This window comes from Coregonus lavaretus (genome assembly GCF_964263955.1).
Source record: "Coregonus lavaretus genome assembly, chromosome: 12".
Taxonomy (NCBI): domain Eukaryota; kingdom Metazoa; phylum Chordata; class Actinopteri; order Salmoniformes; family Salmonidae; genus Coregonus; species Coregonus lavaretus.
In genome coordinates this window covers 15,104,607-15,165,138 of record NC_139999.1, presented here as the reverse complement: position 1 = coordinate 15,165,138, position 60,532 = coordinate 15,104,607, and the positions used below count along the sequence as shown (strand labels likewise).

At 42.1% G+C, this 60,532-nt stretch overlaps 4 protein-coding genes and 1 pseudogene across 7 annotated transcripts; 1 reads left to right on the top strand and 4 right to left on the bottom strand.

Annotated features, from left to right (window-relative positions):
• Positions 1–2,024: 2,024 nt before the first annotated feature.
• Positions 2,025–22,463, top strand: LOC311138339 (uncharacterized protein; the record flags this gene model as incomplete). The annotated part of the gene is made up of 5 exons (XM_084173012.1): positions 2,025–2,089; positions 4,346–4,450; positions 14,461–14,565; positions 15,380–15,484; positions 22,203–22,463. The coding sequence occupies 5 exons, from the start codon at positions 2,025–2,027 to the stop codon at positions 22,369–22,371; spliced, it is 549 nt and encodes a 182-aa protein (XP_084029138.1). The 3' UTR covers positions 22,372–22,463.
• A 434-nt stretch (positions 22,464–22,897) lies between these two features.
• LOC311139008 (dolichyl-diphosphooligosaccharide--protein glycosyltransferase subunit 2-like) lies at positions 22,898–34,306 on the bottom strand. 3 transcript variants are annotated; one of them, XM_084173833.1, is made up of 16 exons: positions 34,226–34,306; positions 33,449–33,636; positions 33,157–33,252; positions 32,796–32,971; positions 32,506–32,581; positions 32,231–32,365; positions 31,707–31,883; positions 31,099–31,217; positions 30,800–30,905; positions 30,212–30,303; positions 29,977–30,091; positions 29,580–29,861; positions 28,250–28,345; positions 27,793–27,868; positions 25,956–26,085; positions 22,898–24,349 (listed from the first exon to the last, which is right to left on the bottom strand). In XM_084173833.1, the coding sequence occupies exons 1-16, from the start codon at positions 34,266–34,268 to the stop codon at positions 24,334–24,336; spliced, it is 1,923 nt and encodes a 640-aa protein (XP_084029959.1). In that variant the 5' UTR covers positions 34,269–34,306; the 3' UTR covers positions 22,898–24,333. The 3 variants fall into 3 exon arrangements, with proteins under 3 accessions (XP_084029959.1, XP_084029961.1, XP_084029960.1); XM_084173835.1 differs by lacking the exon at positions 34,226–34,306 and adding an exon at positions 34,093–34,120; XM_084173834.1 differs by lacking the exon at positions 34,226–34,306 and adding an exon at positions 34,026–34,062.
• Positions 34,307–36,791: 2,485 nt separating this feature from the next.
• mybl2b (v-myb avian myeloblastosis viral oncogene homolog-like 2b) lies at positions 36,792–43,764 on the bottom strand (the record flags this gene model as incomplete). Its single annotated transcript, XM_084172879.1, has 15 exons — positions 36,792–36,920; positions 37,127–37,258; positions 38,402–38,518; positions 38,817–38,924; positions 39,038–39,137; positions 39,259–39,431; positions 39,641–39,913; positions 40,123–40,329; positions 41,688–41,741; positions 41,839–41,983; positions 42,189–42,409; positions 42,613–42,705; positions 42,867–42,938; positions 43,053–43,149; positions 43,724–43,764. 15 exons carry the CDS (start codon positions 43,762–43,764, stop codon positions 36,792–36,794), a joined length of 1,962 nt encoding a protein of 653 aa, XP_084029005.1.
• Positions 43,765–47,472: 3,708 nt separating this feature from the next.
• Positions 47,473–52,130, bottom strand: LOC311138123 (intraflagellar transport protein 52 homolog; annotated as a pseudogene). The gene is made up of 13 exons: positions 52,006–52,130; positions 51,763–51,850; positions 50,399–50,528; positions 50,041–50,128; positions 49,774–49,845; positions 49,392–49,518; positions 49,232–49,315; positions 48,749–48,817; positions 48,510–48,664; positions 48,272–48,359; positions 47,910–48,021; positions 47,656–47,797; positions 47,473–47,535 (listed from the first exon to the last, which is right to left on the bottom strand). The product of its transcript is annotated as an intraflagellar transport protein 52 homolog (transcript).
• A 4,444-nt stretch (positions 52,131–56,574) lies between these two features.
• On the bottom strand, positions 56,575–57,904 carry LOC311138035 (zinc finger MYM-type protein 1-like). The gene is made up of 2 exons (XM_084172684.1): positions 57,802–57,904; positions 56,575–57,609 (listed from the first exon to the last, which is right to left on the bottom strand). The coding sequence occupies exons 1-2, from the start codon at positions 57,838–57,840 to the stop codon at positions 57,082–57,084; spliced, it is 567 nt and encodes a 188-aa protein (XP_084028810.1). The 5' UTR covers positions 57,841–57,904; the 3' UTR covers positions 56,575–57,081.
• Between the last annotated feature and the right edge of the window lie 2,628 nt (positions 57,905–60,532).

Genomic DNA, 60,532 nt, shown 5'->3' with positions numbered 1-60,532 from the left:
GGGAGTTGGCTGATGTTATCTGTATTAGAGACAGGAACAGAGCAGAGCAGGTCTAAACATGGTGCCCCGATGAAGGTAGTCTTATAATCCCTATAAAATCACCCATAAGACATTATAAGCACCTGAAATGGTCATAAAATGAAACATTTGAATGTGTACTTTCAAACAGTATAATTGAGAGAGAGTGAGAGAGAAGTTTTATTGTCTATGATACAACTATGCCAGAATGAGAGTGTACCTTGACTAGGACGTAATCTCCATGGTTGATGGGGGCAGTGTGTGTGTCAGTCTGTGTGTCAGTGGTTGTGTCTGGCTGAACGGCCACTTCCTCTCGAGGGAAGATCACATTTCCATCGTTCCTCCCATACAGGTCCTTGGCTGATCTCTTACTCTCCTGAGTGGATGAGGAAACAAGTTCCCAAAATGTTAGGGTACATTTATATTGGAGTTAAGTGGGATGAATACGTACCATTGCTTATATGTGAATTATAGTTCAGAGCGTCCTTTTTACCTGACTCCCCCGGTGAATCTTGAATCCTTGTTGGCTGCTATCATGCTACTTTGCACGCCATGGGGAGAGATGATTGGTCCAGTCTAAATTGCTAGTCAGCCCATGCAGGGAAAAGTCAGGTGTGGGGAGTTGGGGCTCACAGCTCGACTCGTGTGGATTTAAATTTAGCCTTAGAGCTCCCTCCACTAGGACGAGCTGTGTACTGCCGATGAGGGCAGCGTTGACCTTGGTGGCCTCCTCTCTGAACACACTGATGAGCTCCTCTAGCCGCCGCTGCTTCACCTCAGCTGGCACGTCGTCCTGGAGACGATGGAACGCATTGTTTTTTTCCGGGAGAGAGGACACTGCATATTAATAAGTGTAGTGTCCACAGTAGATATGGCAGTAACACAATACATTACTTTTACATTTACATTTTAGTCTTATCCAGAGCGACTTACACTTAGTGCATTCACCTTAAGATAGCTAGGTGGGACAACCACATATCACAGTCATAGTAAATACACTTTTCCTCAATAAAGTAGTTATAAACAAAGTCAGAGCTTTTGGTTTACTCTTGAAAATACTGCCTAATTTAGTGGGGCTTGGATTCCGTAACACAAACTCTATAGGCCTGAGAAAAGAAAGGGTTGAGAACCCCTGCTATATTCCAATGGTATTGATAGGAAATGTGGGATCATTTCCAGTCTGTGAATTAAGTTGAACACACCTTCCTCATGCTGTAGGGGAAGAGGAAGCCCACGTTGTATCACACCTCCCTGATCAGAGACAGGTTCTGCAGCTGGTCCTCCTCTGTCTCCCCACAGAACCCTGAGACGAAGTCACTTCTCAGGCTCACCCCTGACACACACACACACAGGATTGAACCATCACTGATCCACTGCCACTGGCAATAAGACACAGTCAGTCCTTTCAAACGTACATTACATAACATGCTGTTAGCATGCAGCCAATCTGCATAGCAGAACCAGTCTGCAGCTGTTAACTTTATTGTTGGTCACAGAAACATAAAAAAAAAAACACAAAATACAAAAGTGGGCATGGATCAGAAAACCAGTCAGTATCTGGTGTGAACATCATTTGCCTCATGCAGAGCAACACATCTCATTTGCATAGAGTTGATCAGGCTGTTCATTGTGGCCTGTGGAATGCTGTTCCACTCCTCTTCAATGGCTGTGTGAAGTTGCTGGATATTGCGGGAACAGGAACACACTGGTTACACATCGATCCAGAGCATCCCAAACATGCTCAATGGGTGACATGTCTGGTGAATATGCAGGCCATGGAAGAACTAGGAAATGTTCAGCTTCCAGGAATTTGTACAGATCCTTGCGACATGGGGACGTGCATTGTCATACTGAAACATGAGGAGATGGCGGCGGATGAATGGCATGACAATGGGCCTCAGGATCTCATCACGGTATCTCTGTGCATTCAAATTGCTATCAATAAAATGCAATTGTGTTCGTTGTCCGTAGCTTATGCCTGCCCATACCATAATGCCACCATCACCATGGGGCACTATGTTCACAACGTTGACATCAGCAAACCGCTAACCCACACGGCGTCATACATGTGGTCTGCGGTTGTGAGGCTGGCTGGTGCAAAACAATTGAGAGACATAAGCTTTTTGTGCATATGGAACATTTCTGGGATCTTTTATTTCAGCTCATGAAACATGGGACCAACACTTTACATGTTGTGTTTATATTTTTGTTCAGTGTATATTAGAAGAATCATTGATGTGAGAGTAGTACACAAACCTGTTCTTGAATTCCCAATTTCTGAGTCCTCAGGAAGATAGGCATGCTTGTCAGCATTTATCAAATCATCAGTGATGACAGCTTGTTTGTTGATAGAGGATCCCTTGACAAAGTCATGAAATGTTGGACCTGTGGCTATTTGAGTCTTTAATTTATCTACCCTGCTTGCCTCAGAATGAATGCTGCCTAGCTTTGAACAACACAACCTGTGTTGTTGCAAGCTCCTTCTAGGTTACCATTCTTGTAAAGTAAGAAAGAGAGGTAGTAAGTGGTCAGTGTTTGTCATGTCAATACATCTATATAGTCAATTACTGTGACATTTTGCAATGGATGAAAATTAGAAAACAATGTTGAACAAAGCTAGCCAGCTAGAGGCTTGACATCACATCATTATCATAAAACGAGCCCTGAGAATTTACTCAGCAGGTAGCTACTGCTGCTTTCGTATGTCATCATTCTTCTTTCTCCTAAACAGTAAATTGTCAGTTATAGGCTGAATTTGAAATCTGAAATCCTTAAGTTATTACTTGGTACATTGGAAAGGCATAGCTAGCGAGAGCTTCTCGTATCATCTTCTTCTATGAGGTTTAACGGCATTAAATGTTGCATTACCACCACCAACTAGACTGGGGTATAAACCCTTAGACTTTGCATGGAAAACGGGAAAAATATAATAAAATAATACCCTATCATCTAACCCTACACTCATTAAACCCCCTCCCCCACCCAATTCCACTATTTTACCTAGTACTACCTCAGGCCAACGGCCTGGAAGGACGGGACACCACCACTCAATGCACCCTGTAATTCTTCTGACGTCAAATCTCGTACACCCAAAAACGAATCTGCAGCTGTCACCACAACCTCTATTTTCTGCGACTTATGTCCCATCCCTGCGGTACTGTTGATAACCATTGCTTTGAACACTAAAGAGCCAGTCTTACTGAAGCATGTATCACTCATTGGCCTATCCCTCTGTACTGGCACAGATCTACTACTCACACGAATCCTCTCAGGAACCCTCCTCCATGACCCATCTTCCTCTACTTTCTTCACTGCCTCAGCATACGACAACCTCTGCACTACTCTAACCCTGGTAACCTCAACCTGCCTCTCTCGCACCGGACACTTCTGATCCTCAGTCCCATGGGCACCCCTAAATTAACACATAGCCTACCGCTTCATTCCCCAATACTATACATTCTTTGTCTCATGCCCTTCTGCACACTTCTCACTCCTAGGAACCTCCCTCCTACACACTGCTGCCACATGCCCATAAGCATGACACCTGTAACACCGTACGGGATAACTGAAATATCCTAACATCACTTTGTCGGGCAAAGACTCACGCCCCCCTGTCTGCGTCGCTCCAAACGACGAGCATCACAAACACCGGGAATCTTCCCCTTCAGTTGGGGCTCCCAAGTGTCGCAGCGGTCTAAGGCACTGCATCTCAGTGCTTGAGGCGTCACTCGATTCCAGGCTGTATCACAACCGGCCGTGATTGGGAGTCCCATAGGGCGGCGCACAATTGGCCCAGCGTCCGGGTTTGGCCGGTGTAGGACGTCATTGTAAATAAGAATTTGTTCTTAGCTGACTTGCCTAGTAAAATAAATAAAATGTACCGCTACCCCAGTAATAACTCCTTTCAATGCCGCCCTTTTCTTGAGAGCAAAACAAGTCACAGCTCTTGTCCCCATAACGCGGCGCGCCTGCTCCCTCTTACCGGCAGAAACACAAACAATTATGTTTGGATTAGTCACTATAATGTCTAACATTTGTACAGCACTTTATTAATCACAGTGTTCGGGGGCAAAGTATTAGATCATTATTATGCATATGATATGATCTACTGAAAATGGTCACTTGACCTGTCTACAATTGAGATAATGGCATTTAAAATATGGTTGTTGTTTTACTTAGGATGTAAAACAACTGTCTACTTTATTTATTTTTTATAATTTCTCTAATGTCCTTTATCATTGATTTCAAATTGACAATGGTTTCCCCTGTACAATTACAGGAAATAATAATGATCATACCGTGTCTCTGTGATGTGTTTTTTCCCCAGGTTTGATCAGAGGGACACATCCATCCTGATGACTTCGTCCATAGAGCATCCGACGCACCTGCTGGAAGAGAACAGAACTCCCCTGAGGCAACAAGCCGAGCTAAGGTGATGTGGACACCAATGAACTTGAAGCTCTCAACCTGCTCCACTACAGCCCCGTCAATGAGAATTGGGGCGTGCTCGGTCCTCCTTTTCCTGTAGTCCACAATCATCTCCTTTGTCTTGATCACGTTGAGGGAGCTGTTGTTATCCTGGCACCACACGGCCAGGTCTCTGACCTCCTTCCTATAGGCTGTCTCGTCATTGTCAGTGATCAGGCCTACCACTGTTGTGTCGTCGGCAAACTTAATGATGGTGTTGGAGTCGTGCTTGGCCATGCAGTCATGGGTGAACAGGGAGTACAGGAGGGGACTGAGCACGCACCCCTTGTTGAGGATCAGCGTGGCAGATGTGTTGTAAAAAAAAAATGAATGGATAAGCTTAATATTGCAGATAGATTGTATCTTCTATCAATGTAATTGTCTGCATCACTTCCAATCCCCCATGTTTTTTTTTATATATATATACTCCCCTTTATTACTTTTCAACCCGACCATCCTTTCCCTACTTGGAGTAAATTAGTGAACAACAATTCCCAGGCCTCTACTTCCGGTCTATACTTACTATCTACACCTTATGGACAGAGTTAATTTTACAATAATTATATTATATATATATATATATATATATATATATTATTATTTTTATTTTTTTTATTATTATTTTTTTTGCTCCTGAAATTCTTCTACTCTCAACCTCTCTGATCATTTTCATGATGTCCATCCGGTTTGCTTCTATATGCCATATCTTTCTAACTGTGCTGTTTCCCAAAAGCTCCCAACATACAACCTATATACTTATTATGGACACAGTATGCTTACATTATTAGCTATCTTTGTTATTATTTGTTGTTATTTGTTATTAGTCCCATCCTTCAACTCTATTCAATACCTCCCATCTATCTCTTAACACCATCCATATAGGATTTCTATTTGCCATATATATTTCAACCGTACTGTGATGTTTTACAAAAGTTCTGAACCTTTCTATTCTCATTGCTTCTACAGATTGTGAATTAAAAATAAACATTTTTGCTAAAAGTATTATTATATTATTGATTGATTGACTATGACTTTTCAGAATACCCAGTAATGCTATCTGCAAGGTTAGCTCCAGGTAAATATTGCAATCCTTTAGCCATTCCTGGACCTGTGTCCAAAAACAAGCTACAAATGGACAGAACCAAAACAAATGATCCAATGATTCTGTCTCTTCACAGCAAAATCTGCAGAGCTGGGAAGATTGTATCCCCCATATAAATAACATTATATTGGTAGCAAGAATTGTATATAATAATTTAAATTGAAAGATTCAAATTTTTGAATCCGGTGTCGTTTTGCGTGTCAGTTCATAAACACTATGCCATGGGATCGGTACGTCAAAGATCTCTTCCCAACTATTTTGCAATCTATATGGGACGGCTTTCAATCCTTTGGTCCTTAAGTGAAACTGATATACTTTTTTATTTATCACAGTTTTCCTTAACCAATTATGTTCTTTAATGCAAGGCCGACAGACAAGTTCCTTACTTTCTCCACCTTCCACTTTCCTCTTCCACTTTTGCGGTAAGGCTGCAAATATTTGGTTGTAATTCGGGGTAGAGCAGACATTTCCATATGTTTTTGTTAGCTGCATGTGTGACATAACTCCACCAGTCCTACCGATGATATCATTTACGAAGATTATACCTTTTTTAAACATTCTGTCAAAAAATAAAGTTTTTTTGTCAAGTAGTATATTTGAATTTAACCACAATATTTGTTGCATTATTTGTTCTGTCGTTTCTGGAGGATTAAATTGAAATTGCAACCAACTTTCTATGGCTTGTTTTAGAAATAGTGATATTTGGGAGATTATTTCCTTTTCAAATAACTGAAAGTGAGAGGTTGTAATCGGAATAAAGGGAAAAAGGCCTTTGAACATTGGGTGAGACAATCTTACTAATTTGCTTGAGAACCAGTTCGGATTTAAGTATAACTTTTGTATGACTGAAGCTTTTAGTGATAGGTCTAATGCTTTAATATTTAATAATTTCTGTCCTCCGAATTCATATTCATTTTATAAATATGCCCTTTTAATTTTGTCTGGCTTGCCGTTCCAAATAAAATTTAATATTTTTTTCTCATATAATTTAAAAAACTGTTCGCTAGGCGTAGGCAAGACCATAAGCAAATAGGTAAACTGGGATAATACTAAAGAGTTAATCAGGGTGATTTTTCCACAAATTGACAGGTATTTTCCTTTCCATGGTAGTAAGATCTTATCTATTTTTGCTAACTTTCTATTAAAATGTATTGAAGTGAGATCATTTATTTCCTTTGGGATATGTATTCCGAGTATATCCACATCACCATCAGACCATTTTATTGGTAAACTACATGGTAATGTAAAAATTGTATTTTTTAGTGATCCAATACGTAATATAGTACATTTGTCATAATTTGGTTGTAATCCAGAGAGGTTAGAAAATGTATCTAGATCCTCTATGAGGCTGTGGAGGGATTCTAGTTGTGGATTTAAATGAAAACATGAATCATCAGCGTACAATGACACCTTTGTTTTTAAGCCCTGTATTTCTAATCCTCTGATATTATTATAGGATCTGATTTTAATAGCTAACATCTCGATGGCCACAATAAATAGATATGCCGATAGTGGACAACCTTGTTTCACTCCTCTTGACAGTTTAAAACTTTCTGAGAAATAGCCATTATTTACTATTTTACACCTAGGGTTACTATACATGATTTTGACCCATTTTATAAGAGATTCTCCAAAATTGAAATGCTCCAGGCATTTATATATAAACCCCAGTCGAACTTTATCAAATGCCTTTTCGAAGTCTGCTATGAATAGCAGGCCTGGTTTCCCATATTTTCCATAGTGTTCTATTGTTTCCAATACTTGCCTTATATTATCTCCAATGTATCTTCCATGTAAAAAACCTGTCTGATTAGAATGAATAATATCCGACAATACCTTTTTAATTCTATGCGCTATACATTTTGCTAGGATTTTTGCATCACAACACTGAAGTGTAAGGGGCCTCCAATTTTGTAAATGGACTGGATCTTTATATTTTCCACTTGTATCCTGTTTCAGTAATAATGAGATCAGACCTTCTTCTTGAGTGTCAGTTAATCTACCATTTACATAGGAGTGGTTAAAACATGCTAATAACGGTCCTCTTAGTATATCAAAAAAGGTTTGGTATACCTCGACTGGTATGCCATCCAACCCTGGAGTTTTCCCGGACTTAAAGTCTTTAATTGCATCCAGAAGTTCCTCCTCTGTAATTTTACCTTCACGTGAGTCTTTCTGTGTGGCTGTTAATTTGACATTATCAATAGAAAAAAAATCTCTACAATTAGCTTCAGTTAGAGGAGATGGAGGCGACTGAAAAGAAAACATATGCTTAAAGTACTTTGTTTCTTCCTTCAAAATATCATTTGGTGAATTATGTGTGACTCCGTCAATTGTAACCAGTTTCATTAAGTTCTTTTTGGTAGCATTCCTATGTTGAAGATTAAAAAATACTTTTGTGCATTTTTCCCCATATTCCATCCAGTTTGCTTTATTTTTATAATATATTACACTTGATCTTTCTTGAATAAGTTTCTCCATTTCTTTTTGTTTTTCCTCTAATTTATTCTGAGCCTCTATGTTACAGTTTTTATTGCCATCTATCTGTTCTGTTAGACTTTCTATTTCCTTTCTTAGTATAAACTCTTTTGACCTAAATTGCTTTTGTTTTCGAGATGAGTACTGAATTGCATGGCCTCTAAAGGCACATTTAAAGGTGTCCCATACAATAAGGGGATTCGCTGTACCTATGTTATGTTGGAAAAAGTCAGTTATAAATTCCTTAGTTCTAATTATAAATAAATTATCATCCAATAGGCTTTGATTACATTTCCAATATCCTCGCCCACGTGGAAATTCAGTAAGAGTAATGTATATGCCTATTATATGATTTGTCCGACCGCATTCTGTCCCCTATCAACACTTTTTTTTACTTTTGGTGCCAACGAGAATGAGATAAGAAAGAAGTCAAGACGACTAGCTTGATTCAGTCTCCGCCATGTATATCTCACTAGATCAGTATATTTAAGCCTCCATATGCAGTGGGGAGAACAAGTATTTGATACACTGCCGATTTTGTAGGTTTTCCTACTTACAAAGCATGTAGAGGTCTGTAATTTTTATCATAGGTACACTTCAACTGTGAGAGACGGAATCTAAAACAAAAATCCAGAAAATCACATTGTATGATTTTTAAGTAATTAATTTGCATTTTATTGCATGACATAAGTATTTGATCACCTACCAACCAGTAAGAATTCCGGCTCTCACAGACCTGTTAGTTTTTCTTTAAGAAGCCCTCCTGTTCTCCACTCATTACCTGTATTAACTGCACCTGTTTGAACTCCTTACCTGTATAAAAGACACCTGTCCACACACTCAATCAAACAGACTCCAACCTCTCCACAATGGCCAAGACCAGAGAGCTGTGTAAGGACATCAGGGATAAAATTGTAGACCTGCACAAGGCTGGGATGGGCTACAGGACAATAGGCAAGCAGCTTGGTGAGAAGGCAACAACTGTTGGTGCAATTATTAGAAAATGGAAGAAGTTCAAGATGATGGTCAATCACCCTCGGTCTGGGGCTCCATGCAAGATCTCACCTCGTGGGGCATCAATAATCATGAGGAAGGTGAGGGATCAGCCCAGAACTACACGGCAGGACCTGGTCAATGACCTGAAGAGAGCTGGGACCACAGTCTCAAAGAAAACCAATAGTAACACACTACACGGTCATGGATTAAAATCCTGCAGCGCACGCAAGGTCCCCCTGCTCAAGCCAGCGCATGTCCAGGCCCGTCTGAAGTTTGCCAATGACCATCTGGATGATCCAGAGGAGGAATGGGAGAAGGTAATGTGGTCTGATGAGACAAAAATATAGCTTTTTGGTCTAAACTCCACTCGCCGTGTTTGGAGGAAGAAGAAGGATGAGTACAACCCCAAGAACATCATCCCAACTGTGAAACATGGAGGTGGAAACATCATTCTTTGGGGATGCTTTTCTGCAAAGGGGACAGGACGACTGCACCGCATTGATGGGAGGATGGATGGGGCCATGTATCGTGAGATCTTGGCCAACAACCTCCTTCCCTCAGTAAGAGCATTGAAGATGGGTCGTGGCTGGGCCTTCCAGCATGACAACGACCCGAAACACACAGCCAGGGCAACTAAGGAGTGGCTCCGTAAGAAGCATCTCAAGGTCCTGGAGTGGCCTAGCCAGTCTCCAGACCTGAACCCAATAGAACATCTTTGGAGGGAGCTGAAAGTCCATATTGCCCAGCGACAGCCCCGAAACCTGAAGGATCTGGAGAAGGTCTGTATGGAGGAGTGGGCCAAAATCCCTGCTGCAGTGTGTGCAAACCTGGTCAAGACCTACAGGAAACGTATGATCTCTGTAATTGCAAACAAAGGTTTCTGTACCAAATATTAAGTTCTGCTTTTCTGATGTATCAAATACTTATGTCATGCAATAAAATGCAAATTAATTAATTATAAATCATACAATGTGATTTTCTGGATTTTTGTTTTAGATTCCGTCTCTCACAGTTGAAGTGTACCTATGATACAAATTACAGACCTCTACATGCTTTGTAAGTAAGAAAACCTGCAAAATCGGCAGTGTATCAAATACTTGTTCTCCTCACTGTATCTACTAGTTCTAATGTATCCATGACATTCACAATTTCCTTAAGAGCATGTGGGTGATTGTTTGTGGTGTGATTTCCTTTACGGTCCATTGAGCTATTTAAAACAGTATTATAATCCCCCACCATAATAATATTGTCTTGAGTTGCTTGCAGGCTTGATAATTTATTATATATATTGTCAAAGAATTGTGGATCATCATTATTTGGTCCGTAAAGGTTAATGACCCATATCTGTTTATGGTCCAATAACATATTTAAAATAATCCATCTACCTTGCGTATCTATTTGGACAATTTGCACATTCGGATCGAAATTACTATTAATTAATATCATCACCCCTTTTGAATTTCTTTGCCCATGGGAGAAGTATATTCCCCCCCCCCCCCCCATTCTTTTTTCCACTCTACTTCATCTCGAATTGTTGAATGAGTTTCCTGTATACAATAGATATTATATTCCTTCTCTTTGAGCCATGTAATTATTGTTCTTCTTTTGTTATTATCAGCTAAGCCATTACAATTATAACTGGCTATACTTATTTCACCATACACCATAATGAGATACAAGTTTCAAGTCTATTTATCATTATATATGTTTGTAAATTTACCAATAAAAAATAGCGTAATGATTGAGTGTCCATATAGCTGTACCGTGATATTTGCATTGCTACGGAGTAACCCTTCAATTGTTCTCCACTAATTCCCCCGCTAAAGCCCCTCCCCATCCCAAGTTGAGCCGTCATCCCAGTGATCAGCATCCCACCCACGTCCCTCCGGATCCCTAAGGCCACGAGAGGCCAGGACCCATCCATCGAAAACAGCACACAGTGCCACCCACAAAATAGAAGCAGATCAACCGCCAAAAGCATTTCCAATGCTTTCACCTCTATATATATATCTATATAACTATTTTTTTAAAATTATGCATATCCTATTTTCCATCATTATCAATTAATATGCGTAATAATGTCGGCAGTTCACGCGTAGGATTCTAACATATAACCCGGATTGCCATTGTATTACATTTAATTCATTGACAAGAAATTATTATCCTAGCAAATAATTCCCGTGGTCCATCCCATAATTATTTTGTGCCACCTGGGCCACAATGATAAACCCCCTCTCTGATTGTCCGAGTGTGACCCCCTCCCCATGGGTTACTGCAGCCAGTGTTGCCAGCACTGCCACTACCTGGGTGGGTGTACCCCACCGGAATCCCCACCGGCTAGGTAAAAGGTCGTCAAGGTTCTCATTAGCAGCTTTGAGAATTTCCTTGTATATTATGCTCTCCCATCAGGGGGCTCTGGCTTTGTAGGACCAACCCTGCCAGGCAGGCTCAGAATCTTGAGGGGGCGGTGCTGCTCAAGTAGGTCTCTGACCGCATTTATTTCTCTGTTTAGGCTGCATATTCACAGCAGGTCCATAAAAGAGATGGGAACTTCTCTTTGGTGTATGGGTCGCTCAGGTGGGTGTCCAGGTTATAGGGCAGATGTGTTGTTACCTACCCTTACCACCTGGGGGTGGCCCGTCAGGAAGTCCAGGATCCAGTTGCAGAGGGAGGTGTTTAGTCCCAGGGTCCTTAGCTTAGTGATGAGCTTTGAGGGCACTATGGTGTTGAATGCTGAGCTGTAGTCAATGAGTAGCATTCTCACGTAGGTGTTCCTTTTGTCCAGGTGGGAAAGGGCAGTGTGGAGTGCAATAGAGACTGCATCATATGTGGATCTGTTGGGGCGGTATGCAAATTGGAGTGGGTCTACGTTTTCTGGGATAATGGTGTTGATGTGAGCCATGACCAGCCTTTCAAAGCTTTTCATGGCTACAGACGTGAGTGCTACAGGTCGGTAGTCATTTAGGCAGGTTACCTTAGTGTTCTTAGGCACAGGGACTATGGTAGTCTGCTTGAAACATGTTGGTATTACAGACTCAGTCAGGGACAGGTTGAAAATGTCAGTGAAGACACTTGCCAGTTGGTCAGCGCATGCTCAGAGTACAAGTCCTGGTAATCCGTCTGGCCCTGCGGCCTTGTGAATGTTGACTTGTTTAAAGGTCTTACTCACATCAGCTACGGAGAGCGTGATCACACAGTTGTCCGGAACAGCTGATGCATGCTTCAGTGTTGCTTGCCTCGAAGTGAGCATATAAATAATTTAGCTCGTCTGGTAGGCTCGTTTCACTGGGCAGCTCGCGGTTGTGCTTCCCTTTGTAGTCCGTAATAGTTTGCAAGCCCTTCCACATCCGACGAGTGTCGGAGCCGGTGGAATACGATTAAATCTGAGTCCTGTATTGACGCTTTACCTGTTTGATGGTTCGTCGAAGGGCATAGCGGGACTTCTTATAAGCATCCGGGTTAGAGTCCCACACCTTGAAAGCGGCTGCTCTACCCTTTAGCTCAGTGCGGATGTTGCCTGTAATCCATGGCTTCTGGTTGGGGTATGTACATACGGTCACTGTGGGGACGACGTCATCGGTGCACTTATTGATGAAGCCAGTGGCTGATGTGGTGTACTCCTCAATGCCATCGGAAGAATCCCAGAACATATTCCGGTCTGTGCTAGCAAAAGAGTCCTGTTGCTTAGCATCTGTGCCATCTGACCACTTTTGTATTGAGCGAGTCACTAGTTCCTCCTGCTTTAGTTTTTGCTTGTAAGCAGGAATCAGAAGGATAGAATTATGGTCAGATTTGCCAAATGGAGGGCGAGGGAGAGCTTTGTACGCGTCTCTGTGTGTGGAGTAAGGGTGGTCTAGGTTTTTTTTTCCTCTGGTTGCACATTTAACATGCTGGTAGAAATTAGGTAAAACAGATTAAAGTTTCTCTGCTTTAAAGTCCCCAGCCACTAGGAGCGTCGCCTCTGGATGAGCATTTTCTTGTTTGCTTATGGCCTTATACAGCTCGTTGAGTGCGGTCTTAGTGCCAGCATCGGTTTGTGGTGTTAAATAGACAGCTACGAAAAATCTAGATGAAAACTCTCTTGGTAAATAGTGTGGTCTACAGATTATCATGAGATACCCTACCTCAAGCGAGCAAAACCTCAAGACTTCCTTAATATTAGATTTCGTGCACCAGCTGCTATTTACAAATATACACAGACCGCCACCACTTGTCTTACTGGAGGCAGCTGTTCTATCTTGCCGATGCACCGAAAACCCCGCCAGCTGTATGTTATCCATGTCTGGAGGTGTGTTTTTGGTCATTGTCCTGTTGAAAATCAAATGATAGTCCCACTAAGCGCAAACCAGATGGGATGGTGTATCGCTGCAGAATGCTGTGGTAGCCATGCTGGTTTAGTGTGCCTTGAATTCTAACTAAATCACTAACAGTGTCACCAGCAAAGCACCCCTACACCATCACACCTCCTCCTCCATACTTCACGGTGGGAACCACACATGCGGAGATCATCTGTTTACCTACTCTGCGTCTCACAAAGACACGGCGGTTGGAACCAAAAATCGCACATTTGGACTAATCAGACCAAGGGTCCACCGGTCTAATGTCCATTGCTCGTGTTTCTTGGCCCAAGCAAGTCTCTTCTTATTATTGGTGTCCTTTAGTACTGGTTTCTTTGCAGCAATTCGACCATGAAGGCCTGATTCACGCAGTCTCCTCTGAACAGTTGATGTTGAGATGTGTCTGTTATTTGAACTCTGTGAAGCATTTATTTGGGCTGCAATCTGAGGTGCAGTTAATTGCCGATTTCTGAGGCTGGTAACTCTAATGAACTTATCCTCTGTGATTGATCAAAAGACCAATTAGTGAGAAACAGATCAGAATTGGGTTGCCTGTGTAAACACAGCCTAACTGACAGACTGGACTCCCATGAGAGGCCAGAGAGAAACAAAGAATCACTGTAGCCAGCAGTCTGTTTCTGAACATAATGCACTAAATCTCTCAGGGGTCAGTCTGCCTGTCATAGTGTGCCCTTTTTACTTGTTATGCTAACAAGGGTCAAAATGTTTGGATTAGTCACTAAAAGGTGTAACATTTTACAACACATTATTAATCACAGCATTCGGGGGCAAAGTATCAGATCATTATTATGCATATGAATGAAAAACACATCTACTGAAAATGGTTACTTGACCTAACTACAATTGAGATAATGGCATTTAAAATATGGTTGTTGATTTACATAGCATGTAAAACAAACTGTCTACTTGAGTTTTTTTAAAATCTTTATAATTTCTCTAATTTCCTTTATCATTGCTTTCAAATCGACAATGTTTTCCCCTCTACAGTTACAGGAAATAATAAAGATCATACCGTGTCTCTGTGATGTGTTTTTTTCCCAGGTTTGGTCAGAGGGACACATCCATCCTGATGACTTCGTCCATAGAGCATCCGACGCACCTGCTGGAAGAGAACAGAACTCCCCTGAGGCAACAAGCTGAGCTAAAGTCAGTGCCACCCAAAAGCATCAAAAGCATCAATAGGCAAGACTAGCCACCTCCTCTAATTACCTGGATCCATCAGCACCTTAATATAAGAATCTCAACATCTTGTCTATTTACGACATTAACGTACGCCAATTGTGCACTTTCATCTACAAATAGTCATACCTCCCAGACAGTTTACCGAAACCCTTCAATGGATTCTTCCAGGTTAATTCTGAAAACCATCTATATAACACAAGACACTGCGATAACCTTCACCCTCCCCACTGCTGCACCTCAAGTAGTCAATTCTCTATCAGATACAGTGGTACCATACTCTGGAATTCTTATCTTCACATTGCCAAAACTTCATCATCCCTCAATAACTTCAAGCGACGACTGGTGAACCAAACTACCCAATAATCCCCTCCATATAGCCTAACTCTCACACAAACACACGCACATAATCAAACATGGCTTTTCATGTATACTGAGTATATCATGTACAATTTAATTAATATGCTTTGTTAAAATGATTGAACAAAGAGTATTTTTTTTGTACTTATTATATTTGTGGTGGGGTTTTCATATCAGCCCTTTTGGGCTTCCAACCTCACCTGCACACCGTTTTTGCCAGTTTTTTATCTGTACTATTTTGTCTTTCACTTGTTTTCTTTGATGCGAATAAATAAAACCTAAAACCTTCTCAGAAGTGCTTTTGTTGTTATACAGTACTGAAAAATTGAATAATAACAATAAGGTTAATGGAACTTTCAAATTCTATACATTCTATCCATCAAATGATCTGTCATGTGCTCCCTCACATTTTTCATCTCAGATCAGGAAGACATGCTGATGCTATCTTCACCAACAGGTACAGGAAGGTTCTAGGTCAGATCTCAGCCAGGAAGTGCCTTCAGATCATCATGGGAAAATGGCTACGGTGAGTAGTGCATGTTTAGGACACACTTTATATGGATAGTCCATCTGTAGATCAACAATAGTAAATAATGATAGTCAAATATGTCTCAAACCATTCAAAAAGTGCGAAAGACTACAATGGTGAGAATCGTGCCAATAGACACCTCCCCGGCCCTCTCCCCCCGTGTCTGTCGCAAACAAATGCATTGAGCGGTTCTTGGCTGCAGAGCCCGTGATGCTCATAAGCCTACCCACATGAAGACATTTTTTTTGAGGACATGACTGTAGTATGCTATAGTATTTACAGTTTCCTGTAGTTTAAAAACAGTATAAAAAAACGGTTGTAAACTGTAGTATTTACTATAGTGTTGTTGCAGACTGTAGTATACTGTAGTATTTACTGTAGTGCTTTTGTGGAAATTACTGTTGTATTTACTATAGTGTTTTTGTTTTATTATCTTTGACATAGAAGTGGAAGCTTTCTCCTTGAGGAAACCTACTGGACAAATACTAAAGAGCAAATGTTCCATAACCTGTAGGTAGGTTGGACTGGGGAGGGAACGGATAGTCTGAGCTTCTGCTCTTTTCTATAACCTGTAGATAATACAATATATGTATATACTTCACATGTACAGGTAACTGCCAAATTAAAGGAAACATTTGTGTAAATGAGGGATACAAAGTATGTTGAAAGCAGGTGATTCCACACAGGTATGGTTCTTGAGTTAATTAAGCAATTAATATCCCATCATGCTTAGGGTCATGTATAAAAATGCCCAGTTGCCCATTATTTTGACTATCATGGCTAGAAGAAGAGATCTCAGTGACTTTGAAAGAGGGGTCTCAAAGGAGCATAGGGGGTTTAAAGGGTGTGTGTGTGTGTGTGTGTGTGTGTGTGCGTGCGTGCGTGCGTGCGTGTGTGTGTGTGCCCAGTTGCCCATTATTTTGACTACCATGGCTAGAAGAAGAGATCTCAGTGACTTTGAAAGAGGGGTCTCAAAGGAGCATCCACCACCATCAACAAAACACCAAATGATGGAATTCCTCGTGGAAGAATGGTGTCGCATCACTCCAATAGAGTTCCAGACACTTGTAGAATCTATGCCAAGGTGCATTGAAGCTGTTCTGGCAGCTGTTTCCTTTATTTTGGCAGATACTGTACCTGTATGTTTCTCACTTACAGGTGGCACAAATTGGAATATGGGGGGGGGGGGATGGGTATAAAAAAATGACATACTGTAGTGTTACTAAAGTTAAAAAACTGTAATGTTTTTGCAGACTGCAGTTGTTTTGTGTACATTGCTGCAGTCTTTACAGTGTTTTTTTTGCAGATAATACTGAAGTATTTACTATAGTATTCTACAGTATACTACAAAAGTCTATACTAAGTACTATACATGATCGAGAGATACTACAGTGTCTAGTATAGTATACTACAGTTTTCATACAGAATTCTATAGTATGTACTGTAGTGTTCTATAGTAAACTGTAGTATTTTTTCATGTGGGTAGTCACTTGCGGTGTCGGTTTTATTACATAAATACTGGATAGCAGTGGAGGCTGCTGAGGGAAGTACGGCTCATGATAATGGCCGGAACGGAGCAAATGGAATGGCATCAAACACCTGGAAACCATGTGTTTGATGGATTTGATACTATTCCACTTATTCCGCTCCAATCATTACCACGAGCCCTTCCTCACCAATTAAGGTGCCACCAGCCTCCTGTGCTGGATAGGCTATTCTACGGGATGCCCTGCCAGCTACAGAGAGGGAGAGTTAGGGAGAGTTGGGTTTGTGTGATTGTGTGTGGGTGTGTTTTGTTTGCTTCTAGTTGGACAAACCTCTGACAAAGTTTCACAACACACATGGATACACTCACAAACACAATAACGTGGGGTTCAGGCTTCGGGTTAGAGGGAGTGTTATCAGTTCCTTACTTTGGTAGCCTAACATAGCATATTAACCTACTTTAATTAAAGTTTATTTTGGGGCTGTTAGAGATTATGATTATGATTCATATTTTTCTCTTTAAGCATTAGATGACGACCCTTTAAAAGGCACATGGCGCCAGAAAGATTATAATTAGGATATACAGTACCAGTCAAAAGTTTGGACCTACTCATTCAATGGTTTTTCCTTATTTTTACTATTTTCTACATTGTAACTATGAAATAACACATATGGAATCATGTAGTAACCAGAAAAGTGTTAAACAAATCAAAATATATTTTATATTTGAGATTCTTCAAAGTAGCCACCCTTTGCCTTGATGACAGCTTTGCACACTCTTGGCATTCTCTCAACCAGCTTCATGAGGTAGTCACCTGGAATGCATTTCAATTAACAGGTGTGCCTTCTTAAGAGTTGTGGAATTTCTTTCCTTCTTAATGCGTTTGAGCCAATCAGTTGTGTTGTGACAAGGTAGGGGTGGTATACATAAGATAGCCCTATTTGGTAAAAGACCAAGTCCATATTATGGCAAGAACAGCTCAAATAAGCAAAGAGAAACGACAGCCCATCATTATTTTAAGACATGAAGGTCAGTCAATCCTGAAGATTTCAATAACTTTTAAAGTTTTTCAAGTGCAGTCGCAAAAACCATCAAGCGCTATGATACAACTGGCTCTCATGAGGACCGCCACAGGAAAGGAAGACCCAGAGTTACCTCTACTGCAGAGGATAAGTTCATTAGAGTTACCAGCCTCAGAAATTGCAGCCCAAATAAATGCTTCACAGAGTTCAAGTAACAGACACATCTCAACATCAACTTTTCAGAGGAGACTGTGTGAATCAGGCCTTCATGGTCGAGTTGCTGCAAATAAACCACTACTAAAGGACACCAATAAGAAGAAGAGACTTGCCAAGAAACACGAGCAATGGACATTCGACCGGTCCAAATTTGAGAGTTTTGGTTCCAACTGCCATGTTTTTGTGAGACGCAGAGTAGGTGAACAGATGATCTCTGCATGTGTGGTTCCCACTGTGAAGCATGGAGGAGGAGGTGTGATGGTGTAGGGGTGCTTTGCTAGTGACACTGTCAGTGATTTATTTAGAATTCAAAGCACACTTAACCAGCATGGCTACCACAGCATTCTGTAGCGATACGCCATCCCATCTGGTTTGCGCTTAGTGGGACTATCATTTGGAGAATTACCCAAAACACACCTCCAGGCTGTGTAAGGGCAATTTGACCAAGAAGGAGAGTGATGGATTGCTGCATCAGATGACCTGGCCTCCACAATCACCTGACCTCAACCCAATTTAGATGGTTTGGGATGAGTTGGACCGCAGAGTGAAGGAAAAGCAGCCAACATGTACTCAGCATATGTGGGAACTCCTTCAAGACTGTTGGAAAAGCATTCCAGGTGACTACCTCATGAAGCTGATTGAGAGAATGCCAAGACCGTGCAAAGCTGTATTTAAGGCAAAGGGGGGCTACTTTGAAGAATCTCAAATATAAAATATTTGTTTATTTGTTTAACACTTTGTTGGTTACTACATGATTCCATATGTGTTATTTCATAGTTTTGATGTTTTCACTATTATTCCACAATGTAGAAAATAGTAAAAATAAAGAAAAATCGTTGAATAAGTAGGTGTGTCCAAACTTTTGACTAGTACTGTATAAGGGGACATGGTTGTCTGGGACATAGTCCCAAATGTCACCCTATTCCCTACACTTTTAGAAAAAAGGGTTCCAAAAGTGTTCTTCGGCTGTCCCCATATGAGATCCCTTTTTGGTTCCAGATATAACCTCTTAGAGTTCCATGTAGAACCCTCTGTTGAAAGGGTTCTACATGGAACTTAAAATAGTTCTACCTGGAACCAAAAAGGGTTCTTCAAAGGGTTATCCTATGGGGACAGCCGAAGAACCCTTTTTGGTTCTAGATAGCACCTTTAGCTCTGCTAAAAAATAATGCGAGATCACAGACGTCAACATGTGGGACTACATGCGCTCCAATGCCATGATAGAAGCTTTGCATGTTGGGAAACGTGTGCCCAGAGGGAACATTTTTGACTGGGAAACCATAGAGCTCAAGGTCCAAGGGAACGTCAAGGTGATCACTGAAGAGCTGTAGGGTGTCTCCAAGGCACCCACAACATGCTCTCCATCCAGGGGCGCTGCACTGAGGCCTGACCCTGTGCTCCTCTCAACTGTGTGTCTGTGATGTACGCCATCTGAGGGAGTTAAGAAATGACAGCAGAAGACCAATGTCTGTTGTTCGCTGTTACATATGGAAAATATAGTTGTATTAGTTTGAGTTCCTGTCTCATCTCTACAAAAAGAAAGTTCACAATGGGCACATAGCATGTGTTTTTTGGTTTGATGTGTGTGTGTGTGTGTGTGTGGGACATTGCAGCACAGGTTTGATCACTGATGTAATCTCATAGATAAACAGCAGGGGGCAATCCATGATTAATTTTGACTGATGATTTACATTTACATTTAAGTCATTTAGCAGACGCTCTTATCCAGAGCGACTTACAGGAGCAATTAGGGTTAAGTGCCTTGCTTAAGGGCACATCGACAGATTTTTTCACCTAGTCGGCTCGAGGATTAGAACCAGCGACCTTTCAGTTACTCGCACAACGCTCTTACCCACTAGGCTACCTGCCGCTCTCTGATGATGACATTGAAGCCGAATTTAAAGGAAAGTCGAGATTGACTGATTTACAAATCACCTTGCATCATAAATAACTACTCAATATTATTTGCAGATTAGTCAGTCAGTCACTATTTACCTATGAATAGGGCGGCAGGTAACCTAGCGGTTATAGAGGCGAGGTTGCCAGTTCGAATCCTGGGTCTGATAGAAAACATCTGGCGGGAAGTGAGCTGGCAACCGGAGGGTTGTGGTATCAGATCCTAGATGCCATTGCCTGCCCTTGAGCAAGGCACATAACCCCCCACAACAGCTCCGCAGGTGCCCAGTGTGGCAGCTCCCCGCACCTCTCCAAAACATGTACAGTGGGGAGAACAAGTATTTGATACACTGCCGATTTTGCAGGTTTTCCTACTTACAAAGCATGTAGAGGTCTGTAATTTTTATCAAAGGTACACTTCAACTGTGAGAGACGGAATCTAAAACAAAAATCCAGAAAATCACATTGTATGATTTTTAAGTGATTAATTTGAATTTTATTGCATGACATAAGTATTTGACACATCAGAAAAGCATAACTTAATATTTGGTACAGAAACCTTGGTTTGCAATTACAGAGATCATACGTTTCCTGTAGGTCTTGACCAGGTTTGCACACACTGCAGCAGGGATTTTGGCCCACTCCTCCATACAGACCTTCTCCAGATCCTTCAGGTTTCGGGGCTGTCGCTGGGCAATACGGACTTTCAGCTCCCTCCAAAGATTTTCTATTGGGTTCAGGTCTGGAGACTGGCTAGGCCACTCCAGGACCTTGAGATGCTTCTTACGGAGCCACTCCTTAGTTGCCCTGGCTGTGTGTTTCGGGTCGTTGTCATGCTGGAAGACCCAGCCACGACCCATCTTCAATGCTCTTACTGAGGGAAGGAGGTTGTTGGCCAAGATCTCGCGATACATGGCCCCATCCATCCTCCCCTTAATACAGTGCAGTCGTCCTATCTCCTTTCCAGAAAAGCATCCCCAAAGAATGATGTTTCCACCTCCATGCTTCACGGTTGGGATGGTGTTCTTGGGGTTGTACTCATCCTTCTTCCTCCAAACACTGCGAGTGGAGTTTAGACCAAAAAGCTCTATTTTTGTCTCATCAGACCACATGACATTCTCCCATTCCTCCTCTGGATCATCCAGATGGTCATTGGCAAACTTCAGACGGGCCTGGACATGCGCTGGCTTGAGCAGGGGGACCTTGCGTGCGCTGCAGGATTTTAATCCATGACAGCGTAGTGTGTTACTAATGGTTTTCTTTGAGACTGTGGTCCCAGCTCTCTTCAGGTCATTGACCAGGTCCTGCCATGTAGTTCTGGGCTGATCCTTCACCTTCCTCATGATCATTGATGCCCCAGGAGGTGAGATCTTGCATGGAGCCCCAGACCGAGGGTGATTGACCGTAATCTTGAACTTCTTCCATTTTCTAATAATTGCTCTTGAACACGGCCACTGAGGTACAGGACTGGGCACAGACGAGTTCAAGGTAGAGTTCCTCCCCGACTACAGCGCCTCGATAGGTATTTAACATATCAACTAACCACAGATGATATAACAATCTGATGCCTGACTGCACAGTCGATGGCGTGGCACGCAACCATTGGTTGATGCAATGCAATGCTTCCGCATCCAGTCGGGCAGAAACTCGACCTATGTCAAGTAAGTAAAGTCATGCAAGTGTGTCGTAAATGCTAAAATAACTACAAGAGTTGGACACACAACTTACAATGAGCATTGTGAGAGATGCTGCACACTTTTTACAACTACACTTGCAACATTTCCAAAATATGGGTTTCTGTCCAGTATTCTGTCATTGTTGTACTATGGTAGTAAGGGAAGGTTCCTTAGGTAGTGTCCCAATAGTGTTTTAATTTGTTTCCTTTACGTGTCTCCTTCCATTCAAGGCCCCTTCATTACACTTTTTTTGAAGGGTAGCGAGGAGACGGGAGGGTAGCAATTGCAGACAAGAATTGGAATATGGCCAGAGTATGATAGTGGTTATAAAAATGCTTCAAAAGTATAGAAGCACTGCAAATGTTTATACAGACCGTAGTATATTCTTTCTCTCTTTGTTTTCAATCTTTTAAACACAGAGAAGAAGCTGGGAGCTATAAAGTGAAACGGCAGTCAGACATTTACGAGGGCACCTACAAACCAGATCTCACATCCATTCAGAGAAAACAGAGTTACAGGCGACAGCAAAACAATGTCAAGAAGCCAAGGTACAGTTCCCACTCAGCACGCAGTTTGGAAATCTCATGATTTACTGCAGTCAAGTTAAAACAAGCTATTTGTAAGCATTCAAGGCATACACGTACTTACACACCCCTACGTATTTATTTGGACAGTGAAGCTAAAACTTTTAATTTGGCTCTTTAGTCCAGCATTTTGGATTCAAGATCAAATGTTTAAAAAAATTATATGAAGCGATAGTACAGTGTCACCTTTTATTTGAGGGTATTTTCATAGATATCCGTTTTACCATTTAGAAATGAATGCACTTTATGTATCTAGTCCCCCCATTTGAAAGTGTCGTAAGTATTTGGAGAAATGCACTTATAATGCAGTCAATTTAGTCAAAAGTTTAGTATTTGGCAATATTACCAATAACAGGGGAGGTTAGCATTTTTGGGGGGGGGTATGATATTTATGCCTCTAACTTTTTCACTCATCATTATTCACAATTCATTAATGATTATCCGTAATCATGGTAGCATCCACATTAATGTAGAAGTGTTCAGAAACATATTCTTATTTACAATAGAAGGGACTACAAAATGGCACAATACATTATTTACTTATTTATTAGGCACAAAATAATCTGAAACGCAACCAAAACAAACTGCAAATGCATCCAACAAGTTTGTAGTCACACGATTGATGTAGTCATTGTGTGCTAGGAATATGGGACCAAATACTAAACCTTTGACAAAATGTAATACACCATAAGTGAATTTGTCCAAATATTTCAAAGGGGGTGACTAGATACATAAAGTGCTTTCATTTCTAAGTGGTAAAACAGATATGAAAATACCCTCAAATAAAAGGGGACACTATGTACTGTCGCATCATATAAAACATTTGATCTCAAATCCAAAATGCTGGAGTACAGAGACAAATTACAAGTTTTAGCTTCACTGTCCAAATAAATACGTAGGGGAGTGTACATTGCCAATTTGTAATATGTGAAGTGTGTGTTGTCACATGATTTGACTGACATTCCTACTTACTGTTCTCTTCCAGACTTCTATGTAGTGAAGGATAAAGTGAAGACAATCAGTATTTATTTGGCCATCTCCGACCCTAAACACCTCCCTTCAAATTACCTGAAAGTATATGCCATGACGATACTTAACAGCCTTTTCTGTCCTCAGAAAAAAGTAACACATTGCTCAGTTCATACACTACCCTGTCAAACACAACTGTACTGAAGAATGTAACCGCACAGCTTTCACAATAAAGCAAGAGTAAAAGGACTATTATTTTAATTACTTTTAAAAAATAAAAATGATAGAATAACACTAAAGTGTGTATTGCACCCAGAAGAAAAAGCAGTACACTCATTAATCCCCATTTCTTTCTTCATTTCATTACAAAAACAGGATTTTCTAGAATTGCCCAGCAACTATTTTGTTCTAGAGAGGGTTGGGTCTTTATTGTAAGGGGAAAATAGATCCACACCCTCCACATGTAATTCAGTGAGAAGACAAAAATACAATACAGATTTATGATGAACATGTCAGTGAAGCCCACAGTCAAACTTACATAAAAAAGGCCTTAAAAAAAATCAAATGGTTCACTTCTTGACGCAAATTTTGACGCAACAGTGGTAAGATGGGCACAGAGAAACAGGAACTTACAAAAAAACAAATCCATCCCGATTTCATTATGAAACCACAAATTATATCCCCAAACCTGCCATGAAAAAAAAAATAAGGCATTTGCAAAAAAGTCACAGAAAAATGAAGTGCAAGGATGGTTAGCTTTCCAGCCCTCAATAGGAGTAGTGTCAGTGAGCATCTGTCCTGTCCCTCTACCAACACCTTTGATTATAACATTCATTATTTTCAAGTTGAAAAATAAAAGTCAATCTGCATTTCAAATTGTCCATTGGATTCACAGAATAACATGCCTTTGATGACAGTCTGATGGTTGATGATGTGTCCATAAAGGAATCCTTGAAAACCAAAAACGAAGCATCTTTAAATCTTCTTCAATCTTCTGTCATTTACTTGCAAGTCTGCAAGAGAAAAAAATACATATATTAGAATGTTTGTTGTATGCGTCAACTACCTGACAGTCAAAGACCTTAAACAATCATCTAATTTAAAGCCTGTTAACTGAATGACAAGTCCTAGATACATGTTTAACACATCTGATGTGTAAAACTTCTTCATGCATTTCTTTACAGCATAAAGATGAAGTGTACAGGACTTTCTCCGCAACAGAACATGAACTGCAGAACAATCAGGATGACATAGGGTTATTCTCACACGTTGCATCTGAGAATAACCATGTACAACGGCAAGCAATATGAAGATGAATAAATGGTGACATGGACAGGATGTTAAAAGGTGATAGAGATGGGTGATATGGACAAAAATCCCATATCGCGATAAATTGCCTGAATTGACGCGATAATGATAAATAGAACGTTACGTTTATAACATTAATATGCACCAGTTATTTTATATTATTATTTAAAACTACTACTAGTTTGATGGTTGTAGCCATCAATTGTCCCATTAACAAATCACCCATATTAGCAAACTCATTTCATTTCGTACTTCACATTTCTCTAGTAATCAGCTACTTATCGTAATGAACGATAGCAGCAACCTGCGATGAGTGATCGGTATGGTCGGTGTGGATAATTTTGGGTTTATAGTCCCAGCTGTAAAAAGGTGAGCAGATGATTTTGTGGTGGGATGAGCAAGATGCTGGCCAGAACACTAGATAGAGTGTGAGCCCTGACTGCACCACACAGCCATGCATTATACAGGGCAATGGGGATACACTGGGATGCAGTCCATAGGGATGCCCTTACTTCAGCCTGGAAGACTGGCCCTTTGTTATTAGAAAACAGGCCTTTACCGCAGGCTCCTATACTTTGCCAACCTACTACTTTGCTCTGCGGCAATCCTGAAAAAGAGAAATGTAGCAAGGAGTACACAGGAGAGTTAAGGAGACAGGCCAGCACTATAGGAGACAGCGGCTAGAGAAGGAAAGCAAGTCAGGCAAGCAGAAACAAGTCAAGTTTCATCAATTGTGAAATTAAATCCACTGACACCACATCAACCAGAATGATCATTAGACTAGCAAATGGTTGAAAGGACCCGGTCAGATATGGCATGAACAAGGTGCAGTAATTCCACAGTAAAGCTGGCCAATTAGACCTTGACGTCTTCAGCCAGTGACACACTTATTACCGCTGTGTCTCTATGGCCTTTGGAGAGCTGTACATGTGGAAGGCATGATGGGAATTGCTCACACAGTTCAATCTGGCCAGGCCCTCTCATGGTCCCAGTGGTCATACGCTCTACAGTGGAGGCTCCACTCTTCTGCTAGTCCGGCACGGCCAGGGGGCCCCAGGGACACACACACACACTGAGGGGGCAGCGTGTCACTGTAGGCCCTGAGTTAACGGCAGTCAGCCACATCTCTGAGAACCACCAAGAGGTCCCAAAGCCCCAGAGTCCTTGTCATTTTAAAAAGAGGTCAAACTTTCTCCCTATGGTCAAGAGCTCTCTAGAGAGAAAAACTCTGACAGTCTGTGTTGCGATCGCTAACAGGAGCCATACCTAACCTAGGGCTCACACAAGGTCAGTGTAGCGCCCTAGCCATACCTCTTGACTGCTTTCTGGGCCAGCATGCGGTTTCCAGCCAGGAAGGTGATACTGCCGATGATGGCCAGGTACTTGAGGGTCTGGAACATGTTGAGGTGAGTCCAGTAGATGTACATCAGACCCAGCATGCCTGAAACAACAAGAACACAGAGTAAAGGTGATTAACTCGGAAAAAGAGATACAGTGCCTTCCGAAAGTATTCACACACCTCGACTTTTTCCACATTGTTGTTTTACAGCCTGATTATTATTTTTTTATTAAATTGAGAATTTGTGTCACAATACCCCATAATGTGAAAGTGGAATTGTTTGTAATACATTTTCAAAAATAATGAACAATTAAAAGTTGAATGTCTTGAGTCAATTATTCAACCCTTTGGCAAGCCTAAATAAGTTCAGGAGTAAAAATGTGCTTAACAAAAATCACTTAATAAGTTGCATAGACTCATTCTCTGTTCAATAATAGTGGTTAACATGATTTTTGAATGACTACCCAATCTCTGTACCCCACATACAGATAATTGTAAAGTCCCTCAATCGCGTAGTGAATTTTAAGCACAGATTCAACCACAAAGACCAGGGAGGTTTTTCAATGCCTCGCAAAAAAGGGGCAACGATTGGTAGATGTAAAAAAAAAAAGAAAAAAAAAAGAAAAGAAAAGCAGAAGCTGAATATCCCTTTGAGCATGGTGAAGTTATTAATTAGGCTTTGGATGATGTAGCAATTCACCCAGTCACTACAAAAATACAGACGTCCTTCCTAACTCAGTTGCCAGAGAGGAAGGAAACTGCTCAGGGATTTCACCACGAGGCCAATGGTGATTTAAAACAGAGTTTAATGCTTGTGATATGAGAAAACTGAGGATACAACAACAACAACAACATTGTAGTTACTCCACAATACTAACCTAAATAACAGAGTGAAGAGAAGGAAGCCTGTACTGAATAAAAATATTCCAAAACATGCATCCTGTTTGCAACAAGGCACTAAAGTAATACTGCAAAAACATTGTGCGAAGAAATGAACTTTTTGTCCTGAATACAAAGCGTTATGTTTGGGGCAAATCCAACACAACACGTCACTGAGTACCACTCCATATTTTCAAACATGGTGGTAACTGCATCATGTTATGGGTATGCTTGTCATTGGCAAGGAATATGGAGTTTTTTGGGGGATAAAATAAACAGAATACTGCTAAGCACAGCTAAAATCCTAGAGGAAAACGTTATTTCCACCAGACACTGGGAGACAAATTCACCTTTCAGCAGGACAATAACCTAAAACACAAGGCCAAATCTACACTGGAGTTGCTTACCAAGAAGACATTGAATGTTCCCAAGTGGCCTAGTTACAGTTTTGACTTAAATCTACTTGAAAATCTATGGCAAGACATGAAAATGGCTTTCCAGCAATGATCAAAAACCAACTTGACAGATCTTGAAGAATTTAAAAAATAATAAAATGGGCAAATATTGTACAATCCAGGTGTGTAAATCAGAGACTTACGCAAAAAGACTCACAGCTGTAATCGCTGCCAAAGGTGTTTCTAACATGTATCGTCTCAGGGAGTGAATACTTATCTAATCAAGATATACTAGTGTTTTATTATTCATACATTTTTGTGTTAGAATTTTTCCTTTCACTTTGACATTGCTGAGTATTTTTTGTTTTTGTAGAATGTCAATTATATCAATTTTAATCAAACATTGTAACAACAAAATGTGGAAAAGGTCAAGGGGTGTAAATACTTTCTGAAGCCACTGTATCTGTGGAGTGACAATGCCAGTAGTTTCCATTGTAATCCTAGACTCAGAACTACATCATTGCTCAGTACTCACATGCATGGCCCACATGGAAGAGCACAGCGCTGGGGGAGAGGCTGAAGTTTGAGATGTTGGCCCCGAGTTTGAACCACTGAACAGAGGGGGAGAGAAGGAGAGACTATACCACAACAGTACAAAGACCACAACAGTACAAAGGGTCTGAAAATAGATTGTCCAGGTAGCACACAACATAGTGATCCAAGCCTTTCACAGTAAGGATAATGTCATCACTCAAAACTATAAATGTTATAGAAAATACATAAAATGTCATACAGCATTGCTACTGCAATTTCAAATGAAAACAAGTGTTGTGTTAAATCAAAAACCAAGGCTCATTCAGGATGTACAAAGGCTTTATTCAAAGCCTGAGTAAATAAAGAACAGACTGAATAGAGGCAGATTTGAACACTTTCTAAAGGTTACCATTGAACTTCAAACTATTCCAAACTTTGAGAAGTAAAGCGAGTCTCACCAGAATAAGCAGCAGGAGGAATGGCGAGAGGACGAGGGCTGTGAAGGTGTTGGACACCACCGTGGGTGGCTTCTTCTCAGGCTCCCGGAACAAGTGCTACAAAGGAGAACATCATTCAAGTCCAGTTATTTATCCATTTATTATACAACGGGTGGGTCTAATCCTGATTGGTTAAAACTACATTCCAGCCAGTGTCTATTCCACAAGTTACCACCGGCTAAATCTATGACTTTAAAATGCCTATTTACTCTGTTCCATCTGACTGCGCAATCCACTGTCTCATCAACCCAGCCAAGCAATTTATAAACTTGATCTCCACAATAAAAAGCATCTAGACATTCTCACATTTCTTTTAGACAAACATTTAGTTTTCAACAGCCGAGATTTGTATAAACCTTGCTGTCCGTCTCTCTGACATTTGCAACATTGTTTCAATATTCAAATTCGATCTCCAGCTGTCCCATAGTAATCAACGTGTCGAGACGAGAGACAGGCAGGCAGCTTTTCTCAGCCAGTCGAAATCATGAATCATTTTTATGGATATATACAAAGAAATGTCAATTGAAAAAAGGTCAAACGAAACGAAGTGCAGCTAGTTTGCAGTCTTTCCAGCTTCAGTTTGAAGTGATTGTTGGCTAGCGTCGCTGAACAACAGTGTCCTGACGAGTGAGCACATTTTCTATGCCAGGCAAAATTGCGCCTCATTAGCCCATTGTTATGGATGTGTGCAAATAAATGTCACAAGAAAACAGCTTAAACAAATGCAAATGCTGCTACTTTGCGGTTATTCTGGCTGCACTTTTTGACGTGAATGTAAAGCAAGCAAGGGGTAAGAACGTTGCCAGCCAGTATGGCAATGGAACATTTAGAACGAACGACTGGGTCACGTCCATAGATACAGAACCGATAGAACAAACTATATCTTGTGGAAGGATGAAATAGTATGAATAAATTCATCAAAATAAAAATGTTAATGCAAATATGTGAATCATTATTTGAATATGTTGGTAACCCGTTGTATAAAAGTGATAATGCCCTCGAAGCCGGTGTTTGGAGGATATATTGGCACGGTTTGCAGGCCCTCGACTTAGTCTCGGGCCTAAAAACACCTGTGCCAATATATCCTCCAAACATCGGCTTCTCGGGCATGATCAATTAACTAGTTTATCTATCAGCGACTATGGGTAATGCACCAGAGTTAGATTTATCTAATCTTCATCAGTCATTTCAAGCTATGACTAGCAGCCTCAAGAGTAGAGAAAAAGCTCATTGTTACATTATAACTCATCACAATGTCACATTATATGCAAGTGTTTGGCTTGTTGTTAACCTGGATATCTGGTTTGGGCATGTAAAGGGTCTTGGACTGGATGGCTGCTGGGGCCTCCTCATCAAGGAACTTCAGGACAACATCAGCCACGTTCCACAGAATGGGGTTCTCCAAGGTGGCATCTCCCACGATGAGGTGGAGGGCATAGGTCCCAGACATGGAGTCAAACTCAGACTTCCTCTCTGCTGTGTCCAGCTCAAACTTATAAAGGTTCTTACTGTCAGGCTCAGCCACAAACACAACCTCCTGGCCAGTTTTCTGATTGTGAAACCTCACAAAGGTCTGGAAATAAACAAAAAACAGCATTACAAAATACCCTCAAGAGGTGTAACACAATGCAATGTTGACAGAATGAGAGCATGAACATAAAAATGTACACACAGGAACAGCTAAATACCTGGTGGGGGGTGAGCTCTACTCCGGTGTTGACATCCACTAACTGGAAAGTCATGGCAAAGTTCTGGTGGCTGTCTGCAGTAAAGGAGCCCTTGGCCTTGAAGGGATAGTCCACCCTGAAAATGAAAATGACGTACATTACATTTATTTTGTGTGGCTATGGGTAGGGACAACCTCTGTGGTCTCATAAGGGCAGTATTAAAAAGGTCTTCATGTACATGGTTGGGCTCTCTGACCTGGATGTCTTGGTGCCAATGCTCTGGTCCTTATCCACTACAGACAGGTCCATATTAGTGATGGCTACCTCAGTGGACACCTTCACTTTCAGCTGAAGGCAGGTGGAGAGAAAGAGAGAGAGAGATGAAGGAATTCAATGTAATTCTTATGATTAAATGTGTATGCAAATTCAAATGAAGCAGGGTGATTGTCACATTTATGGTGAGTCAGAGAAAGCTAAAGTAAATGCTAGAGGTTAATAGCTTTGACACATGGTCAAGTAACATAAAAAGTTTGGTATGCTAATGTAAAGGCTACATTGTTGGAATAATCGTCCATGGCAAGCACAATGAACTGCCAACCTTTGACAAAAGCCAGAGGCAACTGACTTAACTTCCAAGAACTAGAACATTTAGGCTAATTGATGGTTTTCTCAAAATAACAAATCCAAAACTATAGACCTTTCATACTTGGTAATGTGTGAACCATGCCCCCCCCCCCCCCTTAAACTGGCACAACTGCCAAATAGTATATAGAATATTCTGTTTAATCTAAGTGGGTACCAAATGATTCCCAATAAATGTATCCTGAATAGAAGACAAGCTCACCTCAACCTGATTGGCAACCAATCGGCTGTCCCCAGTGACAGCCACAGTAAACTGGTAATATCCACTAGCTGGCTGGCCAGCCATGAAGTTAAGTTCAAAAATGCCACTGTAAAACAGGTGGAAATAATTATTACAAACTGCAACGCTGACATACAAATAACATACATGAACAGCAGAGACATTTCCTTGAATCCAAAGATTTGATTCAATCTTGGATTCTATAACACTCAATATTAATCTACACAACTAGCAACATTATTGCCCAGACAAATTCAAATCTGTCTGTCTATCATACTTACTCTCTGAGGGAGAAAGGTGCCTGGCTGAGTACGACGCTCTTAGAGGCTACAGCTTGAGCAGATTCCACCAGCACACTGGCTGAGGCAAGAGGATTGGACAGGATGTCAGTCACCAGAAGCTGTGGGTAAAGACAAGGAGGCAGATGGATGGTCAGTGAAAAGCTGTGGGTAAAGACAAGGAGGCAGATGGATGGTCAGTGAAAAGCTGTGGGTAAAGACAAGGAGGCAGATGGATGGTCAGTGAAAAGCTGTGGGTAAAGACAAGGAGGCAGATGGATGGTCAGTGAAAAGCTGTGGGTAAAGACAAGGAGGCAGATGGATGCTCAGTGAAAAGCTGTGGGTAAAGACAAGGAGGCAGATGGATGGTCAGTGAAAAGAAAATGTGTTGGAGACCAACGCCCAGTGATGGACTAGAGCAGGGGCACTCAACCTTTTGCTCCTCAAGGTCCACTAGGGTTCATGTCAACAAGGTTAGGGCTCAAGTAAGAAACAACACTATCCATGTGACATCCTTCAAATGTGTTTCCAATTGATGACATCCAAATCATATACTTTTTTTTTTAAATGTCACTGGATGATAAACACTGGAGTAGTAGAGTAGAGCCTACATGCAGGATTGGCTGGCTGTGGGAGACTGTGGCAGGCCCCTGGGTGCTGACGATGACTGGCACGTGGAAGCGGTTGCTGGAGAGGGCAGCAGCAGCACAGGCTACGCTGAACGCCTCAGACCGGGAGTCCCAGGACTTCTTACTGAACACAGAGTTCACCAGTTGGATCACCTGGTCCTGTGGGGATAACAGCTCACATTAGTTCCACATTTATAGTAATCTGATAAGATAGCTGGGGTTTCAAGTTCTTGTCATTTGCACAAGTACACTGAAATGCCTTTCTTGCTTGCTCTTTCCCAACAATGCAGTAATCAATATCAGTAGTACAATTTTTTTTGTAAAAAAATACACGAGAAATAGAAATAAGAACACGAGAAAGTAAGCAAGCTACTCTGGAGTTCCATTCCAGAGATCTAATACAGAACACATGATCAGGAAAAAGTCATGGCCCCTCATGGAACCTGCTTTCCTTCTACTACCCTCACACAAACCTACCACCCACATAAATGGTGACAGCAGGTTACCTCTTTCAGAGGAGGCTCCGTGTCCGCATGGTCTGACAGTGTGTAGGCTGCTGTCACAAAGAGGGCAGTCGCCTCAAGTCCCTCCTCAAACTGGAGGTACACTCCACCCAAGTCATCCAATCGTGCTGCCAGATCCTTAAGAGGGAGAGAAAGGTTCAAATACAACATATCTGCTTGAGAAACCAGTTTGCATGTGAGAAATTTGCAACTTTGCGAAGTAATTCACCCGAAAAAACCTGTAGCACAGCACCACCTGGTGGACTTGTGAAACTCACCTCAATCTCTTCCAGGATTCCTCCGAGCTCAGCCTGCTGGGAAAGACGGGTGGCAGTCTGGAGTGCCGTGGTGATCCTGTACAGAGAGACAAGAAAAAGAACAGTCACTTTACTATGACAAAACGGTGTCAAGTCTTTAGATCAATGGCCATTGGAATGCGTTATCTGTTCAAAAGCAGAGTTTGTTTGAAAGGACTCAAAGTAACAATGAAGTTCAGAAACCAAAATGATCAAAGAAACGATTCAGCAGCAAGTCTGTTCCATCTGCCAGGCCAGAGGGTATTACTCACGCCAAGACGTTGTCCTCCTTGGCAATACGGGCGACCAGGGCAGCGACGACTTCCTGTGAAGCCAGAGGAAGCCCCAGGGAACTGAGGGCACTGACAGCTCTGAAGATCTGTGTCACAGTAGAGTCCTCGCTGACTGCTGCCAGAAGGATGTCACGGGTCTCGTTGGATACTGGTATCTAAACAAGTAATTCATAAAAAGAGGGAGAAAACAGAGCCAAGTGATGACTTCACTGGCAGAGCATCCAAAACCACCATCATAAAGGTTGTCTTAATTCCATGCAAGCCACCGTTTATGTTACTGGAGGTGCAAATTACATATTTTTTTGTCATACAGAAGTAAGCTCCCTATAGGACTACTTACCTCGCAGTCTGAGATGGCCTGACTGGCCTCAGCAGCGAAGAAGAGGGAGTCGACACTCATTGGGTCCAGTTGGGCCTTCAGAAACTGACAGGCATCCTGCAAAAGAAAAAAACAAGGATTTGATAAGGCAACAAACTGTACAGTAAAACACATAGGTAAACATTGTGGTGATTATGGAAGTGAATAGCCTAAATTGAAAACAGCCTAGGTAACTAAACATGCCATAGGCTACATGTTTTGGGTACTCCATTCAAGCCTCTTTCCTTCAATAATTAGAAGCAAATGTTCTTACATTTTCATCAGCAACTGAGGCTCCAAGCTTGCTCAGACCAACGATTGAGTAGTATGCTGATGCCAGGTCTGTGAAGGGTTGGCTCAGGAGGCCCTTAAGTCTCTCCACGTCTGACAGGGACAGGTGGTGAGATGGGGTTAGAGCCTGGGCTCCGAGAGCCACGGTGAGGAGGACCAAGCAGAAGACACCTGTGGGGACACATGCATGATGGTTACTGCCAGGTCAGTAAGAGGAAAGTTTGCAACTATTTTTTTCCCCATTTTAGAAGTGTAGACTTGTGAAGTCAAAGTGAAGTAGTTCGTAGTCTCGATCATGCAACCATTGCACAGCAACCCATGCATAACACTAGAACACTCAATTTCTTAACTAGAGGAACCAGCTCACTACCTTAACCAACTTAGTTAGCTAGAAAGCTAGCTAACGTGAGCGATAAGATTTTTCACAAGCTCACTAGACATCATAATACAGACAACGTACATTTGTATACAATCCAATGGTCATTATGATGATGGACATGTAAGGTATATGTATAGCAATACCTAGTTAGTTAGCTACGAGTCTACGACAACCTAGCTACCTTCTAACGTTAGCTTCCACATTGGTCCTGTCACTCCAGCCTGGACTCGAGTCCAGTCGTTACATACCTGCACGCGCCATTTGTAGAGTTTGGCGATATCAAAATCACCGCTAAAACGATATTACTAAATTGGGGTGGCAACTATTAATAAGAAGTTTATTTATATCGTATTTAAGGGAAACAAAACGCTTTATACTTACGAGGCTGGGCCATATCCACTCCAATGATGTATATATAGATCATTGGTCCACTCTAATGTAGCGTCACCAAAGAGCCGCAATTGCTTCCGGGTTCCAAGCCTTGGAGACTTCCATTTCAAAGACATGGGGTGGTAATTGCATTTTCAGACTTGGTATGTATTATTATTAGACAACCACCTAATCACATAATTTATTATTTCCCAAATATATTTCAATAAAATAACATTTTAAAATCATCTCTCCTCAGATGCTTTGTTTTATGACATGTCCAATCTGACAGCTAGTGTCGTTACCCCTATTCGTATAGTTAACTGCTGCAAATGAATGAACGCGTTCTGATATCAGAACCAGAAGTTTGTTGGACATGTCTGAAATGTGGGCCAGAATAATTTATTTTTTTATATAAAATAATCTGGTATAATCTGTGCAAATATTGTACATTTACATACAAATTCACATTCTATTTCAGTGCCTTTCAGACGTAACCGGGCTCATGTGCCTTTACCTCAACATAAAAAGGGGTAGGGTCACATGAGCATTGTGTCCGTTTTTCATTGGTCCTCATCAAGGAACAAACCACACTCAATTCCTAATCTGGCCCATCTATGATTTACCACAAAATCAATAGCTCACGACACCCACCGATTAGGTCAATAAAAAGGCAACCTCTAAAATGGCATCATACGTGTATTACTTTTTCAATCACACATTGTAAATGCACAGAATATTATACAAATTGTTCATATAATTTATTATTTTGTAGGTTGTTTACATTAGTCAACAAATGAGATTTTCTCATACATTTTGTTATCTGCACAGAACATTATCAGGTTTCAGTAGAAAAATCCTGTACCATACACAATCTTATGAAAACTATAAAATTTTGGACATGGGAATAGGGCAACCTGAGTGTATGAATCTTCTACAGTGATGCATATTCACATCACATACTTCTATTCTTAAAATAGTAGCCTATAATAAACCTACAAGTGGACAGTAGACTACATATTATGTAAAAATAGATCATTGGAAACAAACATGTCAGCAACCTCCTGTTTTCTTGTGTGAGTAAACTTGTTTCCATTCGTTATTGATTGATCAGGTACTCAAATGCAACCATGACAAACACATAGTTACAAACAACTCCAATACTGATATAAATTATGTAAGTGCAAAATGACATGTGAACTTTAGATATCAAAATAAAAATAAGATAGACATTTACATTACATTTGAGTATGACAAAAATGTGATTTAAGTGTGGATTATTCAATTGTTGGACAGTGTTAAGACCTTTACTAGAGAACGGTGTGTGTAAATTCAAACTTCATTACATTTGAAACACTTGAAATAGCATTATAAAAGTTGCCCTACTATACCATTCATTTCATATTTACAAGTATCCAGGACTGAGAAAACATTACTTCAGTTCAGTTAAGCTTGCCCAACATAGCACGAGATATCAATTTGACAAAACCTTGTTTAAGTAACATAAAACCTTGCTCTTTTGACAATAATTGGGCAAAATATCATAATTAGGCTGCCTGTGTAAATGCAGCCTAAGGTTGGGAACAGTTGCATTGAACATGTTTAATCCTTAAAAGTCTAAACCAGGGGGGGGGGGGGTTCTACTAAACTAACATATGGGTATTTTTTTTAACCAAGGATCATTTAGCTATTTGATTTAGAATTGTAGGACCCCTTGAGAGAGAGCGAGAGAGAGAGAGAGAGAGAGGTATGTGTATTTGATGAAACATTGAATTTGGCCTTACTGCCATTAGCCCATAGAAACACATTGAACAGCTTCATATATTGATAAACAGATGGCCCCCCCAAACAAATTGAAAGGAAGTTTGTTTTGAAGTGTCTGTCCGATATGTGAGAGATATAAGCACGATCAGGAACCTTTTTTTATATTTATTTTTAATACATGTATTTAACCCCTTATTTCTAGGCACTAAACTATCTCCATATATACTTCCATTCATTTTTTTAACTGGCTACCGTCAGACTAGTCTTGTGAGCGTCCTACGTCCTAGAGCAAAACAACCGACATGTACGTGTTCATGAGAGACTCGCCTTTCCATAGAGGGGTCATATTAGTGTGTAGCCCAAACTGTTCGGACACTACAGACAGAAGTTGACAGATCGGCTGTACCGACATCAGACGAGTCCCGTGACGCTCATAGTCTGACAAACACCGCACTAGCTCTGCCACCTTTCACCGCAGATGCGGAAGGGCGACATCGGCAGATGCAGTGGATTAAGACGCAGCCCATGCAAAAAAACATATCTCTAGTTTAAACTGACACACTTTGATGGAGATGTTTTTAGTATGCTAATTAGATTTCTGCAGGGGGCTCTAGGGAGTGTTTAACTATGGTTGCAAACTTTCAATAAATTCCCTGGTTTTCCAGAAATCATGGTTGGAAGATCCCGGATTTCCTGCTTATTCCCTCCTGATTCTAGGAAAACCAGGTAATTTATTGAAAGTTCCCAGAATTTTGCAACCCTATATTTAACACACGAAAATGTCTGCACAGAGGACAACTAAGTTAGTGAGAGCTCAGGACAGGATGAGGGCCCGGTTAGGAGCGTGGGATTTCAGTAAACGGAGGTAACGTCTTGCTTTCTCTGTCATTATGAGCTGGTCCTTAGTCCGTCCACATACCACTGCTTCCCATGCCTTGGACATCTGAGGACACAGCAAAGCATATCAATAACTTCAGATGCAACAGACAAATAGAGAAATGAAAACCACTACAATAGATGTGTGCATTACAGGCTATTAGAAAACTCCTGATTGTGATATAGTATAAAAATAAACATGAAAAAGACAGCTATTAAATAAATATTTCACTTAGATGGCAGCCAATGGTCGCGTTTCATTAGAGTACTCACTGGGGTTGGGGGCACTGGGTTGGAATATGCACCACTCTCACTGGGTCCTAAACAGAAGCCCTGATCCAGAACATTCTCCTCTTTATCTTCCGTCTTCATACAAAAGGACGAGGAGTTGAGAGACGTCTCAGCCTGCCACAAGGACAAGACAAAATACAAATCAATGGATGAAATCACCGTCAATCGAACGCTGCTTGCACCTGCCCGCCCGACTAGAATCACTACTCTCAGCTAGTCTGACTTAGAATATGTGGACAACTACAAATACCTAGGTGTCTGGTTAGACTGTAAACTCTCCATCCAGACTCACATTAAGCATCTCCAATCCAAAGTTAAATCTAGAATCGGCTTCCTATTTCGCAACAAAGCCTCCTTCACTCATGCTGCTAAACATGCCCTCGTAAAACTGACTATCCTACCGATCCTTGACTTCGGCGATGTCATTTACAAAATAGCCTCCAACACTCTACTCAGCAAATTGGATGTAGTCGATCACAGTGCCATCCGTTTTGTCACCAAAGCCCCATATACTACCCACCATTGTGACCTGTATGCTCTCGTTGGCTGGCCCTCACTACATATTTGTCGCCAAACCCACTGGCTCCAGGTCATCTATAAATCTCTGCTAGGCAAATCCCTGCCTTATCTTAGCTCATTGGTCACCATAGCAACACCCACCCATAGTATGCGCTCCAGCAGGTATATCTCACTGGTCAGCCCCAAAGCCAACACCTCCTTTGGCCGCCATTCCTTCCAGTTCTCTGCTGCCAATGACTGGAACGAACTGCAAAAATCTCTGAAGCTGGAGACACTTATCTCCCTCACTAACTTTAAGCATCAGTTGTCAGAGCAGCTTACTGATCACTGCACTTGTACACAGCCCATCTGTAATTAGCCCACCCAACTACCTCATCCCCATAGTTATTTACATTGTTATTTATTTTGCTCATTTGCACATCATCTTCTGCACATTTATCACGCCAGTGTTAATACTAAATTATTTTGCACTGTGGCCTATTTATTGCCTTACCTCCATAACTTACTACATTTGCACACACTGTATATAGATTTTCTACTGTGTTATTGACTGTATGTTTTGTTTATTCCATATGTAACTCTGTGTTGTTGTTTTTAATCGCACTGCTTTGCTTTATCTTGGCCAGGTCGCAGTTGTAAATGAGAACTTGTTCTCAACTGGCTTACCTGGTTAAATAAAGGTTAAATAAAAATAATCAACAATAACAGCAGAATTCAATCAATTTCTAATGAATGTACCTTAGGACAGGTTTTGGGCTCTGACTTAATGGACTGATGCCTGGCAGTGACGATCTCTTTGCAGTCCATGACATCCAGAGCCAGAGATTTACGCACTTTCTTCATTGGAGGTCGATGCTTGAAGCAAAGGAATGGACCACATATTCAGACCATTTCATAAGACTGAGAACCATCATTTATGTAAGTAAATTATCGTTCCTCTTAGATGCAAACCACAGGAGGTTGGTGGCACCTTATTTGGGGAGGACGGGCTCGTGGCAATGGCATCAAATAAGTATCAAATACATTAAACACATGGTTTCCATGTGGTTGATGCCATTCCATTTGCTACGTTCAGGACATTATTATGAGCCATCCTACCCTCAGCAGCCTCCTGTGATGTAAACTTCCTCCTGCCGTCTTTCATCATACTCACCACCTGCTTGCGTCTTTGCTCGGGTGGACTCTCATCCGTCACAATCAGCTCAATCCCAGCCTCTTTCAAGAGGACCTCTTTCAAGTCCTCCTCATTCGGAGTCTGAGGCTAAGACGTATAGAAATAAACTATTTTCAGCAGGATATTGAATAAATTATCCATAGAAATCATCTGACAATTCAGGTGCTTTCATTGACAACTGTAGCAAGTGAGGGACTCACCATTGGTCGCAGAGGACCATACTTCTCCATGGCATTTTTGAATGGAGTTGGAGTCCGTGGGGTGGTGTCAAGATTTGACTTGTGGTTGGGTGTAATGAACCTTTATAAAAAGACAAACTAAATATAATTCTCTACTGCTACGAGAGATTAATCATATTGCATGCCAATAATAACATAGCGCATACAAGACAATTGTGTGTCAATAATGCCTTATTACATACACTGAGTTTGGGTAAAGCTTGGATGCGCAAACAGAGTTTTCCTTCTGTGTGAGTGGAGTCTTGTCACGGTGTAGTGGTGTGGTAACCCCAGACTTCTGATTGCACACTGGGGTAGAGGTGAGAGATGGATTCTCCAGCTCAAAGTTGTCCTGTTTGGTCCACATGTTGAGGAACTGGAAACATACAATGCATTTAGAAACCCTTTCACTAATATTACACCTAACATCCATTTGCAATAGTACCATATAAATACAAATATGGAATTTAATCTTAGGGAAATTAAACATGGTAAAATGTGTTTTTGGCAACATGATTCTGTACAAAACAATGGTAGCGACAAGTCATTTTACTATGTGTTAGTTAATGGTGGTTGAGCCATTACCTGTGAGGGAGAGAAGGGCAGGATCTTGACCGGGGTGCTCTTCGGGGTCCTGGAGTTGTTGGAGTCAGGGGACAGAGCGATGCGACGGCGGCTGCGCCGGGTCAGTATGGAGGGTGGGGTGATTCCTCCAGGGGAGATGGGGATCAGCTCCCCCCGGTTACCCTTACTGAGCTCCTGTAGAGCACTGCCCTCCAGACGAAACTGGGTCCGCTCTGGGCTCTGGCTCTCCTCAGGCAGATCAAAGACAGCCATGTTACACCAGCCATCCAGGTCCTGGTAGAGGGAAAGAAACAGAAACAAAGTAAGGAAGAGTTTATGAAAATAAATATAATTTGCCAAACTAAGTCAGACCAAAATAGTCAGACATCTTGTTTCACATATCTGATCATCGAATGAGATATTTGGTGTTGCATTCAAAGCAGTAGATGAATGTGGTGAAATTCAGAAGACCGAGGTATTATGAACCCATCCAGCACTCTTACCCCATCTACCATCTCCATCACCTCTTTTAAGGCTGGGCCGTTAGGTGACAGGAAGCCTGAGCTGTCCACCACCCAGCTACTGGTATTCAGTTCACCTCCTGGGGTGTTTGGCTCACTTTTGGGGGTCTTTGACTGTTGAGGAGAGACAGCCTTGTGGGAGCCTGCTTCCTTTGGTCCGCCTCTCACAGTGGATGTACTGGCATTCTCCTGTAGGGAGCGACATAAGCTTGAAAATTAGAATGGAGATCCAGAAGAATAGATTAAATGAATATGAACACACAGCTACCAGAGCAATGTGTACTACCCTGAAGATTAGTATAAGTTGGTAATATTCTAACATGCACATGCTCTACATGTACTGCACTTCATACAGTGCATTCGGAAAGTATTAAGACCCATTAACTTTTTCCACGTTGTTACGTTACAGCCTATTCTAAAATTGATATAATTGTTTTTCCCCCTCATCAATCTACACCCCAGACCCCATAATGACAAAGCAAAAACAAACAGACTTTTAGAAATGTTTCACAAGGATCTCTCTGTACCTTGTTCCGTTCATCTTTCCCTCGATCCTGACTAGTCTTCCAGTCCCTGCCGCTGAAGAACATCCCCACAGCATGATGCTGCCACTACCATGCTTCACCGTAAAGATGGTGTCAGATTTCATCAGCCCAGAGAATCTTGTTTCTCATGGTCTGAGAGTCCTTTAGGTGCCTTTTGGCAAACTCCAAGCGGGCTGTCATGTGCCTTTTCCCCCTTTTTCGTGATTACGATCTTGCCTCATCGCTGCAACTCCCCAACGGACTCGGTAGAGGCAAAGGTCGAGTCATGCGTCCTCCGAAACATGAACTGAAGTCAGCCTGCAGGCGCCCGGCCCGCCACAAGGAGTCGCTAGAGCGTGATGAGGCAAGTAAAGCCCCGCCGGCCAAACCCTCCCCTAACCCGGACGAACCCCAGGCTGTAGTGATGCCGCAACACTGCGATGCAGTGCCATTGACCACCGCGCCACTCGGGAGGCTGACCATCGGGTTGTTGGTTAACTCCCTGACCAAGGCCCTTCTCCCCCGATTGCTCAGTTTGGCCGAGCAGCCAGCTCTAGGAAGAGTCTTGGTGGTTCCAAACTTCTTTCATTTAAGAATGATGGAGGCCACTGTGCTCTGATATGCACTGTCAACTGTGGGACCTTATATAGACAGGTGTGTGCCTTTCCAAATCATGTCCAATCAATTGAATTTACCACTCAAGGATGATCAATGGAAACAGGATGCACCTGAGCTTAATTTCGAGTCTCATAGCAAAGTGTCTGAATACGTATGTAAATAAGGTATTTCTGTTTTTTTTTAAATGTCTAAAAACCTGTTATCACTTTGTCATTATGGGGTATTGTGTGTAGATTGAGGATTTGTTTTTATTTAATCCATTTTAGAATAAGGCTGTAACGTAACAAAATGTAGAAAAAGGGAAGGGGTCTGAATACTTTCCGAATGCACTGCATTTATAATATAAAACACTCAAGTTTATCTGCTTTCCCCCCCATATAGAAGTTAGCAGTGTTTGCATTTTACCGGCAGTGTGGGGTCTTGGTCTGGGTCCCTCTCCATAGAACCACCATAGTCCATCTGTAGACATAACAAATCATGTTTCACAGCAAAACATAATGAGGATTAGTTTGAGCATAGCCCAGATGTTGTCAAACTGATTTCAGAAGGAACCTACCTGCTGATCTCTACTGTGGTGGGCCATGCCCTCCTCTGGTTCCATCTGCTGACATTTCAGAGAAGGATCCACCCCGCTGTAGAAGCCCATCTCAACCTTACGCTTGATGGTTGAGTTCCAGTGGTTCTTCACAGCATTATCTGTCCTGTAAGGTGAAATTTGAACATAATGTTGTAGTAATCAAGATATAGCTAGTGTATGAAGGCAAACACTAATCCAACTCCAATCCATTCAATTGCATTTATCACAAAATATGTGAAGACCAATAAGCTGTTCTGAGTGATCCTGACATTTCAGCACAGACATGTCAGAGTGACTCTCTTAGCTGGAGTACATGTCAACACAGTAACCTTCCGGGGAGCAGCTTGGCAATCTCAGCCCAGCGGTTTCCCAGCATGCAGTGGGCCTTGTAGATGATGAGGTCCTCCTCTGCTGTCCAGGAGGATTTCTTCACGTCCGGGTTGAGGTGGTTGTGCCAGCGCTCCCTGCACTGCTTCCCCAGCCGGCCCTTCAGGTGCTTGGCCACAATAGCCCACTGCTTGTTGCCATACCTGTTCACCAGGTCTATCACCTGTGGAGAGGAATGCAGGGTTGGTGGCCGTCTGAAAATGTGGCCTCTGAGTAGCAGTACAAGCCACCCGGAGGCTGTCCTTAGATATGAGTCAAAGCAGGTAGAGCTGACTGAACAACTATTGGTAAAACTCAACAACTAAAGTTGCTCTCACAAAGAAGTCTAGTAGAACTGATTGTAGAATAGTCACCATCACAACTAACCTTCTCGTCCTCCTCTTTGGTCCAGGGCCCTTTGACAAGATCTGGATCCAGAACCTTCAACCAGCGGTGCTGGCACTGGTGTTCTGAGCGATTCTGTGCCATACAGGGTTACCATACAGTTAATGATTTAATGCAAAATAAACCACACAGACCTTCAGAATGGAGTCTTTTCTATTTTAACCCTTCAGTTGTATTATTTGTATTGTCAACTGGATATAACAGAATATATACTGTAGTCTGTCAATCTCGCTCACCGGTAAAAGGCTGGCAATGTATTTCCAGTCATTTGGGCCCCGGTTCTGGACCAACGCTTTCAGATTGTCATCCTGAGAATAAAGTACACACATTTTATGAAGAGCTAAGTAACTAGCTCATTCCAAATAACCAACCATTTATAGATCAGCATTTGTGGGGGATGTATAAGGGGGACATTAACTCACCTCATCTTGTGTCCACTTCACTTTGACCTTTCCACAGTCTCTCTGTTCAGCCACATCAGAGTCAGTATCCTGATACATAGCCTCCTCCCCATCCTCTCTAAAAAGATAAGCAACAGGGTGTGGTGGTCAAGATCAATCTCATGCAAAGGGGGTAGTAGCTAGCACATTCTCAAACAAAAACTGCCCACCACCTAGTTTAGTGCAAGGTCTCCACATCTAGGGCGCACATGCATTGTATTCCCTGAAAAGTAGCTTGCTTGGATGGGTCACAGAATTGGGTCACAGAATTCTCACACAATGCATTTTGATACCTAGCTAGGTAAATTACTTACTACAAGCAACAGATTATGTGAGTTAGTAAACGTTTGTGCTGTCCGATTACTACGGTATGCATTAGAACATTTGCTAATTTATTGTTTCATGCCATCATTTGACTACTGTAGTTAGCAACATCTGACGTCGACCTCAACTGGTTGGGTGACAAAAGGGCGGTCAAATCACGTAAACGCGCAAAAATTATCGATGACATTCAGTAATTTCATATATTATAAAATGGTGCATAGCTCCCTGTCCTCTTAAAAATAACATTAGGATGTGGACATTGTTGTTTATCCAACAGCTGTTGTAGCTAACAATAACAAAGGTTAGAATCCGATTAGCTAACTACTTACCCGCGCGACCACCAGGACATTTCCCTCTGCTTTACCTCCATCACCCTTAGCTAAAATTCAATTGTATATTTTTGTTGGACACGTCGTGCATATATTTACAAACTATATTATAGGAGCAAGTCTGTTCGTCGTATATAATCCACGTTGGTTAAAAACATCGAATTGTTGCCGGGCTGGGCTGGGTGCACTTCTGGATTGCTGACAACACACTAGTCCGCGCTTAAGTTCCTATCTCGCGCGCTTCTTTTCTTGCAGGCTCTCAGCTTTCCCGGGAGTGACGTGACCAGAGGTGTGCGCGCGCAGAATTGCCACGGTTCCATCTGTTCATATAAAGTAATTGATCTGTTCCTATGATTTGTCAAGGGACACAAATATATATCTTATATATATATATATATATATATATATATATATATATATATTTAACTGGCCCGGATTGTCTGACTAGGGACTTTTCACAATGGTGTTTCTCTGTCTACCGAATACACTATTCATATCTATTCATGCATTCAATTAGAGATAAATGCTCACTTTTATCACAACATTATAAACTGGGTGGTTCAAGCCCTGAATGCTGACTGGCTAACAGCCACGGTATATCAGACAGTATACCAGGGGTATGACAAAATATTTATTTTTACTGCTCTAATTACCTTGGTAACCAGTTTATAATAGCAATAAGGCACCTTGGGGGTTTGTGATATATGGCCAATATACCAAGGCTAAGGGCTGTTCTTATGCACAACGTGGACACAGCCCTTAGCCGTGGTATATTGGCCATATACCACACCCCCTCGGGCCTTTTTGCTTAATTATATACCCCCCTCCCCCTTGTTGGTGAGGGCCCTCATCACCAAACAGGTGAGACAATCAACCAGCAGATTAAATACAAGATGCATTGTAATTAGGCAACCATTCAATGATTGACCAAAAACATGGATGAGGAGTTTACCAGTGCTGGTAAGAAAACAGATTTATTTGGCAAAGCAATTTGAATCTCTGCATAGGTGACATTTATTGTAATTCATATTAAGAATAACCAATATAAAACAATTGCACGTTAAATCATGTGGTGGTGAGACATTTGAACTATTTGCTTCATAGATGCATCCGTGAGTTTTCAGTGCCCATCTCCCTCAGAGCTCGACCGAGGCTTCTTGGAGCAGAGTTTGTCTGTGTCTGCTCTGTCACTGGCGGGACAGTCCACATCGGTGTTGCCTCCCAATAGAATTGTGGTTGAGTACTATGGTTCCAAACCAACCATCCTGGCCTCCTTGTGTCAGTCTCCCAACCCTATGTCCCCCTCTCAAGCCCTGAACCTGAACTCTAAGGAGGCTACACAAACACCAGGGCTCACTATACCTGTGGAGAGCAAGTCCTCTACTCCCGCTGAGCAGGTGCTCCTCCAGAAACCCAAACTAGCCTGCCCATTAGATCTGTCCTACATTGATCTGACTGCCTCGCAGGTTGCCTGGGAGGTCTCCCTAATCAAACCTGAGACTAACAGTCCAAAACCGATCCTTGAGTCAAGCACATTGGAGACTACCTGGAGTCCCAAGTTCCAGTCTGCACCACCGTCCCTGGCTGAGATCTCCCTGATCTGGTCAGGCTCACCCCCACACGGCAATAACACAGAGGACAACCAGAGGTCCTGGAGGGAGGTCACTATGGGTTCTAGTCTCGGTTCCAGCCTGAGCCAGACCTCGGGTTCAGTGTCAGCAGCTGAGGATGAATGGCAGAGACGCACATCCATCCCTACAGGTGTTGACAACAAGCCAAAGTGGGCATGTGACAGTGCTGTACTGAAAAGTTGAGGTAAGGTTCTCAGGTTCAGTGACTTGTCATTCTTGTTGAGTTGCTGCCGTGTCCTGGCCAGCAAAAAGTATTTTGGGTGAAAGTGGACCAGACCTGGCAAGATATTTCCTAGTTAAACTTGTAAATGTTTATGGTTGAGCAACTAGGACTTTTGAGTTTGTTTAATGCCTTGTATATTGACATGTTCTCTGATTTCCCCTTTATAGACATTGAGGAAATTCAAGAAGATGCCTGTGTGAATTTTATTGTCCCTTAACTTTTTTATAGTAAATAAAGTTTTGTATTGATTAAATCGACCATGCCTCTTGAGTATTTAGGGAATTATAATAAACTTTCTTGGCAACATTTGTGATGCTATACCACAACACACAAGTACTAAATAAAATGTGGAAAGCCTCATCTTATCAGGTTTATCTTATCAGATTTAGAACATTAAACATCTCAACTATATAGTAAGTTTGAAGGAGGATTATTTTACATTTACATTTTAGTCATTTAGCAGACGCTCTTAACCAGAGCGACTTACAGGAGCAATTAGGGTTAAGTGCCTTGCTCAAGGGCACATTAACGTCATTTAGCAGACGCTCTTAGCCAGAGCGACTCACAAATTGGTGCGTTCACCCTATAGCCAGTGGGATAACCACTTTACAATTTGGGGGGGGGGGGGTTAGAAGGAATACTTTAGCCTATCCCAGGTATTCCTTAAAGAGGTGGGATTATGGAGTGACATTCTTTTGTATTTACTGGAAAAACTATATAGAAGGATATACTGTGTGTATATACAAACGTATGTGGACACCCCTTAACTTGTGGATTTGTCCATTTCAGCCACGCCCGTTGCTGACAGGTGTATAAAATCAAGTACGCAGCCATGCACTCTCCATAGACCAACATTGGCAGTATAATGGCCTTACTGAAGAGCTCAGTGACTTTAAACATGGCACCGTCATAGGATGCCACTTTCCAACAAGACAATGTGTCAAATTTCTGCCCTGCTAGAGCTGCCCTGGTCAACTAAGTGCTGTAATTGTAGTGGAAACGTCTAGGAGCAACAACGGCTCAGCCGCGAAGTGGTAGGCCACACAAGCTCACAGAACAGGAGTGCTGTAGCATGTAAAAATCGTCTGTCCTCGGTTGCAACACTCACTACCGAGTTCCAAACTGCCTCTGGAAGCAACGTTAACACAATAACTGTTGATCGGGCGCTTAATGAAATGGGTTTCCATGGCCGAGCTGCTGCACACAAGCCTAAGAGCACCATGCGCAATGCCAAGCGTCGGCTGGAGTGGTAAAGCTCACCACCATTGGACTCTGGAGCAGTGGAAACGCGTTCTCTGGATTGATAAATCACATTTCACCATCTGGCAGTCCGACAGACGAATATAGGTTTGTCGGATGCCAGGAGAACGCTACCTGCACGACTGCATAGTGCCAAGTGTAAAGTTTTGTGGCGGAGGATGAATGGTCTGGGGCTGTTTTTCATGGTTCGGGCTAGGCCCCTTTAGTTCCAGTGAAGGGAAATCTTAACACTACAGCATACAATGACATTCTAGACAATTCTGTGCTTCCAACTTTGTGGCAACAGTTTGGGGATGGCCCTTTCCTGTTTCAGCATGACAATGCCCCCGTGCACAAAGCGAGGTCCATACAAAAACACTGTTGGGATGAATTGGAACACTGACTGCGACCCAGGCCTAATTGCCCAACATCAGTGCCCGACCTCACTAATGCTCTTGTGGCTGAATGGAAGCAATGTTCCAACATCTAGTGGAATGCCTTCCCAGAAGAGTGGAAGGATGTTATAGCAGCAAAGGGGAGACCAACTCCATATTAATGCCCATGATTTTGGAATGAGATGTTCGACGAGCAGGTGTCCACATACTTTTGGTCATGTAGTGTACATGCACTGCAAAAATACAAAATGTACAAACTCTCACTGGTTGCTAGAGTCATCAGAACGGGGAAAAGCTGGTCTCTGTTGTGTCAATATCATGTTCCTGTATAGGAGAGATTGGATAAATCATTTATATTACATAAATCGCAAATGAATGTCAAACAAGGCCTAGATCAACAAATAGTGTGCATTTATCAAAAGGTCTGTTGGTCATATCGCTCACCTGATTGAGCTTCTTGAACTCTACGACCTGGAAGAAGATGTGCTCCAGGATGTGTTTTGCATCCCTTTGGTCTTTATCCAAATTCCCTGTCACCCCCAAGATGTACCCACACTTCCTCACGTAAAACTCTAGATCATCGTCCGTGCCAGCAGGAAGAATACAGAGAACACTTCATTAATCATGCTTGATTAAAATATAACACTGACATTATAGGAGATCAGTTAACACAAGAATAGGATATGAAGGTTGAACACTTACATTTGTTGGAGAGCTGTGCCAAACGCACTTTCTCAGAGGAGAAGGTTTCATCCAGGTCAAAGAGGTCAAGCATGGGGGAGGCAGGTCCCTGAAGGCAGGCAGAAATACCTGCTCAAAGCAACCCATAGGAGAACACACACAGATCTTAGAGGGATGGCAAATGTATCATTTTCTACAATGACCAAGTGTGTATTGTCACATTTCAATAAATCCCAGTCAATTAGCATAAAGTGTTGAATACAGTATAGTGCGCATGCCATTCTCAGTTGAGTTTACAGAATCCACATACACTCGGTGAGATGCTTGAGCTAGACAGGAGCTGGGTGAGATTGTGTAGAGCTGGAGCGGGGAAACTTACAGTAGGCTAGAGCTGGGGAAGGGGAGTCTCAAACTGAGGTGTGATCAGCTGGAGGGACTCATGTTTGACATTCATCTGCATGTAGGAACTGCAGGGGGACAAGTCAAACACATTGTTGTCAACAAACACACTGTAAACATGTAGGCAAAGCAGACAAAACATCCTGTAGCCACCAACTATGGCCTACTGTAGTGAAAACTGATGTCTGTCCAGTTTCTAAAGCAGTATGTGTTCCCACCTGATGACTTGGGACAATGTGTTTGTTGATAGCTTGAGTAGAGACATGTCAAACGGGGAGGTAAAGTCTCTTGGGTTTTCCTCTCCCTCTTGCAAGCATACTCGTAGTCGCTCAGACAGGCAGCCTGTGTCTGGTAGCATGGTGTAATTTGTGATCTGGGCCAAACACAGAATGATAAGTGTCACTTCTAGGACTAAAAGGTAAAACTGTAGATCCTAAAACATGCCTTGGCTTCTCACCCCGGGGTCCTCTGCATCTATCTGGTTCAGATGAATGTTATCACCCATGAGCCACTGGAAAACGACATCCTGCATAACAAAAATAGACAGGCAATATTACAACCAAATGGAGTCAGTAGGGGATCAAATAGTGGATCACCAACCATTACATCATCACCATTTCAGTGCTGTAGTGATCACACTCTCGCAACTACTCTGGTGTTGCTGTGAAGATGTTAACGAGCCTTCCATCAGGAAGTCGTCAAATACCCTTTTAACACTCACTACTGAGCGGACCGAGACATGCCCAGCCAAGCTGTACTGTGCTGGCCTGGTTAAGCATCCATCATAATTGCAAGAACCATGCTGGAAAGGACAAAAATATCCAAACCAGCACAGTACAGTTTGACTCGAAATGATCATATGAAAAGGGTAAAAGAGCCTGCACAATTGGATCTCAAACTTAACATAAGTATGAGTGTTTTAAACTGACACTCCAATCACCATTATTTTACTGTTCTCCTCTTCACTGCCAGTTTGCCTACCTCCTGCATTACAAAAAAAACAATTGACAGAACTAGTAAATAACTGACATACTGTATCTTTGAAAAACAACGTATGATCATGCCGTGGTGTTTGCAGGAGGTCAATGGGAACTCCTCACCTTGACCTGATAGAAGGCAAGGACAGGCCTGTTGAGGGGGAAGCAGACGGACCCAGTGGAGAGAACAGCAACAGCAGGCTTCATCACGCTCAGTGTAGCTCCATACGGGTACACAAATGTGAGGGCCCTGTTCAAGTACACATTAAGAATACAGGTTTAATCTTTTACCAGGGGGACACAGACAAGCCAAACTGCAATCACTGTTTCATTCATTAGTTTGTTTAACAAGGGCCAACTCCTTTTGGCAAAATATTTGGCATATGATATGATTAGACATGAAACTGTGATAATCTCTCTGTTCTCTGTTGAGATTGTTGACAGTTATGAAAATGCAAATAAACAGAAACTTGAGAATGATGACATGAAAACGGAGAAGACCTACTGTGCATTGTTCCTGGCACTTTCGTCTTTGATGATCCCTGTTACTACTTTGCCTGCAGCCCGACTGATCTCTCTAAAGGATTAAAAGCAAGATGCTTGTTCAGTCGCTCAACAATGCATGTGTCTTTCATAGCTAGTGGAACTATCAACCCCATTATCCTTTTCTGGCACATTTACTTCATTGATATGCACAAGAAAGCAATGATAAAAGCACTATTACATTGGAACAAACCAAATATCAAAATGTCTAAATGGTTAACCAACTAACCTGTTCAGAACACCAAGTGCTTCTTTTGGATGGAAATACTTGTAGTAAACATTCCTTACGACAGCAACAAGAGAATGAAGACAAAACACTCATCACCAATACAATTCTGTCAGTGAAATATCTGGATGACAACAATCTGAGTTGCGAGGACTATTCCACTCATATTTACATTTTAGTCATTTAGCAGACGCTCTTATCCAGAGCGACTTACAGGAGCAATTAGGGTTAAGTGCCTTGCTCAGGGGCACATCGACAGATTTTTCACCTAGTCGCCTCGGGGATTAGAACCAGCGACCTTTCGGTTACTGGCACAACGCTCTTACCCACTAAGCTACCTGCCGCCCCATATGATACTCACCATTGTTGACCATTATCCCAAACTCCTCAAGGAGGATGTTGATATTAGTGTTATACTTCAGCTCCCCTCCTTCACGAAGCATCACAAGGACATTTCCTCCCACATCCAGGTACTGCTTCAGGACCTCCAACTGAACAAGACAGAGCAAATCGATGTCTGACTCAAAACATAAAGCAACCAACATACCTTGACAGGGCTGTAGTGGAGCAAGTCGAGGGCTTCAAGTTCCTCGGTGTCCACATCACTAAGGAATAACCAGTCCACACACACCAATACAGTCGTGAAGAAGGCACGACAACGCCTCTTCCCCCTCAGGAGAATGAAAAGATTTGGCATGGGCCCTCAGATCCTCAATTAGTTATACAGCTGCACCATTGAGAGCATCTTGACTGGCTGCATCACCGCTTGGTATGGCAACTGCTTGGCATCCGACCGCAAGGCGCTACAGAGGGTAGTACGTACGGCCCAGTATGTCACTGGGGCCGAGCTCCCTGCCATCCAGGACCTCTATACCAGGCAGTGTCAGAGGAAGGCCCTAAAAATTGTCATAGACTGTTCTCTCTGCTACAGCACAGCAAGTGGTACCGATGCACCAAGTCTGGAACCAAAAGGACCCTGAACAGCTTCTTCCCCCAAGCCATAAGATGCTAAATAGTTAACCAAATAGCTTCCCGGACTATCTGCATTGTCCCCCCTTTGCACTCATTCTTTTGACTCATCACATACGCTGCTGCTACTGCTTATTATCTATCCTGTTGCCTAGTCAATTTACCCCTACCTATATGTACATATCTACCTCAAATACCTCATACACCTGCACATCGACTCAGTACTGGTACCCCGTGTATATAGCCAAGTTATCGTTACTCATTGGGCCTCCTGTAGCTCAGTTGGTAGAGCATGGCGCTTGCAACGCCAGGGTTGTGGGTTCGATTCCCACGGGGGGCCAGTATGAAAAATGTATGCACTCACTAACTGTAAGTTGCTCTGGATAAGAGCGTCTGCTAAATGACGTAAATGTAATGTGTACTTGTTCCTTGTGTTTTCTTTTTATTATTAAAATAATGTTTTCCCTGCATTGTTGGGAAGGGCCCGTAAGTAAGCATTTCACTGTTAGTCTACACCTGTTGTTTATGAAGCGTGTGACAAATACAATTGTATTGATTAGATTAGATTTTGATACCTAACAGTGTTTAGGTTGACAGACATTTTATTTTGGAGGAGTGTGTTGCAATGCTGGGACACACATCAAATAGGAAACTTTCAAATCTGTTGTTTCCATCTCCTGATCACTCTACCCAAACCTCGATTCATAAAGGCATGTCCTTTGACCTCCTACAACTCTACCATGACCAGCCACACACCTCAGCAGCAGTGAACTTTTCTCTGGAACCAGCAGTAATCCACAACTTTACATCATTCAACCTCTCCAAGGAGAGCTCCTCTTTTATGCTGTGGAGGAACAAACATAAAACCACATATATGAAGTTGCCTTATTATGATGCCAAATAGGTGACTACAACGTATTCTTCTTACGTAGATACAGCAAGCAATAGCCAGCTAGCTAGCTAACAGTTATTATTATTATTATTATTATTATTACCTACCTCTGGATCTTCCATTGCGACCTGAGTCTCTTCTGCAGGAACTTGTAACCATTGTTGGCAGTGAACAGTTCTCTCTTGGATGCGTTAAAAACCACACTATTGCGCTGCTCCTTCTCCATATCCATTGTATTATATATTCAAAGACCTGTTACATTACTGCATTGCGTATATGACGAATTACTCAACGTTAGCTAGCTAGCTAACAGCTAAGTTTAGCTAGCTAGCTAGCTTCTTACACAAATCGTTACTTTACTGGCGAGCAAAGTCTTGAAAGACCAATGATTTGCTGTTTCTTTGTATATTTGAACAAAGTGGCAACATCACTAATACAACATCTTAAAATGTTCACATATTTATATAAAAAATAATCATCTTTATAAGTGAAGTTAGCTGGCTAGCTAGATAGACACCTCCAGAAGCCATCTTTGTGTCTCAAATTCGTGCATTGTGGGTACAAAACTATGAGCCACAACAGTAACCATGGGCGCTGCCCGCATAGCAACGGGCGGAGCCGGGATCTGGGGTGTATTCATTCCGTCTTGCAACGGAAACCAATACCGTTTAAGAACCAAACGGAAGCAAACAGAGCAAATGGAACGAAACGGGGAGGGACCTACCTGAATTTGTCCAATAGAAACTCTCGTTTTTATTGCTAAACGTTTTCCGTTTGGAGTAAACTGCAAAACGTTTTGCAACTGAATTGGCGTAATTAATACACACCAATGTTCAACCACTACAATATATTGTATTTCAATTGCGTTCAAATATATATCGAGTAAATGAATATTGGAATGTATTTGGAAATACAATGGAAACAAGTTTTTGGAAATAGTTTTAAAGAGTATTTATAGAAATTTAGATAACCGTCCTGCAGAACAGCAGAACATCATGATCGCCTAAAGAGGGAGGAGAGAGAAGGAAGAGAGGATGAAATAGAGGTGGGATTGGATAGGGATTAGCCAGTCATGTACTTTGCAAAGCCATTGGCAATGTTATAGTATTAATGTTGTAGAAACAGTTAATGATTGTCAATGCATGTGTTGCCAGTTACAATTAGTTTATTGTGTGCTGCCACAGTACAAGCTACTCAGGACTACATTTCACAAGAAAATGTTGGAGCGCAGTTTGGCTGGACTTGGATGTTCACAGGGTACCTCACATTTGAAGTAAACATGTAGATGTAGTGTACTGGACGAAATATTTATAATGTACTGTTGTTTTCTGTTGTAGGACGCGATCTTTCCTCCTCTATGTGATCTTCCTTCAGGTCTCGCGCTGGAAAGCGCAGGAGGCATCATTCCCGCTCGCCCTCCCGGGAGAAGCGCCGCTCCAGGGACCGCAGCGAGACCGAGAGGGAGTGAGAGCGGGAGAAACGGAGGAGACACAGCAGTCTCTCACCCAGCAAGAAAACAGGAACGGCGCTCCAAACACATGTACCCAACTGCTGTGTCTCCTCCGAATCCTCTGAATGCTCGGCTATGAAAAGCTGAGGTGACCTGTTGCACCCTCTACAACCACTGATTATTATTTGACCCTGCTGGTCATCGATGAATGTTTGAACATCTTGAACAACAATGTGGCCTTAAATGGCCATGTACTCTTATAATCTCCATCTGGCACAGCCAGAAGAGGACTGGCCACCCCTCAGAGCCTGGTTCCTCTTTAGGTTTCTTCCTAGGTTCCTGCCTTTCTAGGTCGTTTTTCCTAGACACCGTGCTTCTACATCTGCATTGCTTGCTGTTTGGGGTTTTAGGCTGGGTTTCTGTATAGCACTTTGTGACATCTGCTGATGTAAAAAAGGGCTTTATAAATACATGTATTTGATTGATTGATTGATTGCACCCTACCCCCCTTTACAGTGCCATTTCTAAGTGACATAAGTGGCCACTCAACCTTTTTTAGGAAGTTAGTCGGGGTCTCAACTTACTGTTAGAGAGGATAGTAGAATACACAATGTGCAATTTCGAAATTTGGTAGTGCATCAGCAGTTTTCCTCTTGTTATGTCAGTCACTGATAGTCACTCAATTACCCCATGTCAGCTAACATTTTATAGATTGCTAGGTAAGTTAGTCTAGCCAGCTATCTAAACCTTGTAGTAATCATGGCCGAATTACTGACTGGGCACGCAAGGCACGTGCCCATGGGCCCTGACCTCTAGCGGACCCCAATTGATTTTGTTAGTCACTCTCACTCAGATATCATATGAACATGAGTAGTTCATAGAGGCGGATTTTGTTCACTCAACAATATGAGTGTTGATTTACGAACTAAAGGTCAAAGGTCAGGTAATAGGTAATTATGTGTAGGCACGTGATTTAGACAATGGACAGATTTTGTTTAAGAATGTGAGTGTTGATTAATGTACATGTACATACAAATTGATTAATTGTATTAATGTGTTTGTAGTAGAATAGACTCCTGTAAATGTGTGATAAATGCAACTGGATGGACATCATAAATTCTTAAATATGAGTATATACACTCAACAAAAATATAAACGCAACATGTAAGGGGCTGGTCCCATGTTTCATGAGTTGAAATAAAAGATCCCAGAACTTTTCCATACGCACAAAAAGCTTATTTCTCTCATATTTTGTGCACAAATTTGTTTACATCCCTGTTAGTGAGCGTTTTATCCTTTGTCAAGATAATCCATCCACCAGACAGGTGTGGCATATCAAGAAGCTGATTAAACAGCATGATCATTACACAGGTGCACCTTGTGCTGGGGACAATAAAAGGCAACTCTAAATGTGCAGTTTTGTCACACAACACAATGCCACAGATGTCTCAAGTTGAGGGAGCATGCAATTGGTATGCTGACTGCAGGAATGTCCAGCAGAGCTGTTGCCAGAGAATTTAATGTTAATTTCTCTACCATAAACTGCCTCCAAAGTCGTTTTAAAGAATTTGGCAGTACATCCAACCGGCCTCACAACCGCAGACCAAGCCTAACGCGCCAGCCCAGGACCTCCACATCTGACTTCTTCAGCTGCGGGATGGTCTGAGACCAGCCACCCAGAAAGCTGATGAAACTGTGGGTTTGCACAACCAAAGAATTTCTGCACAAACTGTCAGACACCGTCTCAGGGAAGCTCATCTGCGTGCTCGTCGTCCTCACCAGGGTCTTGACCTGACTGCAGTTTGGCGTCGTAACCAACTTCAGTGGGCAAATGCTCACCTTTGATGGCCATTGGCACACTGGAGAAGTGTCCTCTTCACGGATGAATCCCGATTTCAACTGTACCGGGCAAATGGCAGGCGTTGTGTGGGCGAGCGGTTTGCTGATGTCAACAGTGGGAACAGAGTGCCCCATGGTGGCGGTGGGGTTATGGTATGGGCAAGCATAAGCTACGGACAACAAACACAAATGCATTTTATCGATGGCAATTTGAATGCACAGAGAAACCGTGACGAGATCCTGAGGCCCATTGTCGTGCCATTCATCCGCCGCCATCGCCTCATGTTTCAGCATGATAATGTACGGCTGCATGTCGCAAGAATCTCTGTACACAATTCCTGGAAGCTGAAAATGTCCCAGTTCTTCCATGGCCTGCATACTCACCAGACATGTCACCCATTGAGCATGTTTGGGATGCTCTGGATCGACGTGTATGACAGCGTGTTCCAGTTCCTGCCAATATCCAGCAACTTTGCACAGAGTTGGACAACATTCCACAGGCCACAATCAACAAGCTGATCAACTCTATGCAAAGGAGATGTGTTGCGCTGCATGAGGCAAATGTTGGTCACACTAGATACTGACTGGTTTTCGGATCCACATCCCTACCTTTTAAAAAAAGGTATATGTGACCAACAGATGCATATCTGTATTAGGGCCTAATGAGTTATTTCAATTGACTGATTTCCTTATATGAACTGTAACTTAGTAAAATCTTAGAAATGGTTGTGTTTATGTTTTTGTTCAGTGTAGCTGCGCAATTTAGATAATACATTGATAGGCTATATAGCTAGCTAGCTTGCTGAAATGATAGAGAGAACAAAGAATATATGTTTTGGATCATGTTCCTGTGTATGTCCATATGGTAACGACATCTGGAATCTGACACGGTTTCACTGGAATTATCAAACGGCAAGAGTCAGACAAACGTCAACACTCAACATGTCAACAGGCACGGTTTAGCTGAGACTCATTTATCATCTCAGTTTAAATGTATTTGGCTAAGGTGTATGTAAACTTCTGATTTCAACTGTATGAATATGCTTGTCTATCTTACAAAACATGAGGACATGTTTTTGTATTATTGCCTACCAGCTCTGTCTCACATCAGAATTAGACGTTCATCCATGTTTCTCAAACGCAACATTTGGACTTGTGAACAGGAGTGGAGAAATATGATTTTTCTTTCTGTATCTTGAGAGAATGCAATGCTCAGTTAGATACCATATGTAGAGGTGCTGTCTTCATCATAAAAGCATCATAAAAGCTGATAGTATTTCAACCAGTGGCGGCTGGTGAAAAATATTCTCGGTGGGGCTGTGCCATACTTTTTTTTTCCTGTAACCATCGCGATATATTTTAACACAAACTGCAGGACAGCAGTGCTCAGTGAAACATTCAGTAATTATTTAATGCCAATATTAAAAAGTTGAGGCATTCTTACACAAAAACATATTACACAAACCCAAGCCTTTCATTTGCATTTAAAGTGAACTTTTCACCATTGGTAGTAAACAGGCAACGCAACAGGCATGCTGTCAGAACAGAGTGGAAAGTGGACAATAACATGAAATTATTATAAAGTTTATAGGAAATCTTACACTGTATAAAAGGATGTATAATATAGAAATGGATATCAAGTGGATGAACTCAAACCTTTGACTGGAAGAATAGCATACAGTATTTTATGATCATACTAAATGTGACTAATTGTTAATGTGCTCCAGAACTGCAACAATTAATTGATACAAAACAACATATATACAGTAATATTAGCAAAGACACTATTAAGACTTTCTAGAGTACCATATATAACTGGATTTTTTATGCTAAGGTCAACTATATACAAAGAAACATGCGGCCAGAGCTGCTCTGTGTGTGTGTGTCTGTCATCTTATTTGTACAGGAATTTTGCCCGTCTGTCCTTCTGAGTGGCAAACCTCTCAATGACCCTTTGATTAAAGTCAGGAATGTCCCTGACAAGTTTCTTCTCCATGGAGAGCATGGCCAGAGCGTTCAGGCGATCCTGTGTCATGCTGTTTCTCAGGAAGGTCTTGATCCTTTTCAGTGTAGAGAAGCACCTTTCTGACTCAGCAGTTGTCATGGGTGTGGTGATGAGGATCTTGAGGAGGCTGGCAGTCTCTGTGAAAGTGCTCTGAAGGTTGTTCTCCATGAAGAACTGGTACAGGGGCACTGCACCACTACAAGCCTTGAACTCACTGTTCTCATAGATGAGGGACAGTTCGGTTTTGAGCTTGGCCTTGTTCAACATGGGGTACGCCTCCACGGTTGTTTCAAGCGCTGTATCGGGGAACTTCACACTGTGTTGTGGGAACAACTCTCCGTGCAATAGTGTTGCGCTGATGAGGTGCTGGGTGAAGGAGAACCTCTCTTTGGCATGACTCAGGATGGTATCACATACCTGTAAAAGATACATCATCAGCTTTAATTTGCAATTAAGCTATTTTGATGCAAGTGATCCTGACTGACACATGCCTATGTCCAACTCAAGTATATGATTACCAAGGTGCTGATTGTTCAGGGTTTTGGCTACATACTACCAGGCCTGAAAAAAGTTCTAGGGGGAAACACTGACAATTACATCACAACTTACCTCTATAGCCAACCTCTGTTGTTCTCCTGGTCCCAGCATCCTCCGTCGCTTGATGGGCTGTTGCTGCTCGTCAGATGCGCTGTCCCCACACAAAGAGGGAATTGAGGCCCTGGGTCCAAAAAATAAAGTTTAATTTGATAACTTGCAATCAGACTTCTTAACTCACTGTAATTCCCCCTCAACACACAACCAGTGACTTTTATATATATATATATATATATATATATATATATATATATATATATATATATATATAGACAGACAGACAGACAGATAGTGTGTATATACACACAAACTATGTCTAGTAACTGCTTTTAACCTGTGATGTACATAATTAACTGATGTTATTACGTTTTAAAGCCTTTTTCTATTACATTTGTGAGAGGGATGCAACATCATTTTGTTCTGCTGTGCACTTAGCAATAAAGTTAATCTTCAATAACAACTAGGCCTCTTCTAGAAATTGACCTGGTGGACACCTGAATAATTATTACAAACTGTGTAGTACTTTCCTGCATTATTATCAACGTCTGATTGTGTCTTCTCTTTCCTTTTAAAATACTAAAACAAATATAATTGTGACGGCTCTATGATAATCACTCACTTTGATGACCAGACACATTTAGGCTTTTAAACTGTTGTAAGTGAACTATTCATCTTTCTAACAACATCTTTATCAGCCAATAGTAAATATAGTTATTTACCTGATTGTTAGCATGCTGTCTGTGAACCTCTGGACAAGTGCTTTAATGAAGACAGGGTCGATGTTCCTCTTCTGCAGCTGGCTGAAAAGCATGTCCACATTTGGCATGATCTTGTGGAACAGTGCCAGGAAAAAACAGAAAGCCTCGTCTTCGAGCATCCTCACAAAGCCCCCCGCCTCTCTGACAGTCGGGGCATCAAAGTTCCCAGAGTCTCTGATGGTCTGGAAACACGTTAGGAGGTCATCCCTGTACTCGTACACAGTGTTTACAGCGCGACTGTGGAAGTTCCACCGTGTTGTAGAGGCTCTGGGGAGTCTATGCGCAACCACTTCGTCAAGCACGGTGGTTCGCTTGGGAGACCTGGAGAAGAAAGCAGAAAATCCTGCAAGGTCGGAAAAGAAAGTGCCGATCCTGGGGATGCGTGAAGTAGCCTGCTGCATGATGAGGTTCAGCTGATGTGCATAGCAGTGGACGTAGTGCGCATTTTCGTACACATCCACTATTTTACGCTGCACTCCGCCGGTGGCTCCCCTCATCACACTTGCTCCGTTGTAAGCCTGGGCAATAAGTTTGGCCTTTTGTCCATGTGAGAGTATGGTGCTGAGCCTCTCCAGCAGCGCTGTAGCGATGGTGTCGGCGGTTGCGTTCTCGATCAAAATGAACTCGAAAAAACGCTCTTGGACGTTACTTTTAGCATCGATGTAGCGTATCACAAGCACCAACTGGCAGTGGGTGGAAACGTCAGTCGTCTCGTCAGCTTGAATGGCAATAAAATCAGCACTCTTTACTTCCTCCAGGATGTAATCCTTAAGCACTGACAGCATACAGTCCAACAGCTCGTTCTGTATCGTCTTTGACGTGCCCTTAAAAACGGTAGCTGTCTTCAGGTGCTCCTCCAGCACACTGTCGAGGGAGGCAACAAAATCCACTAAGCCCCGGAAAATGCCGGGGTTGTCCGAGGAGTCAGTCTCCTCGTGCCCACGCAAGGCCAACTCAAAAGCCCCACAGAACTTCACACAATCGATAATTTTGGATAGAATGTGCCTGTTTTTATCCACCTCCTCATTGTGTTTCCTCACCGCAATCCTGTGGCCGTCATCCAGCTGCGTAGCAATGTTCACCCTTCCTAATACAGCTAGCTTTACAGAGTTGTCCATGTGTGCCCTGGTGTTCTCATGTTTCTTTACCTTCTCTGACAGGTGCTTCATATCCCTCACTCCGGTACCTGTCCATGCTGAATCTGACCCCGTCGTTTTAAAAAGCAAGCACGGAAAGCAAAATAAAGCATTAGCATCAGTGCACCCAGCTAGCCAAGCCTTCCTGGTGTACCAGCTACGGGAGAAGCCGCGCATATACTGCTTCCCTTTCTCGCTAGCCTGCTGTCTGATTGAGAGGTCAGGTTGATCTGGGCCCAGCTCTTTCACCCGAACTTTCTCTGACAAAGTTCTCCTCTCAAACGGATCTTGGAGGAGAGATTTCACCGAGTTAGGGTTGGGTCTTGGAGGAGTAACGTTTGCGCTCGCCATTGTCGTCTAGTAAAAATGGCGCCACTGGAGCCCGGTCCTTATTTTATCAGGGGCGAGCTTGGGGCGATAAAATAATCGCCCTCCTTGGATTCGATTTAAGATCGCTGATTGGCTACATTTTATGTCATACATTCATATCTTAAATTAGCAATTGGCTTAACTGCTACGTAGACCCGCCTCCTCGGGGCACTTTCTGTATCGCCCAGAGCTGACGAGGCGTTTGACAGGCAGAGGAAAGGTTGCGAATATGATTTTCTATCATATCTTACACATATTACTGTGTGCATTCCATATTTCAAACACACAAATATTGACATACTGATGTTTTTATTATTATTATTTTTATTTATTTTTTATTTTATTTTTTTAAATAATTTTATTTAAGGGGGCGGCGCCCTAGCGCCCTCTATCGGCCAGCCGCCACTGATTTCAACCACATAAAATACCGGTATGCATCGAAGCCGAACTGAAATCTTATCAGTTGGGTTGTTTTCACAGCTT

Bases quoted from the DNA above. Each gene is read 5' to 3' on its own strand.
- LOC311139008 (XM_084173833.1), bottom strand. From the start codon at position 34,268: ATGATCTATATATACATCATTGGAGTGGATATGGCCCAGCCTC. The intron at 31,218-31,706 runs GTAGGCTCTACT...CTTTACCCACAG, and splicing joins ACAGCCAGCCAATCCTGCAT to CTTCTGGTGACTGACATCCT. The intron at 29,862-29,976 runs GTATTTAGCTGT...GTTTATTTCCAG, and splicing joins TAGAGCTCACCCCCCACCAG to ACCTTTGTGAGGTTTCACAA.
- LOC311138035 (XM_084172684.1), bottom strand. From the start codon at position 57,840: ATGCTGGGACCAGGAGAACAACAGAGGTTGGCTATAGAG. The intron at 57,610-57,801 runs GTAAGTTGTGAT...TATCTTTTACAG, and splicing joins AACAGAGGTTGGCTATAGAG to GTATGTGATACCATCCTGAG.